General features: G+C 31.5%; 2 protein-coding genes across 3 annotated transcripts in view; both read left to right on the top strand.

The window, feature by feature from the left end:
* Positions 1-15,432: 15,432 nt before the first annotated feature.
* Positions 15,433-61,038, top strand: LOC134694966 (uncharacterized). Of its 2 annotated transcripts, none has more exons than XM_063556091.1 (4): positions 15,433-15,556; positions 40,652-40,854; positions 57,095-57,186; positions 59,844-61,038. In XM_063556091.1, exons 2-4 carry the CDS (start codon positions 40,676-40,678, stop codon positions 59,891-59,893), a joined length of 321 nt encoding a protein of 106 aa, XP_063412161.1. In that variant the 5' UTR covers positions 15,433-15,556; positions 40,652-40,675; the 3' UTR covers positions 59,894-61,038. The 2 variants fall into 2 exon arrangements, with proteins under 2 accessions (XP_063412161.1, XP_063412160.1); XM_063556090.1 differs by lacking the exon at positions 15,433-15,556 and adding an exon at positions 26,731-27,067.
* Positions 61,039-71,099: 10,061 nt separating this feature from the next.
* LOC134695043 (uncharacterized) overlaps positions 71,100-72,089 on the top strand; it is a 4,368-nt gene continuing 3,378 nt past the window's right edge. The window contains exon 1 of the mRNA XM_063556216.1: positions 71,100-71,153. Coding sequence (XP_063412286.1) covers positions 71,132-71,153 — 22 coding nt within the window. The 5' untranslated portion in view covers positions 71,100-71,131. The remainder of the gene's footprint in view (positions 71,154-72,089) is intronic.

The raw sequence follows: 72,089 nt of genomic DNA, 5'->3' as shown, positions 1-72,089 counted from the left end.
TGCAGAAGCACTCCAGACGGCACAAATTCTGTCAAACAAATTTTCAGACCTCAAAATATTTCATCAGTAAAAGGGAAACCATACTTCTGATGTTGAAGATAAATTGCCAGTTGAAAGAAAACAAGAAGTAACTAGACACTGTTAAGTGATACTGAATCAACACAAACAATGACTGCAATGTATTTTTTCTGTGGTGATGTATATGAAGATCTCCATGATACTTCGAAATTTAAAAATCGACAAAAATGGGACATGACTGTGCACCTGTATCACAAGACATATTTCCTTAGCCAAAGTAAGATGTGGAGATGTCAAATCACCAGTATCCTGCTTAATGATTGATAAAATTTGACATAGCAAATAGGCAGAATAAAAGACATAGAAAGAAAGCCAAGAATCTTTTATCCTTGGAGTTGTGCTTTTCAAAATAATAAAATAAATTGACGACACACGGTCTTGCAGCGGTATTGTACCAATCTTACAGGACTGCGCTGTTCTTATAAACACCTGGATGAACAGTAACAAACTAAAAATGAACAATGCGAAAACAGAGTTTATTCTCTTTGGCAGTCGACAACAACTCTCTAAATGTCAGACAAAAGAAATAATCATTTGTGGAGATGTTATAAAATCAAAAACATGTATACGGTACTTAGGAGCTTTTCTGGATGAGACTCTAAACTTCAAAGACCATATTACTAAAAAATGTAAGACAGCAATGATGAACTACTACAAAATAAAGTGCATAAGATCCTATCTATCGAAAGAAGCAACTGAAACTTTGGTCTTATCTTTGGTTATTTCACATTTAGATTATTGCAATGTTATACTTTTTGGAGTTTCACAAACTGATTTATATAAATTGCAACGTATACAGAATATGTGTGCCAAACTTGTGTTAAACCGTTCTAAGTATGACAGTGCCAAGCAGGCATTGTTTGACTTACACTGGCTTCCGATCAAAGCCAGAATTACATTTAAAATCTTAACATATATGTACAACTGTCATGTAGGTAATGCACCGTCATATTTGATCAATTTGTTAAATCCTCAAGTGTCGAAACGTTCATTAAGGTCGTCAGAGTCATCTATTGGTTGTTATGCAGTCCCATATAACAAAAAGAAAACTTTTTCAGATAGAAGCTTTAGTACTATTGGGCCAAAATTGTGGAATGAACTAGGTACAAATGTAAGAAACTCTGAATCTTTGGATATTTTTAAATGTCGGTTGAAAACATTGTATTTCCAAAATTATTTTGAACTTTTCTGACTTTTTTCTTGTGTATCACAGTATAAATTTTCAATTTTTGGTATTGTACATACATATTGTATTTTTGTTTAGTATTTTTGTATTTTATATGTCATTTATGTACAACGCCATTGAATACATATTGTATATGTAGAAATAGGCGTTTAATTAAGTTTTCATGTTTCATGTTTCATGTTTCAATCTCCAAGCTTGCAGATCACGCTGAATTCTACAATAAACGCCTGGAACAACTTGTAGTTATCATGGGAGGAAGGACTGATGCAACGCATCTAACAAAATAGGAATGTAACTAACAAAGGATATCTGCAAGCATACAAGGTTCCTTAGTATGAATGATACAGGATAGCCAACCATCGAGACACAATCAAGTCATATCGATGAGTGGAAGACAACACTCACCATTTCTCAGCTATAATAGGTGAATTGTGCAACTCGTCATCGAAGGGATGCAACTGCAACTGATCAGTCCTCCGATAGAGAGTAAGATGTCTCAAAGATTGTGGAACGGATTCATTTTGAAAGCCTACAACGAATGTCCCTGTAAACCTTTCTATAGTAGCAAGCCTAACCCTTCAAACTATTCTAGTTACTTTGACTATGAAGAGGCATTCCCCATCACGACTGAAACATTTTGTAAAAGACATGGCCTGTTTCAGAACTTCCCCAACATATTCATTGAGAATCAAGAGAAAGACGCAACCTTTCATGTGTGCTTGCATATCATCTATGGTAGCTAGTATTCAATTTTTCATAAATGTTGTATAAATCATTCCTTCCATGACAACTAATATTTACTAAGGACGTTTACTGTACCATTTTTCCATATTATCAATTTCAAATATCAAAACAATATCTACTCCAGACTGTGAGCCGTCACTGTTTTCTATTATTTTGGCAAGCCGCATTGCAATGAATAACAGATTTTTGACTTTCTTTCTGTGTCTCGAATTCTGTCTTATTGACTTGTTGTGCAGTTTTAACACACATTTAGCATGAGATCGGCTCCTGAAATATTAATCTTCAGCACTGTATCTGGCAAAAAGAACAATAGTTAGTAGTGCAAGTGACAGTCACATACTCTATTGTCAATCACAATTGTTGATGCTTCATGATGATAGTCAGATACCTTATCACAAAGAAATAAAGAAATATCTGCAATTATTGTTCTTGTTGATTCATCACAACTGTGGCTGGTTATTCTACTGGGTTTTTCAATCCTTGACTCATTTTGTTTTTCCTGACTATACATATTAAGATTTGCTTTGACATGATTAGTACCTTTTGCCTGTGATTCGCCCATTGTATGGCCTTCATCAACGTTGAACAGTTCTATGCTTACAACAAATGACTGATTACCAGCTCAAATGTCTATGTCTGCTCTTTTTGTATTTGCTTGGCATTGTAAATCATCACGTGTCCTCTCTTCCCGTTGCGGAATTCTTTATTTATTTATTTGATTTGTTCAACTCTAGTGATTTTGATACCTACGTATTTTTCCTGTTCAACATACAGTGCTCATATTTTATATACGGATTTTTTTAATGGTAAAAAAATACCTAAGCCCTACATACTAAACTGAAATTAAAAGAATTTACCTATTTCTTTAAATACATTTATTTGTTAACATAAGCATACCTTATTTGAGCACTTAGTGAATATATGAAAAGCAACAGTCATTAATAAATGATAAGCAAAACTAGTTGTAAATGCATATAAAACTTAGTATTAATTCAAAAAACAATTTAGGATAGCGAATAATAATATATTGCAAATTTACGTTTCCAAAATGGTCACCATTCAAGATGGCCACTAAATACTTCAATAGTCCTCAGTTTATATTCTTTGTCATAAGAAATACGAAAGTTTATCAAAATTAGTTCGGTAGCATATTTTTCATATTTTTTCTAATAATTTTTATTGACTTTTTGGACATGATTTCAAAATGGCCGCCCAGAGCCGCCATTTTGATTTTCTGAATTGGGTCCATAGCTATAAATGTTAGTTATGACCCCAACTAACATTCTGCAAAGTTTAATGCTTTTACCACCTTCTGAGCAATTGTTTCACATTTCGACTGGACTATCGGGTACTAACATCATTAAGTCATGCTAAATTACTGAAATCCTCACAATTTTAGCATTTTAGTCAAATTTTAGACGGTTTCCGTCTTAAATGAAAGTGGCCGCATTCGTGTTCCTTCATAATATTGAAATGTAAGTTGTATTTGGTGGCAATACAAAACATATATAAAGGTTGAGGATGAACACGGATGCAGCCACTTTCATTTTTGACAAAAACCATCTGAAAAGTGACGTTTTTTGGCATATTTGATAGATTTTTCATAATTTTTTCACAAAAACTAATTGAATCGATTGAAATAGACACTTAAGTGTTTAAAAAGTGTCCGAAATCTTTCGTTAGATGAAATTGAAATTTGAGGCCAAAATCAGCCCTTACCGGACCTACTCCTTTCATCGACAGGATTAAGCACTGTGAAATGTTGAAGAATTCTAAACAAGTAGATTTCGTACCTACATAAATTTCAAAATCAGTAAAACGAATAATTACAATTTGATTTTAACAGTTTACCGATATCCTGTAATACATACTGTATATGTCGACTTTTAGGTGTCGTGTAGGTTGTTGTTTTATTGTGTGTGTTTGTGTCCATTGGAAATCGCATCCTTTTCACATTAAATAGTCAAACATCTCATTTTATTCTTAATAAACACATATTGTCGACTAGCATTACGTTTGGGAACTTTAAAAACTTTTGCCCCCTTAAGTAGATAATATTAAACAGGTTATTTCTTGAATTAAAAATGAGACGACGACCCAATAAGCAATCAGTTATGAGTAAATCAACATGTGTAATTTGTCTCTGACTTGTGTATGTGTTGATTTTGCAGCATCAGTGAAATTAAGTTAATATATACGTTGAATTTTAAATGAGGTACATGTTAATTGTAATATATGTCTTTATGTTTGAATATTTTTCTCTTTTAGTTTTGTCCTTCATTTTGTATTTTTTGCCCATTATTCTCTTCTCTTTAAATTCCATCCATCAATTTCAATTTAACAGTTCGAAACTTGATTAAAATCTCCGCGATGCCTTTTAAAACATAGATTAAAATATTTGATATAAAATCTGGAGGGACAGAAATGAGCATTCTAAAATTTCATTGACTTTTCTAATAGCTTTATTTGCATAATATACGGGACGATATACGTTAATAATTTAACTAAATTTTCAAATACAGTCTCATTTTATTACTATAGTATCGCTTTTATATCATAATATTAACCATTGAAATTACGATTGGTTGCAATTTCTTAGTAATGTTATTGTCGGTCATTCTTTTTCTCTCTACTTTGTTAATAAGTGTAGAAGAGCTTTAATTTGAAACATTTGAATTTATTCAACCATTATAACGCGTGTTATTTAGCGACTATAGTATTATTTAATGTTCATGTCACTATAGTGGCCTTCTTAACTGAAGAAACTATCTGAGTATAGGTGGCATTTGAAGAATGATTATAATATACATGTATTATTGTTTTAAACGTTGATTGCAATTGGTTGATTGGTTTTTATCGGTACTTTCTTCAGTTTTTTATGTTCAGTCTTGTTTACTATTATTTGTCTGTTTATCATTTTCTATTTTAGCCATGGCGTTGACAGTTTATTTTCGATTTATGAGTTTTAGTATCTTTCGCCCCTCTTTTCCTTTTCAAACATTAATATGCTATTTCGTGGCTGTCAGATTGGAGTCGAGCTTCCACGTGCGAGATTCCAACTCGCAACATCAGTGTTGACTGGCTAGTGAAATAATAGTTTAACTACTTATGCCACTGAGGTCCCCCTTTTTAAACTCCAAAAGTAATGTATACTGTATATACATATATACACTTTAAGTCTTGAAACGTATGAAAATATTATATTTAATTTAAGACCTAATTATATGAAAAATGACGGTTGGTGTTTTTTTTTTTTAAATCTCATTATTCGATTTTAACTTTTAAACAAAAACAAAACAATTAAGTGCGTAAAGTATTTATAACTTAGGGTCCTGATGTGGTTTACGTCATACAGAACGAAGAGATATGAACAAAAAAATGAAGAAAAACATAATAAATGAAGAAAAAAAGGCCTACATGTAGTTTAAGAGTTCAGAGATTCTTATACGTATTTGATATATTAAGAATAATAATTTCCAACGCTAAATGTGTATTGCTGACTCCTGTATAGAAGTCTGAACACATAAAATGAAAGTTACAATTGAAAATAGATGCGAAAAAAACAACATTGTATCCTGGAAACGATTTAAGGCGATTTAAACACATGTAAATCAGATGTTTGCTATTTCTTTTTCGGTTAAGATACTTTTTAACACCAAAACAGTTTTTTCGAAGACACAACGATTCTTAGAGAAAATATCTTTCTGGACAAAGAAGTGTTTAAATTTCCAAAGAGAAGAGAAAATTCAGTTTATATTTCTGAGACATTCTGTTATCGACTACAATATAAAAAAAGAAGATGTGGTATGATTGCCAATGAGACAACTATCCACAAAAGACCAAAATGACACAAACATTAACAACTATAGGTCACCATACGGTCTTCAACAATGCGCAAAGCCCATACCGCATAGTCAGCTATAAAAGGCCCCGATAAGACAATGTAAAACAATTCAAACGAGAAAACTAACGGCCTTATTTATGTAAAACAATGAACACCCCCTACACATATCCGTTTTAAATGTCTTTTATTGAATAGCAAATACCGTATAGTCTGCGTTAAAGTTCAAAATGAAAAGAACAAATTTCAACTTTGACAACTTAATGATTTAGTAGTACTCAGAAACAATACTTAGGAAACACTCCTTAAAGAAACACCTGACAAATACTTATGTAAATAATTATAAAATTCTCAATCATTTTATATCGGAACATTCTGACACAAGTTTAATTGAATCTGTAATCACTTGTACAATTTTCAATATTTGTTTTCTTAGCAATGACATTCAGCGATGAAAAAAGATTGACAAATTTAAATTGTGAGTACGAAACTACGGTTTAATTTTCACTGCTTGATGTAATATTAACCATAATAATCGTTAATCGTGACAGTACAGATTAGAAAATCTGGGTCTATTCGTTACTTCCAATTTTAGATTTAAGCTTCATTACAAAATTTTAACCTCGTTCTCGTTTATCAAGTACGAGTAAACGTAGTGCTGGTGCATATCTTGTAACGTTTATCAATTAATCAATTTGATTGGTGACGGTGCTCCGGTATCGGCAAGATTCATATGATACATTCTGTCTGCAAATAATCAGTTCATGAAATATTTATAATTACGCTGTAATAGCTAAGGTTGCAGCTCTCAGACAAAGTTAACCTTACAATTCTGTATTCATGTTTAGTTTACCTTAGTTTTGTATTCTCTAGGAGAGCGGCGGATTATATAAACATGAAAAACTAGATAATTTTTCAACATGGCGGACGCATAAGCACCTACTTGTGGGTATTTCTCTAGCACGTATTGTTCTGATAAAAGTAGTAAACGTTGTTTTTTTTTTTTCGTTATCACTTTAGACGATCTTAAAATATATAAGTTATCAAATCTGAAAGATGTACTCAAACGCATAGAGAAGAAAACTAACACAAAACTAACACAAGTAACTCATCTTTTAAACACAAGGAGTTTGATTCCTGGTCACAATTCGGAACGTTTGGAACTTGTTCGACACACATTTTGTTCTTTAAATGAAGTCAGGAGTATGGCAGTAGTTATCACAAGTTTGTCCCTATGTATGTTGCATTGGCGTTTGTTTTTGTTGCACCTCTTTGTTTTTGTTGTTCCTTTGTTGCTTGTTATAACTGTTGTGTTTCTCTCGGTTATTTGTAATCCTGATTTGCTTATCTCAATCGATTTATGGCTTTTGAAAGCGGTATACTACTGCTGGTTTTGTTTACAGTATGCCGAACGTTATTGTTTTGAATATTTTATACAATGTCCCCACTTTAGAAAAAAAACAACTACTAACCATAAAATCTGATATTTTTAATAATCTGCAATGGGTATTTAAATAGAAATTAAAACATTAATATTTTATCGCAACTGCTTTGAAATAAAATTAAATTTTATTAATTTAAGTCATATCGAATTCACATTGGGCGAGTGTTTATTATCCGGAAAAGAGAAACTATTTTTTTAACGTGAAATCAAGGTCTGTACTTTCAGAACATAGGAATAAAATTACTTTCTTTTCATTTGAAGCTTTGTTATTATATAAGGTCATAGGGTTTAAATTAAATGTATCGAGTCAAAACACTGGAAACTTTAACTTGGCAAAACACTCATTTGCAAATCTGCCACCGCTATTTCTTAAAGATACGGTGTCATGTAAATAGCCAAAATGTACAGAAAAAACATGGTTTTCATGAAATAACAAGTTGTAAAGTTCTATATATAGCTAGCCAATAAAGTTTATATACAATACTAAACATAAATTATATGAGATATATGTATATAAATGGCAGTATGGATTACATTTGATTTATAAGAAAGTACATCTCATCTTTTCTCTTGTTCTAATAAGAACAATGAGTTTTAAGAAAAACAGGAAAAGTATCATTTTCTTTAATTTTGGATCTTTCCAACATCAAATTAAAACTTCTCAACTGCTTTCGTATGACAAAAAGAATTATCAATCTCTGTACTATGGTATTACTTCTGGTTTAATTGCCAAAATCTTTTTTGCTGATAAATCATGTGACTTAAACCTGGTTTTATAGCTAGCTATACCTCTCACTTATATGACAGTCGCATAAAATGTCAATATATTGACAACGGTGAGTGAACAAATCAAACAGTCATAAAAGGTAAAAATGTCAAAATAGGGGTACAGCAGTCACCAAGGTGATAATATCTTAATCACTATAAAAAAAACAAATATGTAAATAATCTTTGGCACCTAAACACAAGCACAAACACAACACAATTGATTGTGATTTAAGATAATATTCTTGATTTAAGCTAAGTTTTGATAAAGGCAAGAGTAGTATACCGCTGTTCAAAACTCATAAATCCATGGACAAAAAACATAATCGGGGTAACAAACTAAAACTGAGGGAAACGTATTTAATATAAAAGGAGAACAACGACACAACATTAAAATGTAACATACACAGAAACGGACTAAGCATTAGACAAAATCCTATGAGAATAACAAATATAACATCAATATACTATTTTTTAATTTATTGCATTAGTAATCGGTATACGACAGTTAAAGAGAGTATTTGCCATTTGATAAAATGCTAAGTAACTGTTCATCACACACATTCGATTCTTTCGTGATACGAGATAGATGTCTGAAACTCTTCAGCTTTAAATGGTCATTCCTTATCGAAGGACTTAAATCAACCCTCTATTGTATAAAGCTTTTGTCTTACTAAGTTGTTCCGGTCACATCAACCAGGACATCTTTATATTTTGTTTGTATGCTTTCACTAATGTGCTTTGTCGTCTATATGCCTTTTGTGTTCCCTTGTTACATATTTGTTTGTTTATATTGTTCTGAAACTTATTCTTACATACTTTTGATTTTTTAACCCTTTATACTAACATTGCCTATGTAAATTAAAAAAATAATTTTGTATGCACATTGAACGACAAATGTATGTGACGTATAAAATTTTCTGAAGTCAGACACTCAAATCAATGAATGTGTTCGTAGATAGTAGATGTTTTTGTGTTCTGTTAAATTATTCCTTTTAAAATTATTATACGATGATGACTGATATACCCATATTTTGACTATCTTATTTATTGTGTCTGTTTATTTAACGCATCAATGTAAATATAAAGGAATTTGATGAGACTGTCATTAAAGTGGGAGGGTTAGCGCTATAGAACCAGGTTTAATCCACTATTTTTTACATTTGAAAATGCCTGAACCAAGTCAAGAATTTGACAGTTCTTGTCCATTCGTTTTTTATGCGTTTTGTTATTTGATTTTGCCATGTGATTATGGACTTTCCGAATTGATTTTCTTCTAAGTTCAGTAATTTTGTGATTTTATTTTTTATAAAGTGATTATGAGTTTTTGTTTTGTTCACACTTTGTTGTCAATAGAATGGAGGTTTATGCGACTATCATACATGTCAGAGGTTTAGCTAGCTATATAACCAGGTCCAATTCAGCATTTTCTAGTGTAGAAAATACATGAACCAAGTCAGGATTATGAGAATTGTTGTCCATTTTATCCATGTTTGAGCTTTTTATTTTGCCATTTGACATTTTCCGTTTAGAATTCTTGAAGATCGTTTTTCATTTGTTATTTTAGCTTCTACCTTGCAATTAAACGAAGGTATGTATTGGATTTGGCATTATACTTAAGCTGGTTTTCTTCCTTTCCACATACATGTAAGGGTATCCGAGACACCCGTTTTCTCTTTTGTCTGTTTGAGCCAAATAGATAAAGGCATTGTACCCTGTTAAGTAAACAAGATATTCACTAGAAGGTTGATTGCATGTAAAAAAAGATATTCAATTTTAATAACAAGCATAACAATGTAAAATATCCAAGCATCAATTTCGTTTTGTCCCTATGTACAACAGTATTCAACATGATTTATTTTCTAGACAATATTATAGAGTGTATTAAATAATATTTATTGTTTAATTTTAGTATAATTAAAATGACAACATAACAACTAGTTTATTTTCAAACTGGGACTCGTTATTAATACAATGAAAGTAAACAGTAAAATTCCAGTAAAAACCACAATTCAACCAATCAGGAACTAACATATAACCTAGAGCCGGGCTTTTGATTTATTAGATTTGTCAGAAGCATTTTAATATGCATTACATTTGCGTAAATTAAGAGCACTTTAATTCCATTTTCAAATTTGAATTAAGCTATATCGTTAAATTAAGTGATCAGTAACGCCAGGTGCATTGAGCGATGAGTTTTGAATTAATATTTTATAAATTAAATCGACTAAAAAACATAAAATAAAAGATAACTAATTTCAATCAATGATAATATACATTGCAAGTATCAGAGGGATAGTTAGGGGAGACTATTAAATTTCATTATTAAAGGGTATTGACAGGTGGGTTGTAATGATTAATATACTAGCCTGGCAAGAACTGAACACAATTTTGAAAAGACGGGACTAAAATGAGTATTCTGTTATACAATAAAATTGAGAATGGAAATGGGGAATGTGTGAAAGAGACAACAACCCGACCATAGAACAGACAACAGCAGAAGGTCACCAATAGGTCTTCGATGCTAAAACCAAGAGGCGGCATTCGGCTGGCTCCATCACAAATATGTATGTAGGTCTCTAAAGTGCAATGGGGACGCTAAAGTTCGACGGTCACACTAAAGTGCGATGGTCTACGCTAAAGTGCGATGCTTCCATTCGCTAAAGTGCGATGCTTCCATTCGCTAAAGTGCATTGTCCGCAAAAGAATGGACGTAAGAAACGCAGTTGAATTAAGACGTTTTCAGTCTTTTATACAAACCAAACATGTGCATGCCGTTAAATAAATTCTTAGAATATTTGATCAACATGTTGTAAACCAAATGTTTATGACTTAATTATTTTAAACCAAACTTGATTATTTTAAACCAAATCGCACTTTGTCTGCTGACGCAAATATGTTTTTTGTTGGGTGATGGAAGAAGTACTTGTGCCCTGCACTTAACCATTTTACTATAGATACAAAATACGTATGTATTCTGCTTCTGTTTGAAGTGAACGGATACATAGGAATCATTATAAATGTTGCATGTTGCAGCTTACTTTGCGGTTCACGTCAACCAACACCACAACTCAATAACACGTTTCTGTCTTGAGATGGGCGGATTGGGAATGGGGTTGGGGTTTTCAACATATTTAAGAGCACCCATACTCTAATCTAGGACAGAGTTTTTTGCATTCCTATCCATTTAATCTGTGTTGATATACCTTCTATCACTGAAGTACACGTATGCGTCTTTTGTAGACGGAACGCGTATGGCGTTAATACAAAAGTTAATCCTGGTATCTATAATGAGTTTTTTTAAAACCACTGGGTCGTTGCCACTGAGTTTTAAATCCCCAAGGGTATCACCTATATGCTGACATTAATAATCATTGATGTGGTCATATTTATAAATTGACTGATTACAACACTTTTGAATTATTGAAATACTAAGGCTTTTTTTACCCAAGAATAGATTATTTGGCAATACCTTTGATGTAATTGGCAAAACTCTGTGGACTTTTGGTCCTAATGCTCTCCAACTTCGTACCTTTACTGGCCTTTTAAACGTGTTTGGATTTATTGGCCTTTTAAACGTTTTTGGATTCGAGCGTCACTGATGAGTCTTTTTTTAGACATAACGCGCGTCTGGCGTAAATATAAAATTTTATCCTGCCGGTGGTATCTATGATGATTTTATTTATGCACAATCCATCATAGTGATTGGTGTGTTCTAATGAGGAGGGTAAGGCGCACATATATTTCCTGTCCCTGGACCAAATATAGAAATAAACCGTGGAATGATTGCCAATGAGACAACTCTCCATCTTAGTCACAATGTATAAAAACTTAACAATAATGTTTCAAAGTACGACATTCAACACGGAGCCTTGAATCACACCGAGCAGAAACATATAAAGAGTCTCAAAATGACTAGTGTAAAGCATTAAAACAGGAAAATCAACGGTTTAATCTATAATAAAAACAAGAAATGTGAAACACTTATGAACTACATTAACAAACGACAATCACTGAACAACAGTTCCTGATTAAAGACAAATGCAATCAAATGTAATGGGTTTAAACATTTTCAGTTGCTAACCTTCACCCTAACATAAAACAGTAGTGTAAAAGCATCAAATGAAAATAGATGCACTATTCGGTAATCAGCATGTAACAGTCATAAATCAATGCACTATATTATAGATCATAAATGTTTAAAGAAATTTGTTAATGTGATGTTGAAATTAGATATCTTTGTCATTTGTATTTTAGCAGATGTTGTTGGTTTTACACCATATAAGTCTATCATGAATTCAAAGTTCTAACAATTCTGATGTTCGCATCTTTTTTTAATTTCAAAATTTCGTTTCCAGTCTCAAGAATAACTTGCAAGTTAGAGTACAATTTACACAATTGCGTCTATTTTCGAAGTTTTGTATATTATATTCAGAGCTATATTTTTTTATAAATCTTTTACATGTAGCATAACACGGACAAATATCTTCATATATTGATTAATTCAAGACACAAAAATACAAAAGCTGAGACTGTAGCATAAAATGTGGGAAAGGGGGGGGGGGGCAAAAATAGTACGGAAAGATCAATAGTTCATGTTTAAAAGTTGTCCTATACGGTTTTCTTATATTAATTATGTCATCTAATGGTGAAGTTGAAATCATCCCTTCGTAATTTTTTCTGACGCCATCATGAGTTGGTTGACCGTTATGGCATAACCGTTTCACAAATGATATCGGATATGTTCCTTACGTAGTAACTGCAATCCCCTTCCCTTTCATGAATGTGACCTACCGAATTATACTATTTACCGGATTTGTTATCAAAGCAACACGACGGGTGGTACATGTGGAGCATGATCTGCGTACCTTTCCAGAGCACCGAAGATAACCGCTAGTTTATGGTGGGGTTCGTGTTGTTTATTCTTTAATTTTCTATGTTGTGTCATGTGTACTCTTTTTTGTCTGTTTGTCTTTTTCATTTTTAGCCATGGCGTTGTCAGTGTATTTTAGATTAATAAATTTGACTCTCCCTCTGGTATCTTTCGTCCATCTTCTATGATGATCAGCACTGTGACTTTTTGAGTTCTCTTGTACTTTGTAACGATTCAATTTACTCAATATTTTCCATTATTTGTTTCAATCTTAAAAACGAAGTAAACCCTTTTCCAAAGTTCCCATTTAAAATATATGCATAACTGTTTAAAAATATCACAAGACCTTAAAACTTATAACAATCTACAATCTATAATAACTATTTGTTTGAAGTAGAAACAGCATAAAAAAGATAGTGTTTAACTAAAAAGTAAAATAACTGACAATTGACCATATTTTGATGACGATGAAAACAACGATAGGTCATCGCACGACCTTCAACAATGATTAAAACCTATACTGTTCAGTCAGCTTTGAAAGGCCGCTGCATGATTAATTGTGCAGCAATTAATAAAAAAGCAGTGACCGGATTTATTTTAAAAGCATTTAAGAGAAAACAAATATGGCTATTATCCGGGACACATGTAGTTGCTGTTGATATCGTCTTAAATCCTTTTGATAACATCATCGGAAAATTGATAACGTTACAATTGCAAAATTTAGTTGTTTTGTTAAGCGATTATTTTTTTTCAAATGTTCCAATGTCGATGCCTTTATTCCTCAATGATTCGTTAAAATAATTACCAGCACGTTTGCCCTGAAACATCTCAATGACGTCAGGATATTGTACACAATGAAATAAAAATAGTAGACAAATAAACGTTGCTGATAGATATTGAAAATCATCATTTTAGGAATTTTCGCATATCATTTTTAAAATAAGTTTATAACCTTATCAATTTGTCCTGATTTATTTTAAGATCAGTATTCGTTAGGTTTTTCTAAATAAACACATCTACGAACGCAGTTTATATGAAAAATGAAACGTGCAAAAAGTAACACGTGTAAAAAAACAACTATTTTTCTATATCTATTTAAAAACAACATGACGAGAACTTCATTATTTACCAAGGTTTATCCTTGTCAGTAGGTGTTTCGTTAGATGTTGTACCTTTACAATCTTAACACACTTCCGTATCTGAATGCTTTTATTTACAAAGCATTACACAAGAACAAAAACCTACAATGTAAATTAATCTATATACCCTTTGCATTGTAAACTCTTATTTAAGTATGAAAAGAGCAAAGGGAAATATAAAGCCAATACCCGAGCCAATAAAAAAGACACAGAAGGAGACACAAATAGATTTATTTTTTACGAACACTTTTCAAATTTTAAATCGAATTAAAAAAAACACAACCTTTTGTCAGTGTTATCTAAAGGTGTCAATGGTAACCTTTGACCTTCTCATTCTGTGCCGTACTATCTCAACTCAATACAACACTCCCAAGTATGTTGATTGCAGCTGATGTTTTGTTGATTTACCCTAACTAACCTAACAAAGAGATTGCTCATCAAATTACCGTAGACATCAAAGACATACAGACAATAACGAATGAGTTGATCGATTATAGAAGAAAAGAACAATTTGATCTCCAATAAAAATATGGAAAGCTTTAATTTTTTTTAATTAATTAAAATTAGAACTGTATACATAATCATTATTATTTAATTTTCTATTTTAAGGTGAAAAGAAAAGAAATGTATTATTTGAAAACTGAATTAACTTTATGTTAAACGCGTTTAAATCTATTTTATATTAATCATTTCTAATCAAAATACGTATATTATATAAAGAATAAAGTAAAATTCAAATCTATGTGTTTTAATTCAAAAACAATGAACAAGTTTGTATTTGAAGAATACGCCATATATGTAATATTATACAGTAGAATTGATTTAACAAAAGTAGAATGTATATAGCATTTAATAATATAAAATATAAAACAATAAAATGATCGCCTGATTCTATTGTGTTTATTTTCGTATGTAAAAATAATGTGAATAAAAGATAGAGATATATTCTGCAAACAAATGTCTATTCAGAGATCTGAGAGATGTGAAATATTCATGATTCTTAATGTCAGGTCAAATTACAACTTAGTCAATGGGTTACCTTTTCTAGAATTCTACATGTATAGGATTTTCGAACTGTTTCTTCACACCTCAAATATAAATGGACGTTGATATGTTTTATAACTCGTCAATTATATCAATTTGTGTCTTTAGATAAATGTTCAATCGGTTACTGCACTTTAAAAGCTCAAACAAACCCAGTTGTACGTATTGGAATTTTCATAACATAAACCATTTACAGAATTATATATAATATCTACACGTGATCGACGATACGTAAATAATCGTCTTACAACAAGTTCATAGGTCAATTATCCTTTCAATCTGCTATATATTTTAGCTCATTTTACCATTTGTCTTCAAAACACCCACATAGTAATGATGAACAAAACGCAGGATAGACGGAGATGAAATGAATGATTGTAAAACAAAGAACAAAAGACGGAACATACTTTCACTTGCATCTTTAATTTCATAATAATTGGAGGTAGGTCATTTTAATTTTTTTTAGCAGTGTTTGTTAAATTTAGTACATAATTGAAATCTTGGATTCAACAACATATCAGATTTTCGTGTAATTAAGTGCAGATAACTAAAAATATCTAATAGTTTAAAATAAAATGTGCTATCAAAATATATATTTTCCGGAAATAGATGAATAATAAGTTAAGTCGATGCAAACGTTAGATTTTGTTCGTTTTTATTCTTGGAAATGATTTTTAGTAATATAAATTGTAACGCAGTCTTTTGAAAGGTGCAAGAGTGTGTATCATTTACATGTCAAAACTCGATGGTTTTATATTAGATCTTTGATACTAGAACAAAAAACTATTAAAGATAATTAAAAAACACTACGTCAGGCAAACTACCGACGATGAATTCGTCGGAAAAATTAGGCCGTTAAAAGAGGCAAACAAAAACCAACAACACATGGTAAAAGTAGCCAGACTTCAATGCTCGAAATATAGTGGTCTTGAACCGACAACACTTATGTGGTATCTAGTTTCTCTCAATTTCATTGATACAATATATCATGCATACGGGACATCGACCTCTGTACGCAATTATCGTCTTAATTAACCCCCTCATAATCTGTTTGATGATATGGTTAAAAGAGAACGTGGATTTAAATACGATCCATCTGAACATATTGATTCTTTGATTAAAATTACGTTTAAAGGTTATCAAGGTAGCTCTAGTAAGATATTTGAATAAAGCCATTTTTTGGTACTATTTTTGATTTTGGTTTAATTCAATACACACACAATTGTATATGTAGTGTTAAACACTGCTACACACTTACATGTTCAAGAATTGTTTAGTCTTGTTGATACCTTTTTTGAGCACTGTAAATAGTCATGCTATACCGAAAGTCAATGTGTAGACGCATTTATACTAACTAGTAATATATATAGAAAGATGTGGTGTGAGTGCCAATGAGACAACTCTCCATCCAAATAACAATCTAAAAAAGAAAACCATTACAGGTCAATGTACGGCCTCCAACACGGAGCCTTGGCTTACACGAACAACGAGCTATAAAGGGCCCCAAAATTTTTAATGTAAAACCTTTCAAACGGGAAAACCCACGGTCTAATCTATAGATAAAAACACGAGAAACGAGATACACGTATAAATTACAAAAACAAACGACAACTACTGTACATCAGATTTCAGATTTAGGACAAGTGCAAACATTTGCAGCGGATTAAACGTAATGTATTAGATGAGGACTTATTGATAATTTGATCAGTCAAACTATTTCTCACTGAGCATGCTCTTTCGGTCTGGTGTCACATCATTTCCATGTGTTAGAGCTTACACACATGTTCAGTTCAGCAACGTATTGGATGTGGCATTCCCAAGTCAGGAGTCTTAAATAGAGGATTTATTATTGATGAATTGTTTCCTGTTGTAATGTAGGGACCTTTTACAGTTTTTAATCAGTATGGGTTTTGCTAATATTTAAAGCCGCATGACACCAGATAGTTCTCTAGTAGGATATTTGGTGTGTCTCTCGCAATTGTACTTCATTTACCATTTACACTATAGTTGCATTTTTATAATGTTTCATCAATTTTATCATTATCAAGTAATTTCCATCTCATTTGTAATCTTCGCCTTTTGCTAGAAGTAACAATTCACTGCGCGGTAGACGGTTCAAAAACACTAGCAATTAGCACTTCCGCAATTAGTTATATAAATGTGTGGTACATATAAACTGAATACACGTTTATTAGAAACACGTTACTAATGTTATTTGTGTAACAAACCAAGTTATACTTTTCATTTCTTTTGTTTTCTGCCTTTGCGATGTTCTTTCTTCTTCTTTGAAGATTTGTTTAAGTATGCAGGAAAAAAAACAAAGAAGCAAACAAACAATTCGCAACCAGTCGTAGTGAGACCGACAATCTAATGAGCATGAGGTATAACAAACAATTAGTCACAATATTTATATAAATATTAACATTTAAGGAATCACTGAAGCGGGTTATTTAACAGTGTGCACCACATTTTTTATGTTATTTCGAATAGACAGAAAAAATATTACAGTTATTTCTTATAATTTAATTCTAAATTCCATTTTAAACCGTAGAAAACCATGAAAAAACGTTGATGACGCCACGGTCACATGACTAAATTATGTATATGGGCTCATAACAAAATACAGCCAATCAGAAAATGCGTTACATCCAAAATTAAATTATTGCAGAATACACCAAAACTATAAGGATAAGCAGATCTCGTAAAACAAGTTCTCAAATTTGTAAGCAGTATGTGCAGCTGTCACTGACAGCTGATATATTTATTTTCTTTTATAGAACATTTTTATAATGTATTGCTTAACTCATGTTCAATGGATTAAACTATTTTCTGATCCTGTTTGTATGTGCGTTATTTAAGTGGATCTAACTGAACGCTTAGGTTTTGAAATCTAAAGTCGAACTAAATGAGTCGGTTCTTTTTTTCACGAGTATGTAGCGCTGTTTGCATTTCAATATAGTTACACGTTTGTTTGATAAACTCAACATAGATACAAGGTATAACACTTTATTAGCCAAACGCATGTTTCCTTTTCAAAAGGTTCACCAATGCCACGCGAATGAACAAATTTAAGAAAGCCTAAGAAACTGAAGAGTATTGATGACCAAACAGACTTGAAGGTTTTTTAAAAAAACAGATTATTATTCCTAGGGTAATACACATTTTGTATTTGGAACACATGTCTTTTTTTCAAATGTCGATTCTTAAGTTTAAAATGAAAACAAATAATAAACAATTTAAGTGTTTGATTTGCTTTGTTTGTTTGTTTTTGTTGTTTTGGGTGGTCTCCCTACTACTCCTTCTTTTTTTTGTATTTTTTTGTTATTTGCTTGTGTTTTGCTTTTTATGTTGGTGCGATTCAACTGTTTAGTTCTTTTATTTAGGTTTGATTTGTCTGGTTAAAATGGCTTTGTTAGAGTCGAGCAGGGAGTGGCGTTTACTTTAATTAAAATCATGATTCATCCCTTAAAAATAAAATTTGTTTCTTTAATCAAGGCGACAAGTGTGCAACATACTTTCGTTGTCATTTTTTCTTGGAATTGGTCGAAAGTTAAAATAGTATAAAATGTTTTTTCCAAGTTTTTAATTGAATTGCTTGCTGGTGTATACAAACTTATGACTTCATTACAGAAAATTATAAATAACACTCAACAATAAGTTTCAATAGACAGGACATATACGGAAATTTGACAAATCATACTATATTGAATTCGTACATGAGTAAAGCTGTTCAATTAAATAAATTGAACAACAGGAAACACATTTCGGTTAATGATTAAAACGTTGAAGTTGTTTTTTTATTGACCGATTAAACATTTTTCAATATCTAATTTAATTTTCAGATCGTAAACTTTGTTTTCTACTACTAATAAAAGTAAATAATACAATACAAATTCCAAGCCTAGACGATTTCTATTATTTTGAATCGAATTGAAGATATTTTATTACTTTTAAATAGTAGTAGTCTAGTCATAAAAATGATAGAAATTTGAGATATGATACCAGGTATTGTTGTAATCATAATAATGTTATTAAATAATTCATATCCATAGAAATAACCTTCGTCAATACACAGAAATGAAATTTTAAATCTCTGTTTATCCAATCGATGGTCCCGCTGCGGGGAAATATTGTTTTATTTTCAAAATTATGACGGCGCAATCAACTACGAAAATAAATAATCAGTCCCCTAAAATAATCCGAAACTAAGTATAAATATGCGTCGTAATAACGTTTAATCAAAGGTTACAAAGAAAACAGTGAAAAGCATCTGTCATGTGTTATTAATGGTTTTACAGCACGAGTTCCGTAGAGGCCAATTAGAATTATTATATTATTAATTGCTAGAAGCATCAAAGATTTTAGTGTCGTTTAAATAATTATTGTGTACATTGAATAAAACCATCTTAAATCAATATCGGAATAAGTATTTCCGGAACAATATGACCTGCTTCCGTTTCGGATATCTGATTAAGCCTCGATTTCCTAATGTATAATTTATTGTTTCTCAGTATAGTTAGTAGTCGGAATTTTAGTATTAAGGGTATGGTCATAAATAAAGCAACGATTAGGAATAAATGAAAATAGTAAATTATAGTTTAAAAAGCGTTGTCTGTTTTCTAATGTTAGACATCTTTGTATTGTGAACTCAAACACATGTTTTGTTAATACGGAACCAGACAAAATGTTCTGGTTCCCTAATATATTGAAAGGATTTTGGGTCTTCAATGACACTTCATTGATGAGGCAGTTGTAGACGTATTTTGCATTAGGTGTATATTTAATCCTCGTATATTTTATAAGTTATTCAAAGAACACTTTCAATTTCGTCAACGTATCGGAGTGTCTGAAGAGATGTTTGGACAGTTATTTTACTTTTATTGCCTTGCAATCTGTTTAAATATCCTGTTCGCTATATATGTATGATATTTATGATACAATGAAGACATGTGTTTATTATTTTAGAGTATTAATGATTATTTGTATATAAATGTATAAATAAAAATAGACATTTATTTTCTAGCGACCAATTGTTGCTATGTAAAAATCAAAACCTGATTTAAATTAATGAAAAATGTTCTTGAACTGTCATTATCCAAAATTCAAAAAGGTTTGTCAACTGTTTTAGCGTGATATTAAAAGACAACTGTCATCTTTTTACCTGCCATTTCTTTAAGTAAGTTTAGTATCCCCTTCTTTTTTATCGATGTATTTTGGTGTTTTTCATTTTGATGTTTGGGGTGAATCCTTGTCATACACAAATTTACCATTAGTAAACCACGTCATTCTGCTAATCCCACTACTCTATATCAAATTCAAACATTTCTATAATCATCGTGATGCAGATACTGATGCACGTTTGCCATTGAAGGTCTAGTGTTGACCTCTCAATGATTTCGCGCATCTGGCGTACACAAAACTAGTACCTAGTAAATCGTTGATGAGTTTATTCTGAACTTGTCTTTGTTCCTAGTTTCCAATTCTCAGAAACTTCAAGGACTTTTCATTTTTTTTTTTTAAAGGGGTTCAGTTTTTTTTCAATCTTAACTATTTGTTCATACTGTTTGAGTACTTTCACCCCTGAACAGTCTTCTAAGCCTAGTATCCTTGATCAGTGTATGCTTGATATTGACGTTGCGTTGGTGTATATTGATATCTACCCCACATATCCATTTCGACATATATTTCATTAAAGTTATACAGATAGATATATTGATAACCAAAAATAACAAAGAATGTAAGATTCTTATCATATAAATCGTTATGTAATTTTAAAATTGCAAACTATTTAAATCAAAATGACCATGAAATCAGTTATTGGATGACGTCACACAAATAATTAGTTTAAACGCTGTTGCGTAAATTCAAATACCAATCATTTGTCAAGTTTAATCAATTATGAAACTAACGATTGTTGCTAGTTTTCTTTTTCATACTGATACTACTCGAAAGCATGCTTTCAAGAAATATTTTAAAGTGACGTCAGATATGATAATTTGGCCGATTATGTACTCTTAATTTACATTTTGAAACGGATTGTCTTGCCCTTCGTGATATACAAATAAAATATTAATACAATAATATACCCCCACTGGTGGAAGATCAATATGATTTCTGAAAATTCCAAACGCAATTAAAATGCCATGTATAAATTAAAATTCAACAAATTTAAAACAAGGTGAATATAAAATGAAAAACAGTATTTTACCAATGTATTCGATCTCTCAACATTTTCCCATCAACTTTTTGAAAAAATAGAAAGGTTGAAATCAGAAATTAATGGCAGTGGTATACACCAGTGTGCATTTGGAAGGAAAGTCTTAATGACGAAGTTGTCTTTTTTGTTGTATAGACATCAAAGAACACGACCCGCTGTATTTTAATTCAGCTCTATTTCAGTGAATTACACTCGTCTGCAGTCCGCTAAAAGCACTTAAACCAACGTATCATCTAAATGTGAAAGAATTCAATCTTATTCTGCAAAAAGCTGAAAAAAACAATTTTTTTACAAAGGTCTATTTTATTCACAATTGTTTAAAACTTGCCGAATTTGCAAGTTAGAATGATACTGTTTAATATGCTTGAAAGAGAAAACTGTAGCAGCTGATGAAAGTTTGATATTTTAAAATTTATCACTTGGTGTTTAATCTTTCATTTGATGGCTGAATACTTTAAAAGTTTGATTTTTCAATTTTTCCAAAATTGTCAAATCGAATATGTTTTATCAAATATAGATATGTACACAGTTGGTTTTTTTGTCTTGTTTTTTTTTTTTTTACATCTATTGTGTTTTAATATGTAAATGTTAACTGTATATAGCATGTGTTTTGTTTAAGGGTTTGAATGAAATGAAGTTACCCTCTTTAAATAAAGAATGCATTATCATTATTATCATTATTATTCACATTCGAATGACTTGCATATATCTCAAACCATGTATTGATAATGAGTATCTAAATAAACTCATCATAAATACCAGGACTTAAATTTTACACTTTCGCTAAACGCGTTTTTCGTCTACAAAAGACACATCATTGACGCTCGATACAAAACATGTTTAAAAGGCCAAATAAACTACGAAGTTGGAGAGCATTGAGGACCAGAAATTCTTCAGAGTTTTGCCAAACACAGCTTAGGTAATCTATTCCTGAGGTAGAAAAGTCTTGAAAACAGTTAATTTATTATTATGTAACTCAAGTCAACACAGAAGTGCTGACTACTGGGCTGGTGATACCTTCGGGGAAATAAATCCCCACCAGCAGTGTCATCGACCCAGCGGTTGTAAATAAACAGGTATTTATAATGAGTGTCTAAGAAATTCTACTTATCACTTCATTTCAATAATGTCTCAAACTTATGCAGGGGCAACGCGTAACGATAATAGCGTGTATAACATAAGAAGCCCATTCCCGTCTGGACATGATATTGAATTCTGTATCTTAACAACTCTTTAATACAGAATTGTGTAAATCGTTGCTAAAGAATGACAATTGTCGACAATGTTAATACTTAACCTTAACTACGGTTCAGATTTCGATAGATATGTCATCAGTTTAGACAAACAAAACTGTCGATATAGTAATACGTTTCAAATGTAAATATTAACTTATATTAATCTTGCAAACTATTGCGCTGACAATTTATTAGATAATGCATAAACCCAACCATAAAATTATGAAGCTGTAAAAAATCAATGTCCTTTTAATTTTTCTCATTACTCACATTTTTTGTTACAATATTAATATTTGCACAATCATAAGTTTCGTTTTTTATAACTTTTTAATTCAATTGTATTCATATCTTAATATTCACACATTGTTATTGTAATCGTTAAAACACCAGGATGAAGTTTTACTGTAAAAACACAATAAAAAAACAATATCTTTGAAAGATTTATTTGCTATAAAACTTACATTTTTAAGTGACTAAAGTTTACTCTTTATGACCTCATTTTAACAGCGGTATACTACTGTTGCCTTTATTCAAGAGTAAGCAGGTACACTTACTGATAACATATATACAAGGGTCACTTGGAAAATATTTTAGCGGTACTGTTTAGCTTAAAATATGAGACAGTACGTTAGTAAAAACGTAATATCGATGAAATACAAACAATTGCCCACAAAATTCTATGCATAAAACTGAAGAGAGAGCAATGCAAAACTCACCAAAACGAGGATTGAGTTCATGTGCGTGAGAAGGTTAAGCAGATTCTGATTTACTAGTTGCACCCGTCGTGTTGCCTCAATTCAAGTAAACATTCGATTTATGTCGCAATTGCTGGTGTCACAAACAATGAAAATTTAAGGAGCTTTATTAAGATGGTAAGCATAAACATCCCATTTTGAAAGTGGGTATATGGTATTAGTTGTTCAGTAATATTCTGGTATTTATACGTTAAACAGGAACTGTTTTTTCAGAACTGTTTTCCTAATCAATTTAGCTAATAGTTTCAAATATCATGGATATGTCTCTCACAAGATTTTATGTTTTTAAAGATTTACTAAACACTTTTAACTTTTGTTTGAAAAGCAGTTTAGTATTACCTTTAAGACATGCTATCAAAAAGTAAGATCACAAAAATACTGAACTCAGTGAAAAATTCAAAACGGAAAGTCCATAATCAAATGGCAAAATCAAAAGTTCAAACATATTAAACGAAAATTCAAAACGGAAAGTCCCTAACTTAAAGGTAAAATCAAAAGTTCAAACATATTAAACGAAAATTCAAAACGGAAAGTCTCTTATCAAATGACAAAATCAAAAGTTCAAACATATCAAACGAAAATTCAAAACGGAAAGTCCCTAATTTTAAGGCAAAATCAGAAGTTCAAACATAGTAAACGAAAATTCAAAACGGAAAGTCCCTTATCAAATGGCAAAATCAAAAGCTCAAACATATCTAGTGCATGGATAACAAAAAACAATACAATTTTTTTTAAATTTTATAATTTAATATAATACGAGCAATTGCATTTGAATTTAAAAACTTTTGCACTTTTTACACAATGCAACCAACATAAAGTACTTTCCTTGATTTACAGGTGATTGACAGTTGATATAACTGAAATAATTTATTTCGATCTGCTTCATTTGATCCCGTTTGAAAGCAATTATGTAAACAAACTGCAAGTTTTTGTTCATCGCTTACTATAAATAATTAAACCAAATAAAAAAACTAGAAATTTTGACACTTGAAATTACTAAGGTGGAACTTGTCAATTTCTGCCAATGGATTTTTGTTAAAATGCCACACTATTCATTTATTGCAATGCAAATATTTACTGAGGCTTATTAAATCCGATAAATACATGTCCTTCAGTGTATAAAACCTATTCCAAAATGTAGTATTGAATCAGAAAGTGGTTGATTAAAGTAAATTCCACTCATTCAAAAAAAAATCAAACAATGTTCGCCTGTATCGCCATATTTATCGGTACCGGAAGTTGTTGAAATTACAGAATGTCGAAACTGACATGACAATCCGTCGGCTGCTCAATATGTTAATGCATTTCTGTAATTACAATATTAATCAATTTTAATTTTCTATGACACAAATCAATTACTGTCACAACCGTTTGGTTGAGCACCAAACTGTGCTAAAATCAAAATTTCAGTGAAACGTTGATTGATAATATTTCCTCGGTTTATGTACAAACTCAAACATTCCCTGACAGTTAGTATTTTGATGTTTAACATTTAATATTTACAATCAGATCAACAATAAATAAACCAAATAGAGAAAGGTTAGAAAAACCTGTTGTTCACCTATGTATTGTTTGCATAGGCACATGCAATGATCACTTTTAAGTATTTGGTTATCCCCTTAAATTGTGTAGCACTTTTTTTGCCCAAACCAAAACGACACATTAAAGTATTAGAACAACACAACATAGAAAACCAATCAAAAATCCCACCAAAAACCGGGGGTAATCTTAGTTCAATCCAGAAAAGAGCTTCGGAAGCACAAATTTAATAATAAAAGTGTTATCTTAAAACCTTTATAACTATTGCTTTGGTCCGAATGGTATAAAAAGTATTAATTTAAAATGTAACTTTAATCCTTTTTTTACGTCAATTTTCAGAAATAGGATTCGAACTACTGCTATTGGGATATCGGGACAACGCCGCATGCATTTTGTCCATTGCTCCAAACCACTCAGTCCAAATACTGTGGATTCATTAATATTCTTTGGATACCAATTTTCGTGGATTTCGTGGGTACAGGAGAACCACGAATTCAAATGTTCAACGAAATACAAATTTTGTAAAGGAATGAGTGTAGACTTTGCCAAAACCACGCAATTAAATATCCACGAATATGCTAGTATTCCTCAAACCACGATAATTGGTCTCCACGAAAATAAATGAATCCACAGTAGATACGTACATGAAGTCGAGTGGTCTAGAGCGATAGACACAGTTAAGGCGGTGTTGTTTCGATATCTCAATAATATTAGTTGGAATTCCGGCGAAGGAAGAACAAATTTTACATAATTGTAGAGTTAATATAAAGAGTAATCATAATATGCTTTTTTTTTGGTCGTGTGTCACCTTCACTGGTGATCCAATGAATGGATCTGTCTTTGAGTTATCACTTGCTAAGACTTATAACTTTGAATGTCCCTTTGGTATCTTTCGCCTCTCTTTTTCATGTGTATAACCTTGACGAAATCTATCACGACATTGAAGATTCGAAATCGTTTTCTTTTTTCTTTTCTTTGGTTGTTATCTTGGTGATTCTTTCATTTTCTAAGTGGTTTTTCTTATGTGAAATTTATACTCTGGCAATTTTTTTTAAACCAGTGTATTTTTCGGAAAAAAAAGTATTAATGCTTATCGCTTATTTAAAGACGTCATTGACATATGAATAAGTCATTATTAAATCATTGACAATTTTGAAGTTAGTGTAGTTTTCGAGAAAAAAATGTGTTATTGATCAACATTTCCCCATTTTTATCACTTTTAACCTACGCTAAATATTATTGGGATTGAATCTTGATAAAAACGTATCTAATTCTTGCGTACTCGATGGGTTGTATTAGCGCAATTACCCCCACTTTAAGACTGAATTCTTTGGTTGGTTCTTTTTCAATGAGCGGGCGTAATTTTATACTTTTCGCTAACTCATTATGAGTAGAACCGAACTTTAACCTTTAAAATTAAAAATTTTATTAATGCATATAGTTTCATCTCAAAATGAAAGAGAAGAAAATTGAAAAAGAACTATGGAAGTAAATAAATTATGCAAACATCATAAAATTATGTTGTTTGAAAATAATTAATAAAAATTAAAATAAAAACATTAATTGAAAACCTTTAATAGATACAAATTTAAATTTTCGATCAGTCTATAACACCTTAGATAAAACATGCTATCTAAACTTTCTGTTTCCAAAATATCTTTGTCAATGAATAAAAACTCGTATTATATTATATCAATATACATAAATAATCTATCAGCTATAATTGTCCTCAAATATCTAGAAGGCAGGCTATATTACACTGTATTAAATTGTTATAATTTTACTACAGCCACTCCTACACGAATCAATAAAAAAAAACGCGAAACATTCAACCAATAGTATCTTAAACAGTTTCTGCGAACGCACTACACATAGAAAAAGCTTAGAAACTTTTGTTTAGAAATATCGATTTGGAAAAAGGGTTAAAAGTATTTTTGCAAACATTTATTTAACATTCATACATAAAAGTTTTACCGGGATACCACGTGGACAGTTAGCAATTAAGTTATTTAAAATAATTAATTTTTAAAATGTGTATGAAAATGAAATTTTACGACAATGAAATTTAACACTGAATCATTTACATTGTGTTTAAAGTGATAGTTTACATTACAATTTAATTTATTGTATAATTGAGACAACGTTGCCTAGAACTACAAACTACAGATTGAGATTTACACATATATTCATACGCACATTTACTCGTGGTAAGTCTATTTTGATATTTCTTATCTATTCATACTCACACTTTCTCGCGGTAAATTAGTTTTGATATATTTTTACGTTACTGTTTTTCTATTTTGAACCTAGAAGATTATCTGTTGATAATTCATTGGATGTTAAGTCGTTTTATTTGGCTATTACTAGTGCCATCAAACTTTTAATGTTTTTATATATTTATAAACCTGTTGTTTCCGATTATTTGAGATTAAGCATTCCAAATAAAGGTAAATCCAGAGAACCGCTTTGGATTCTCGAAATTACCTGCTGTAAATGTTATCAATTTTGATTTATATTTTTAAGCTATTCTTTTTATGTCCCTTATTGGTCATGATCATCCTAACGTTTCCGTTCATTATAACATCCTTATTATATGAATGTTCGGGTTTGAGCGTTTCTGATGAAAGCAAATCTAGAAGAAGTAACAACAACCCTTAAACACAATTTATGTATAAAGCGTTAAATGCGTTTCAATAAAAAAAAGTGTTCAAAAGTTTCTGTTGTTAAACTAAACAAGTTCCTAGACTTAGAATTCGATCACTGTTTAAGCTGATAATAGTTTTAAACTGATATCTAACTTCATAAAAAAAATGTTTTGTAAGTAATCCTTTTTCACCTGATGTATTTGTAATTCTTTTTGAATTGGATATTAAAAAGAATTAAACAACTTCGAATTATCCTATCAAATGCGACACACAATATGTATGACAAGTTTCGTCCATAAATGGTACTTATAAAACGTACCCAAATCATTTGTGTTGCTTTAATCCCTTAATTATGATGAAGCGTTTTTCGTCATGCTACTTTTATTGAATTGAATTCTAGATAACGTCTAAAAGTCAAACCTGTTATTTAACATTTCGGAAATACGTTACATTTAAGTTTGTATCCGATTTTTAGCTACATCCGTATTTGGTCAATTCTTTAGTTTTCTATGTTGTTTTGTTTTTTTAGATTTAGTGAATACGGCTTGAGTGTTGAATATGACCCATCTGGCATATCATTTAGATCGATAGTCCCCTGAATAACACAACCTGATGTATTCACCTTAATAAATTTTTAAATAATAAAATCCTTAAGTACTTTACAAGTTGGTACCAGACCATACCATTCACATTTTAATTTTCATTTTGTTAACAAATTATTATAGGCTTTTAATTTACATTTGGCAAATATGATGACACATGCTGTTAAAAGATGACATTATTATAGTAATAACAAGGATGCAAACACTTTCAATGAGCGATTTATGAATCGAATATTGTCGACAATATAATGATTGTCATTCTGTTGTTAATATTTTTTAGTCACAGTGTTTCAAATTGCTTATTTGCGATTTGGCAATTTTTGACAGATTCTTTTTACTTTTTAATGCATAATCAAGTAAATGTAGATTTCCGTTGTAAATTCAGACCAAATTAGTTTATTGATGTACAAATCTCCTCAATACCAAGAAGACAAGCCAAGGAAAAGTCGAAGACAATCTGAGGAAATCGCAAAATTACAAAAAGAAGCGATATAGCGGCTTATGGTTCTTACATTTGACAGATTATTCGGAGTACAAAATTTGATATCAAAATAACAATAACATTGATTGCTTGACGTCTGAGTCTGCTTTGTGAACAAAGTCGTACTCCAAATATGTATGACTGTTTTAAAGGCAACGTTTGTCGATAGGTTAAGCGTATTTATGAAAATTGTACACGCTATTACAAAAGGTGACAATGGGAGATGGGACAAAATCGGTAAAATTACAGATTAGAAGAATAAAGGCAAAATTCAGAAACGCAGTTTTTTTTACTGCTAATACATGTTGTATTCAAACTATGGGTAAATTCTACCTTTTCACATTGTCTTGTAAAATCTATGGGTATTATTTCTGGGGACAGGTGTAGAAACAAAACTATGTATCTGACGAATAATAAATTTGTCTCAAAAAGAGATCGTATCTATGAATGCTCTTTACATATATATATAACTTGCAATCAGAACTATTTTCTAGTAATTCAATGATTACGGAAATGCGCTTCCGCAAAAGTGTATCCTAAATACATTTGACTCTTCGTTTATCGACCATTAACGATATAAACAACATCCAATTCTCAATTAGATATAGATTTAAGCTAATTTTCCGTATGTTAAGTATAGTTTTACCATTTGTACTTTTATTACAAATCTAGTTAATTTTTTAAGCATTTATAGACTTGCATAGAGACTTTTGTCAACTCGAAATAGGTTAACAGATGTATTGATGTTTATTGCATAAGGCAGCATTCTATACGACGCAGCTGATTTGCGTGAGGCATACCATAGTTTTAGATTTTAAGTCATGAAATTTTGTAGGCCTAAGACATAATGACGACTTTAAATTCGTTTTAATAGCCTAATGGTATGTGTAAATGTGTATTTATATCAAATAGTTTAATCACAAAAATACTTTACTCCGAGGAAATTTCAAAACGGAAAATCCCTTATCAATTGGCTAAATCTAAAGCTCTTACACACCAAAGGAACTAATAACAACTTTCATATTCCTGACTTGGTTCAGGTACCAATTGTTAGCAGTGCAGACGCACGTTTCGTCTACATTAAACTCATCAGTGACGCTCAGATCAAAATTGTCTATGAAATTGTCTAATGTTTATAACAGTTAGAAATAGAACAGAAAAATATCTGTTAACATCCAATTCTCCAAATAACGAACAACTTTAATATATGACAAACAAGGTAGAACATTTTTTGTTCAATATCTTTATCATCATCGTTTTTGCGGGAGAAGGGGGTCGGAGGTCAATATTTCAATCAGGATTTGAAATGGTTATGAAAGGGATTTTATATGAGGAGCGTGGTATTTAAACAAATGTTTGCCTAAGAGCCTAGTATTGAGTTTTTAGATATCGTCATTGACACATTCTTTTGAAATTTTGTCTTTCATAGAGTACACGCAAGGTCAATGTATATTAAAGAATAGAATTATATCTATTTCCTACTGACAGTAATAACCATGGCAATCATTTAACGTCCGTTTTAGCTTTGGGGGATGTACAAATTCGCAGCCACTTCCAGTCAGAATTTGCACCTTCACTTATATGCCTCGTGTAAAGAAAGTAATGCTTTTTTGCGCGTTAAGAAACCGTGCAACAACTATTGTTGGGTTCCGTTGGAGGCCTTTTCGTGAACACAGTAATTGTGTTCTAATCAAAAATACCCTCATTTTACAATATCTGTCCAACTTGAATCGACGTTCATCCGTGACGGTCTATACTACAGAACCAACCTCTTGATTTTTTGAAAAAATATTTTCGTATATAACATATATGAAATATTGTCCACTGGACGTTATTCAAACAACAATCAATTAACCCCAGTAACATTGAAAGACATCGAGACTAGAGGTGTACCAGTGTGACTCTATTACGATTTAAAAGAAATGTCGGAAATCTTAAGACATTACACCACAAGAACCTCAAAACAATAAACCAAGATAGTAATATATCATTAAAAAGCATACGACTTGCAAATAAATAACTCTTGAATTTAAACGTTGTACGCGTAGTGCTGATAGTCATGCCAAGTACGCCGACAGGGCAGGTCGACACGTTCTTCTTTGATATAATTTTTAATCGACCGGAAGTGAAGTAAGACAACCGACATGCAGATCGACACGTTCTTATTTGATATAATGTCCTCTCGGCCGGTAGTAAAGCTAAGTCTTCGACAGAGCAGGTCGACACGTTTGTCTTTGATATAATGTTTATTCCGCCGGAAGTGAACCAAGTCAACCGACATGCAGATCGACACGTTCTTATTTGATATAATGTCCTTTCGGCCGGTAGTAAAGCCAAGTCAACGACAGAGCAGGTCACCACGTTCTTCTTTGATATAATGTTTATTCGTCCGGAAGTGAAGACAGGTCAACCGACATGCAGATCGACACGTTCTTATTTAATATAAAGCCCTCTCGGCCGGTAGTAAAGCCAAGTCAACGACAGAGCAGGTCGACACGTTCTTCTTTGATATAATTTTTATTCCGCCGGAAGTGAACCAAGTCAACCGACATGCAGATCGACACGTTCTTATTTGATATAATGTCCTCTCGGCCGGTAGTAAAGCCAAGTCAACGACAGAGCAGGTCACCACGTTCTTCTTTGATATAATGTTTATTCCGCCGGAAGTGAAGACAGGTCAACCGACATGCAGATCGACACGTTCTTATTTAATATAAAGCCCTCTCGGCCGGTAGTAAAGCCAAGTCAACGACAGAGCAGGTCGACACGTTCTTATTTGATATAATGTTTATTCGGTCTTTAATTAGGCCAAGTCAACCGATATGCAGATCGACACGTTCTTGTTTTATATAATGTTCATTCGGAAGCTAATCGATCTCGTGATTTATCCCCTAACTTGTTAATGATATCACCTATGATGACTATACATCATATATCATTTAATCAAACAAAAGTGTATGCATAATCTGTTAAAGTGTCCCTTAGTGCTATAGATGCACATTATCTTATTAACCTGAAGGAACATAACGTTAATAATTAACTCTCATTGGTGTCCTTACAAACATGCTATCAATATGAACTTTAACTTAGTAACTGACTTTGAAAAAATTACAATGAATAAGCAATTGTTCTTTTGTTTTCAATGACGTAGGACAATCCTCTATGCACCAGAGTACCAATAACCTGGATTTAGATAACTATTGTTCGAAGTCAGGAGCCTGTAATTCAGGGGTTGTCGTTTGTTGCTGTGTAACATATTTATTGTTCGTTTCTTTTTTGTACATTAATTAGGCCGGCCGTTCCAACGTAAAACAAATATTACAGACGTCAACCGACGACAACCACTGCACTGTAGGCTCCTAATTAGGATACATTATACATGCACAAATAACTCTATTGAACTTTATAAGCAGATAAAATTAATACTTCGTATTGCCAATTTTAATAAAAGCTCAAATAAGCATAACAACAGTTATATTACAGATTTCCCGCGCAAAAAAAAAATGCAGATGATAGATACCAAGTAGGGACTAACAAATACCAGTCTTAGTAAAATTCAAGATGACTACAACACTTCCAAATGAGAAATGGCGAATATAGTATCATACAAAAATAACCCCTCAAAATAAAGGAATGATCAACGTATCCAGGAAGGGTGAACAGATTACAGAAGAGTCTTTAATCTATTTGGAGAGTTCTGTTTTAGAACTTTTATTTGGAAAAATTAATTTTGTCAACAATTTTGCAAAATTCACTCCTTAACGGAATCTAATTTGTTTTCATACAGTCACTAAAGGTTCTAGCATTGTAATTGAGACTACATACAACATACTTTATGGCGAATTAATTTGTTTTTCTTAAACCTAATTAGTTGGCGTGTTCAATTTTGCAACAATTTGATAAATTTGCTAGTAATTTTCAAATTGAATTAATTCCACCCAAAAGCCTGCTGATTTGTACTTATAATATTCGATAAAAAAGGAATTAAAGTATAATCAAGCAATTTATTGAATTTCAAACGCTCATTTTTAAATATTTCTATGAAATTGGCATCTTTAGAATGCTAGATATTTTTGTTGACAACATATTTGTTACGTTTGGGGGACGTTTTTGCAAAAAATTATCAACAATCTATATGGGTACAAACTGTGCATTTTTTTATGCTATGCCAAACTCTAACTTGTCTCTAGGTTGCATAATTTATCAGAAATAATCGAAGATTAGCCATTCAAACCAAACTATTGAAAACACTAATAGCTTTTTAAAGTTAACTAAACAGACTTGGTCTTTTTATTAGTTTGTGATAGGCACATAATAATGTGGCTTGCCAAAAAGGGAATGCTCGGATCTGAATTTTGTCGAATGTTGTTAGTAGGCATTTGTACTTGTAAACTAAAAATTCTATCAATTCCCATAAGTACGAATTGTTCTAGGAAATTTAGAAATAGTTTCTAAAGCTATGCTGATAATTTAAAATAAAAACATAGCAGATAATAAGTTAAACAAGTAATACAAAATTGTAATTTACAATGTAATAAAGAAGTCTTTTGATAGACCCCCTATCACTTTTTAATCATGCCATGTGTATAAACTGCATTGAAATAGAAATAAACAACACAATGCACGAACGGCAGTTCAGGTATCGAAACACGCGCATGAGCAAACAAGATCAGACGCATAGACAAACAAAAAAGATTAAATATACAGCAGTGAGTAATATAATCTGTCATCTAAAAAGAGAGTTATAGCAAAAACCGTTTGAAGATTGCAGTGCAAATATGTGCAAAATAGGCTGGATAAATGGACTTGCAACAGTAAAATTGCATTATTCATATGGAATGCATTGAATGAATTTTATTTAATTATGTTGTAAATAGTTAGACGCTTTATCAATAAATATAGAACAATTCTCTTGTGAATTTTGTAACTTTAGACATTTGCCTTCCGTCAAACTTATGCTCTGATATTTGTATGCACTTTAAAAGCATATTGGCACGTGGTGTAATGTTACTCGTGTTAACAGTCACAAGCTTTCACCACGAATAGAAATTCTCTTGTATTAAATTTATTCATTTTAAATTATTGAGCTCTCTTGATACTTTTTTGTTTGATTATGTTTGACAAAGTTGTTGAAAATTGCAGAATATTTGAATTGATTCATAGAAATATTTGATGCTGTGGACAAACCTATTGAAAATTGATATAAATACAATGCATAATTCTTTGTGATCAAGAGGAATACATATTAGTATAGTATAAAAGATCGAGCAATTTTTTTATTGAAAAACTACGTGAGCAAACGAGCATTTGTTTGCACCTGTCCTAAGTCATGAACAGTTGTCATTTGTTGTTGTGATGCAGAAGTGCTTCTCTCATTTTATATACCAGTCATTTTTTGGAACCTTTATAGCTTGGTGTTCTGTGTGAGCCAATTGAAGGATCCGTGTTAAAGACCATGCTGGGACCTATAATGGTGCACTTTGACAAATAGTGACTTAAATGAAGAGTTGTCTCTTTGGCACTCATGCCACGTCTTCGTACATCTAAAGGGTAGTTCAAACAAGAGTCCCCTATTTCTTTTTCTGATTGGTGTGCCTATTTTCGTTTTTTTTTAAGTTTGTGAATGAAATCTTCGCTCAAGTGACAAGACTACAAATTGGTGTAAAAGTTCTTTTTTTATTTTGTTTCTTTAATAGGTAAACCTTGATAATTCAATCTCAATAAGACGTTATCTGTATAATTCCTAGCTATAAAAACACGGCCACACTCGCCTGCCTGGCAAATGAGAAGAGACATAAAGGGTCAAAATCGGCCCCACTTCAAAAGTACAGCTGTAGATGATTTTGTTTTCAAAATATCTGACAGCTACTTCAAAGCCGCTCACAACTTATAAATAAAATCCATGCATCTAAGACTAAATTTTCTGTAATAACCTGTATGCAGAATTTATTTAATAGATGAAGTTTATGTATCATGAAGTTCATGTGTTTCCTCAAATTGTCGTAAATAATTATATCACCATGAAATGAATACTTGGTATAACAAAGTATTTAGTTCTTGCTTTATAGATTTAATGTGAGTGTTATCAGAAGAAATGTAATACATATTGTCATTAAACCACTAATTTAACGTTTCCTTAATTTTTTGATATTTTGTTAAATCTGCATTTTATTCATCTGAACATGACGGCACTATTAGCGTGATTCAATTTTTTCTTTTCATGTTTCTCTGATTGAGGCCGTTGATCATTGTGTTGATGACATGCAGTATAAATAAATAACTTTATGTTGAATTAATTAGAATATAGGAGAAACCCATTCAATAAAGTGTAGGTATTTAAAAATTGTACGTAATTTTGTGTTGAACTTTTTAAACCTAACTGACTTTAAAATCCTAAAATATATAAAAATTCCAGTTAGTAGGAGGAATTTATCTTCTATGTTTAACCCACAGTTGAAATGACGTTTTAAGATAATTTATGTTTGACAATGATGTAGAAATTATGTAGTGTATACAAGAGGTCGTCTTGGTCGTACAGGAAATATTTGCCACTGGACATTAAGCAACAATACAATCAATCTGTTTAACACAGGCAAATACAAACCCATAACTTTTTTTATTTTAGATTATCAATGCTTTACACTGGAACCATTACTTCAACTTTACTCAATTGTCGTTACATTTGTGGTAGAACGACGCCATGATTATAATAAACACAAAAGATTTCACTAGAAAATAAATCCTTTCTTTCTTCCTTTACCTTTATTCCATTGCCGTACCATTTGTGGTAGAATTAACACCGCCATGATTGTAGTAAAAGTAAATCTCGGAACACTCCTTGGAATCTTTAAGAGCGTTAAAATGTTATGAAAAGAACTCATTTAGTTCGTACATTGGGTTAACCAAAAGGTTATTTTGTATTGTTCCGTGTTTTATCAAATTTTTGTTATCCCTTCAATTTATCATTTGTTGGTTTGCTTTTCGTGCTCTCTTAAAGAGTGCATGGCTAGGAGATCTTTCATGTTCATTGTTTACTCTGTTGTATACTTTTGTGTTGTTTATTCTTTGGTTTTCTATGTTGTGTCATGTGGACTATTGTTTGTCTGTTTGTCTTTTTCATTTTTAGCCATGGCGTTGTCAGTTTGTTTTAGATTTATGAGTTTGACTATCCCTTTGGTATCTTTCATCCCTCTTTTAGTACTTCTTTATTCTCTATTCTGTATTTTGTTTGCCCTGAATTTCTTTATATTTTTTTACGGGAAAAGTTGTGATATTTTTCGACTTTTTACCATTATTTTGAATTCTGTAAGCTCCATTCAGACCCACTGTTTTGCTCTTTGGACTCTGGGCCATTAAAGAAAGTGCTTTGAGGAATCAGAGTAATGTGTTTTAGTTTCTTTGTATCCCTAAATTTTAGTAGTTAAAGTATTTCATTAATGACACTCATGTTATTATCTGGGACATAATGACAAAATTCAAAACGAGGCTGTCAGTATCCAAGTTCGTCAAACAATGCGAATGTTTCTTAATGTTATTGCCTCTGTACATTGATAGTGTATAGATGACATTCTCTTGGGCACGTCTTATACGAAGACTGAAAATGAAAGATGATGATGATGATGGACTTCTATTCAACGTCCAGTGACAAGTTAAATGCGTACTATTTTTAAAATGAGAACAGGCTATTGTATTAGAAATAATTATGAACCCGGATTTGTATGAGGCTAACATAATGAGCCGTATTTTGCACGTGCAACAGATAGTTATTTAACGCAGGAAGTCATGTCATCCTACATGGACACATACGTTTGACTCGTGGCATTGCATTTAGCTTTAAATGAAAGAATTGTGATCAAACTTCACGTTTACATTGTATAATTTATTTAATTGATATCGAATATCTATAAAATAAAAAAGAGCGCATCAAATAACTGTAATTAAGAATTTAAATTTTAATCACAAAATTGCATTTCACATAAAGGTGAAAATGTTGATTTTTCGATAGATAAATATAATCGAAATTTTAAAGCTAGTCCATATCAGTAAACGTTGAAGATAATTGTTAAAGTGCATTTTTTCAGTAGTACACCACTATGCAGCCACCATCTTTTAGCTTGACAAGTTTATTTCAAACAATAAGTAATAGTTCGATAACACTTACTTGTTTTACACCATTGAAAGCAATTTTTCCAATTAAATCATTCATTGAAGGCATATTTTGCTAAGTGATGGGACTTTCATCGAATTAGCCATTTACCCCTCAATTTGTAAAATTTTCTGCTATTCACATGACGCTCGCATGTCCTCAGAAATATATATTTATATTGATTTCCCCATTGGCAGCATATTGTTAAAATTAACACGTTATTTGAACATGTTGAAATATAGGAAAAAATAACACACAGTCTCTTTATCTTTCTCATTTTATTTTTGTGAGTTGTTTAACTATAGTCTGCAGTTAACAAACTTCCCTTTATCTAAACCAGGTGCATAAACACTAATATATGCTTACCCTTCCTCTTCCGGAGCACATGAGATTAACCCTAACTTTTTCTGGGTTTGTAGTTGCTCCGTCTTTAATTTGTTTGTAGGATCTGTATGGGGGTGTCTTGTATTTCTATGCCCTCTCTGTGTTCTATGTTTCAGCTGTTTTGTAATCACTCTCCCCCGTTATTGTATTGGATTTTTTAAAATTTTGTACGGCAATTTTTAATTGTTTTAAATGTCAATGTGAACTACTTCATATAACCTTTCGTTCAAGATAAATATGACTTATTAATGTTTGCGTTTTTATTTCTTATCAAACACATTTTTTATGTATTTTTTTATGTTTATGTTTTATTCTATCTCTTTTTTATATGAATTATGAAAATAAATTCGCTGAATTTCTCTTAAAGATATTTATCATTATAGCTCCTTATTCTATAGTAAAGTGTTAAGATAAGCATCAGAAATAAATAACAGATATTTAATTCTGATTTTAATTAAATTATTGGGATAAGGGTAAAAGTCAAACTTATATGAAGGTTTAAACAAAGTTTAAAGAGTTACGAATAAAGTCAATAGTACAGGAATAGACAATACTTGAAAGAAAAATAAAGAATAGAGAAAGTGGCATAAACGTGAAGAAAATTCAAAAGTGGAGACTCTCTAAAATACATATTTGTTAATAACCTTAATATCGGGGCCTTTTATAGCTGACTATGCGGTATGGGCTTTGCTCATTGTTAAAGGCCGTACGGTGACCTATAAAAGTTGTTAATGTCTGTGTTATTTTGGTCTCTTGTGGACAGTTGTCTCATTGGCAATCATACCACATTTTCTTTTTTTTTTTTTATCTTTGTTAATAAACTTTACAACAAGTCTTTACTGTTTGACATGCATGGTTATATTTATAATGTCAATGTTTAATAATGTTCAACAGTTTTAACTGCTGCAATGTTTGATAAAGTCAATTGGCTTAACAAGGCTTGGATATTGTCCGCTACGAAAAGACGCTTTAAAATATAACAAGAAGGTGTGGTATTGCCAATGAGTCAACTATCAAATATAATCCGAAAGTTGCGGAATTAACCAACTATATGAACCAGTATGACATTAAACCAATGACAAATAATAGACCATTTGCCAATTACCTATTTGATTTCTGTTATTACACACTTTTTAAAAGAATTACTTCCCTTTGTGAATCGTAGACTGGTTCCTTATTGGACAAAATTGACTTTTGCCAATGCAAAGCATAGCAAATGAAAGTGGTGTATCGGCGGTTCAACTAATTTTTCACGAAAAACAATTTCTGGTGTCAAAAGTATTTAGCATAACAACAAATTAATGTAATTAAAAGATTTGAAAACCTTAAAGATTACTTACATTACGCACAGGCAAATTTGCCCTTTTTGCTAGCTTTCTATTGTAAATACATTTTAATGTCCCTCATAAGGGAGACAACTTAAATGGGAACTCTAATAACAGGGTCAATTGACGGGAATTGACAAATAACCTATCAAGCTAAATTTAAAAGCAACACAAAGTAACCCGTGACAATCGATCATTTACATGATACTGACTTGGACAAGCACATACAGAGTGTTGTGTGTTTAAATATGTTTGTGAGCTTTCAATATGTATAACCCTTAAGTTACAGTGACAGAGGTGTTACAGTTTTAAACAAGTATAAACTGTTTTCACGTGATGGAGAGGAAAAGTTTTTTTCTGGAAATAAAATAGGACAAAAAAACATATTACTCACTAATAAGATAGGAAGCTTATATTTTTTTTATATATAAAATAGGATTACAAGTATCTGTTATAACTACAAAATATGTATAGATAATGTGACAATATTGCAAATACGTTGAATATGATTCTAAAAGAATAATAGTAAATACACAATTTACTCGTAACTTGACAAGATTTTTTGTGGTTCCCGTTAAAAAATTAACCTTATTTGAAATATTTATGAATCAAATATCTTAGTCCTAGTCACTTAACCTTTTTACTTAAAATTGGAAATGTTAAATAATATAAAATAAACAAAATGGAAAAAACTCTGCAGAAATAAGAGAAGTCAACATAATCAAAAGTACACGACACCCGAATAATTCAATCCTTACATTCAATTGAACTACGATGACTACATTAACATTGCAAGAGGGAGAATCCATGACGGGGAATGATTGAATAATCTGGGTTAGAGTACATGTAATAATGCCATACTATTGACTAATAGGGCACCTCTACTCTTAACACCTACCTTAGAGAAAACAAGTGTTTTAACACCCACACTTCACCTTGAAAGATACGGTATGAGATAATAATATAATTAAAGATAATATGGATAATCGTTATGTTTTCCCACCAATTAAAATTAATGTTAAATAACTTGGGAGTGAAAACTATGAATGAGTCACACGGTGAGAATTGTTTGCTTTTAATTTGCAAATCTTTATTGTTTTGTTCTGTGCGACCAGTTTTTAATACTTATTGACATAATGTAATGAAAATTTTGCCACAATATTAATAATTTACCCTGATGGTATAAAAGTAAATGTTCGGTAAATATCCAGTTACAATTTGTGTGCAATCGGCAAACATCGGGTGAATCCGCAGCTCCTGTGTTTGTTACGGAATTGACCGATGTGAACTTATGTGATTCAAGCTTCGTAAACTTAAACATATTTAATTGTGATTTTACAAGCTTCAAGGTATTTGTTACACTTTTATTTTATTGCTGTTACAAATAACTCGATATGTACAAGGCCGATACTGGAATTACAAAGTGAATATACACATAAACATTTGTGACCTAAACACGTGTATGTTTTAAATAAATGTCTAGAAATAAAATAAAAACTATTCAATAGTAGAGTTTTCTGTATTTAAGTGTCGACATACATTGACAGTTAACTTTGAAAAAAAGGATATGTATTTATGTATATCAAATATGTTATGTATCCATATACAAACGCTAATATTTCATTTTAATCTTAAATATTAGCTTTGATCTTTTGATACGTACTGGCTTCAGGGGGAATTGATATCGTATATTTTCCAGAATGAGTTGAAATATAATAGTTGGGTATGATTAATATTGAGTTCATTAAGAAACTTGTTTTCATGACACTTACGGAGAAAAATACGGATGTTGTTTACTTTGATAGGATTAACTGATGATTGTCAATAAGATATATCCCATGCAGAGTACTAAGGTGAAACGTTTGGTGTTGCTGTATTATTTTTTTTTCATTTGCAGATAAAAAAAAGTGGTTTTTTTTATTCATTTTTGTTTGAAAATGGAATGGGGAATGTCGTTGCTTTTATTATTTAACATTAAATTGCGATTTTACTACTTGCATTTCGAGGTATCAGACTTACTTTACGACTTTCAATACTAGTAGTGTAAATGATAAAATTGAGAATGGACATAGGGCATTCGTAAAAGAGACTACAACCTTACCAAAGAGCAGAGAACAACAGAATGCCTGCCACCAAATGTGTCGTCAACACAGGGAGAAAATTCCGCACATGGAGACGAATATACTTAATTTAACCTTCTTTTTTCAGATATACATAAAAAGAAACTTCGACATGAGATTGTGTGGACTGCTTGCCTTAATTAGTGTATCTATTGTGATTGTTGACAGTTCGCCTGCACTTAGTCGGCATAAACGAGGATTTCTAGCCGGAGTACATGATCGAATGGGACATGGTTTTGGTAAACGAACAGACCCAATACTTTCAAGCTATGTAGATGACGTTGATAAAGAGTAAGTAATGTAGAATTATTTTAGAAACGATTAGGCTAATTTTACATATTATTAAACATTGCATTGACATGTTAACAGTTGTTTTGTCTGCTCTATGGTCGGGTTTCTTTGACACAATCCCAATAGTCATTCTCAAATTTTGATTTAAACCGCATTTACAACTGCATTTCAGTCGACCTTAACCTATATGTTACAAAATTTAGCTCGTTAAAGTCATAAGAAACCTCAAATAAAAAAAGAATAGATGCAGATATTTTTTTTATAACTCAATGGATAGTTTTCATTATAAAACTTGTGCACATATACTTTTGTCTGAAGAAAATTCTTTAGTTTATTCATATTTAGAAGAAGTTTACTTCATTTTATTCCCCCAAAATAATTTCCGTATGCAAAGTGACCCCAGTGTGACCCATCTCGTAAAAATCCGGTGATCACAATACGCATGTATGTCCTTAAAATAAACTAGTATCTGAAATTACATGTTAAACACGTGTTCAATTTCCATATTTTTTGTGTTTTTTGTCGATTGTTGACAATCAAATCGTTAAACCTCGGCTTCAAAACACGAACTTTAATTACCTGCCATATTTTCACAACAACACTGACCGATTGAAAAATAATTTGACAATTATACGAAATTTACACGAAAAAAATGATAAATTCGTGCACAGAAGACTAAGTTTATGATGTTTGTATGCATTGGTTCAAGAATTGGAAGAACATTATTTTTCACCGGTCACTCGTTTCTTATGACTTTAAAGTTTAGAAACGAGTTGTTGGAAGAACATGGTACATTGTTTACATTTATAAAAATAACCTGCTTTGGCCGGGAAAATCCCAAAATTCTGTGCATAATGAAAAAATTAATAATCATTGTCATCTGGTGCAACAAAATTGGTACCGTTGATTTTATTACTACCACTGGGTCGATGCCTCTGCTGGTGGACTATTAGTCCCCGAGGGTATCACCAGCCCAGTAGCCAGTACTTCGGTACTGGCATGATAATACGGATTTTTTGTGTTATTAAAATTTGCTGTTACAAAATATTAAAAATTATTATAAATTAAGGAATGTATCTCCCTCATGCAAAGCTCTGATTCCTTTCACGAATTTGGCTATACTTTTTGGACCTTTTGGATTATAGCTCTTCATCTTTTATATAAGCTTTGGATTTCAAATATTTTGACCACGAGCATCACTGAAGAGACATGTATTGTCGAAATGCGCATGTGGTGCAACAAAATTGGTACCGTTGATTTTATTATAAGTATTTGGTATCTTCTTCTTATATAAACATTAATAAAAAAAAAATGCATTTATTTCAATTCCCTAACAAAAACATATTTTTTTTCTTTTCTTTTTTTTCTTTAATTACCTAAAATCTTTATATTTCATATATTCCGCAGAAAATAATATAGATCCAGAGAAACTCTTGTAACATTCTCAAACCCTTATCATATAATGGACCGGCTTAGTGCTGTCCCATAATAACGTTCGATTTACCTTACCCTAGCCGATACACTACACCGCGTTAAAAAATATTATTGGATTTACCTTGACCTAGTTGATACACAGCACCGCATTTTAAACTACTATTGCGTTTCTCACGACCTATATAATAAAAGTAATCGCATTGAAAACAACCATTTAAAGTTTGAAACAAAAAGATCATTGGGACAAAATTATTCTCCTGGTTATTCTGATGATAATTAGATTAAAAAAGGTTATATTATTTATAATCGATCCCTAATGGCAATTGAACTCAATAAAATATCGTTCAAACATTTAAGGGCATGTAAACTCGCAACCATTGGGACACATAACGAAAACTACAACTACCACGTGATATTATGTTAGTAATTATAAAAATAAATTTTGAATTTATATGATTATACACTGTTAATTATATCATTCCAAACAAGTTATCACCAAATAAAAAGAAATTACATGTATCAAGATGCACGATATGATACTTTAAATAGTTAAAAATGTTTATTTAGTAATATGGCTGTTGCAATCAAATAGTTCGTTTCTATGTATGTTGCCATTTGGTTTTGTTGCACTTCAGTGAACTTATGTTCCTTTGTTTTCATATCAATTATAGTGTATGTGTTTCACTCGGGTTTAGTTTGTTACCCCGTATTTTTTTCTCAATCGATTTATTACTTTTTAACAACGATACACTTCTGTTGCTTCATTCGGTATATTAAAACAAAGCTGTTTTCGCTGCTACTGGCTATTCTGAAAAAGTGAAGAGATGTTATGATTGCCAATGAGACATCTGTACACTAATGACTTATAGTCCTTTTAACTTTTTTGGATTCGAGCTTCACTGATGAGTCTTTTGTAGACGAAGCGCGCGTCTGGCGTATATACTAAATTTATTCCTGGTATCTATGATGAGTTTATATACATGTAAGGTTCTTTTGATTTTTTGGTTAAGTTTGTTCTAGCTTTTCACATGTGTTTCTGTTGAGATTTGTGTTTATTAATGTATATGCACCAGGCTACTAGAAATGAAAGTACAGGTACGGATTTAGATGAACATTATATAATAATTTTTAAATCGTGGTGAAAACTGAGTTGTCACGTTGATTTAATGTGAACTGGTTCTGTATTATGCCAAGCAGATTGTATTACAAGTTTTTATAATGAACAACTGTTTTCTATCATTCTACCATGTACCACAACGAGAAACAAAAATATCCTAAAGTGCAAACTATTTTTCATTAAAAATGTTAAAATCGATATAAACAAGCTTCTTTTTAATTACCTTTAAAATGGATCTTAATAAAAATGAATAGATATCTTAAGGAAATTCAGATATGTTTTTATTAAAGAAATCAGATACTTGAAGGTTGATAGGTCTTCTGTTACAACGCTATCGGAATACTATGAATACTATTACTCTTATATCTAACCTTAAACTACTATGATACTTATATGATAGCTTTTTATGATATTTTTGCCTTAATTTTTGTATGTCCTTTTTTTATTATATAACTTTTCAATAGTTACGGTTCTTATACATCCTTGGCTTCTAAATATTCGGTTTCGAGCAATCAAAATAAAAGTAAAAAAATAAAAAAAACACGCTTCAAACGTATGAAACGTTTTGGTGTTTTTCAGCGTTCGTTTTTGTGTTGCTTATTTATAGACATGTATGTTCTGCTATTTGTTTGATTGGCTTAACCTTTTTTTATGTTTGCACCAATTATTTAAGAAACATGTGCTAAATTCTTGTGAAGATATGCAAAATGAAGATGTGTAGAGGTAGAGCTGCGTCTGATAAAAGTCCATACATCTGATTTCATATTTCGGATTGAAAACATCCCATTTGGAAAACCTGTTATGGTTTGAAAATTGAACTGTTATAAGACCCTTAAAACTTTTACTCTTGTTTTGTATCTGATTGTTCCAAAATCAACCACAAAATGTTTCGAAATCAATCAAAGTCATATAGAAATACCAGTGTTCAAGCACTTGCATAAGGTCGATTCTATCCGTAAATATCAACAATACACTAAATTGTCTGAATGGCCATTGAACGCTTCTAAATTGACTGAAAAATAAACGGGACGTCGAGTGATCCAGTATGAATCAGGAAACCCCATTCTACCAGTTATTCATGCTTTAAATAGTTATCAACGGTACCAGGATTATAATTAAGTACGCCTGACGCGCGTTTCGTCTACACAAGACTCATCAGTGACGCTCATATCAAAATAGTTATACAGCCAAACAAGTACAAAGTTGAAGAGCATTTATAATCCAACATTCCAAAACGTTGTGCCAAATACGACTAAGGTAATCTACTACTGAAATAAGACAATCCTTAGTTTTTCAATCAATTCAATGTTTTGCAAACAGGAAAATTATAAAAATGACCATATGATTCGGTGCTAACTACGGGATGGTGACACCATCGAGGACGAACAGTCCACCATCAGTAAAATCGACCCAGTGGTGTAAATAGTTATCAAAAGTACCAGGGTTATAATCTAATACGCCAGACGCATATAAAAGTGTTTGCTTATTGTAGATAGGAATGCTATTATGAAGTACAATTGTGTGCTACTGTTAATCTTCCAAATTTCTTAATGCTAATTTTCCCTTTCAAGGGGATGTTAAATTATTATAACAACTAAGGATTTTTTTATCTCAGGATATACATTGTCATAGCCTTATTTGAATTGTTTTAAAATCATTTTTAGTTTTGAATGCTGTTCGTCATCGAATTTCATATGTCTTTATACTATTTTGGTTGGATCGTCACTGATGAGCCTTATGTAGTCGAAACATGCGTCTAACATTGAAGGCCTGGTCACTTTGACGAGTTGTTCTGTTATCTCTGTCGTTTAGTTTGATGCGACTGTCATACACGTGAGCGGTTCAGCTAGCTTTAAAACCAGGTTCAATTCACCATTTTCCACATAAAAAAATGGCTGTACCAAGTCAGGAATAAAACAGTTGTTTTCCATTCATTTGATGTGTTTTAACTTTTGAATTTGCCATTTGATTTGGGACTTTCCTTTCTGAATTTTCCTCGGAGTTCAGTATTTTTGTGTTTTTACTTTTTAGTAATATTGTATTCCTAAGCATCAAAGTGTATACCTGTATTATGATATAATATAATTTTCATGTCATATTCTGTTTTACTGCTTATAATATGGCTACCGACCCAATCAACGAAATCGTACAATTAAGTTTTTTGATTATTCCTGATTTTGATTTTATTAATATTGTTCCTCATAACCTTCTAATTTTGTATGAACAAACTTTGTTATATTGACGTAACACTACATATTGATATTTTTTTCCGAATTCATGACTTTTTTCCGTGTGCATAGAGAATCACATTTGTATGTGAAATTCGAGAATCAACTTTAATGGTGCATTCCTGTATTTGTTAAATTCAAATTCATTTCAATATAAAAATCCATTGGAATGAGATATCATTTTCGAGAAATTTACATGTTAGATAATGCAAAGCGTGTCTAGACGTACAGAAGTGTAGTAGAAATCATATCTTAACCGCTTTTTTTTTTTACAAAAAGTGGAATATTTTTTCTAGAATACGCCACGTCCAAAAATCCCTTTGTAGTATCACAGGTCATTAATCAATATTTTATAAAAATTTGAGGAAAAACAAACGAGCCAAATCTATTTTAATCAAAGTGATATGGTACCCCCTTAAGAGGGCTCTCGGTTCTATTTTTTTTTAATTTAATATATGCTTTCGCTATTTTTCTATAAATGAACTTTATCTTATACTTAATAAAAAAATAAAATAAAAGAATGGGGTCACCGTTCATTTACGCTCACAATCTGCCGTCGAAAGAACCATACATTTTTGTAAATGTCCTTTTTTTCTGTTGAACTAATAGGATAAAAAGCGGTATGAAATAAGACAAGAACTAAATAACAGAAATCGCTTAAATTGTACAATTATTTAGTTTATGTACATCTTATTAAAAATCAACAATAAAAATATAGATCACCGATGAGTTAAACAAGGTGCTTCAATGCTAATGCCAAAAATGGCATTTTTGCACCAAAGGAAGATAACTTTTTTAATGATATCTACATTTTAAAAATCACCTGGAACCAACTTAAACACTGGCTGTTTGGATTGTTAACGTAACAAGGAGCACATTGAATATTTTCCGAAAATATTAAAAACAACGATGGATAGATATGTTTAATGCATTAACAATTAAATACTCATAGTGATTGTGAAAAATTTATTGGAAATTGACAACCAGAAAAAATACAGATGATACAAGCAACAAATGGACTGAATGATTGTAATTTTACCCAAGGGATTTGCTTGTTTATGATTATAATCGAAACAAGTACTTTTCACATTACTACCAATATAAATATTAATTAATGTATTAAAACTTAAATACACATTCACCTGTTTCTATAGAAAATATTGTCAAATTGTCAAATACATGCGCACATGTCAACTTTGGAACTTAATGATGATTTATATCTAGGTGCTAATTTAAAAGTACAGCTTTTACTTATTTAATGAATATTGAATCAATTTGAGCATTCAAATCCACGTCCTGAATTATCTATCGGTCAGAATTCAATTAAAGTGTCATCTATTTTACCTTTTATGACATAACGAAAAAGGCAACCATGTTTGATGACGTTTCATGGAATGTTCACAATTTTCTTTCAAAATATAGCTCTTTATCAAGGCATAACAGTATCTGATTTCATCATCGTTCGTATGCAGGTTGATGAGTCTTAAAAAGAAGATGTTGTATGATTTCCAATGAGACAAATATTCACAAAAGACCAAAATGACACAGACATTAACAACTATAGGTCACCGTACGGCCTTCAACAAGAGTAAACTCTCCAAATAATTGAAACGTTCAATATGCTCGAGTTTAATTTTGACGACTCAACTGTCTTCGGTTGAGAATCATGATGCTCTACCTTTCTCATTGGTAGAGTTAATTTGTAACCTAATTTATAGGATAATTAGTTAAATACTTTAGTTATTGTGAGCTCTTTTTGAAAAAAGCCATACGCGAGGCAATTAAGTCCGGAATTTTAGCGTATGATAATACATCTTGACCCTTGAATCTCCTTATCTCGTCAAGTACTGTCTACAATTTGTCTACGATATGACTTTGACATTTTTGATACTGAATTCCTAAACGAACAGTAGTATACTGTTATCCTTTTAAATCTATGCATACATATGGTCAAAAGAGATTGTTAATGTGTTGTTAATAAGCATGCAGACAAATTGATGTTTGCGTTAATGGGCAATTATCAAAGACTGTAAAACTCTGATACTGAATATACAATTAGAACAGTCATAAACAAATTAAACCAAATATTCAAATCAGATCAGGAAATGTCCACCATATGATAATAAACAAGACTTTTTATAAACGTATATGCGAAATGAAAGTTTTTTGAAAGATTAATAAACATATAAGATTCATAAAATCTTCAGCTTTGTTTTTGTTTCTTAATTAGACTATGGAGCAATGTCACAAGTAAGGAAACCAAATACATTAAACACATATATATATAATTTGTATTTCGTTAACATCAATTGCTCTATTTACTTACTTCATATCGTAACATATCTTCAACTTTATTATATGAGCATCACTGCTGAATATATATAACGCGCACCTGTTGTACAAAGTCATACTAAGTCTGGTTATTTCATGACGTTTCTTTCGAACAATATCAACAACATGCAAATGATTCGATGTAAGTCCTTTTCAAGCGAAGCATTACACTTAGCTTTTGACACCAAACCAGCGGGCTTGATAGTTTTACAAATGTATAAATTCAACGTCCAAATTAATCTTGTCTAAACTTATTTTGAATTTTTCGCTTAAACTCCATTCAAAATATTTGCTTTACAGTGCTAAGGAATAATTTTGCGACACCTTGGTTGATATTGTTACTAGTGTATTACTCGCCAAGTGTACATTGATCATATATTACAATGATTAAGATATGTATGTTTGGGAAATTATGTTTTTCAGGAAAACTATGTTAACACAATCTACTTATGTTACTGACTCAGACAAGGTTGACCCTGGTTTTGTGTATCATAATTGCGTCTTCCGTAGTGTGTAACCACTATGTTTTTAAATTGGATATATTTGGCTATCATAACTTTAACCACGAGCTCAATATATGAATGTTATTACAGAAAAACATACTGTTACCATAAAAATCATATCAGCTGCTTTTATTGTATGTATAAGAAACATATAACAGCGATTCTTAAACAATTGAATAACTCAATTTGGATTTCATTTATTTCTCTGTTTTACTATTCTCCTAGATTCTACGTTAGTGCCTTCCGCGTAAATTTCAAATACATTCGTGTTTTTTTTCTAATGTTCATCTATTCTTTAAAAACAATCACGATTATATATACTGTGGATTCAGTAATATTCGTTGGATACCAATTTTCGTGGATTTCGTGGGTACTGGTGAACCACGAATTCAAATGTCCAACGAAAAGCATATTTTGAATAGGCTTTGTATACAGTGATTGACAAAACCACGAAATCAAACATCCACGACTATGCAAGTTTTCAGCGATCCACGAAAACTGATATCCACGAAAATAAATGAAACCACAGTACTCTGAAATTCTAACTATTATGGAGTAAACAGACAAATAGAAAAAGTATAAAAAAATTCCGAGGTAAATTCAAAAACAACTGTCATATTCCTGGCTCTGTACAGGCGTTTATAAAAAAAAACAGTAGTTGGTTAAACCTGGTATCTAAGCTAACAATATGTAGGTTCTAGTTTACCAATCATTCACCATGTATAACTTCATTTATTACTGAACTGTTATCATATCAAATGATGATATACATGTACAAACAATTAACAATATGTAGCTAATGTTACAGATATGTATTTACTGGTATGTATTTCCTTGTTCTTTGTATTTCAGTAACTTCATCCTGCAATATCATCTATCATCTAATTGATTACAAAATCGTGTACATAAATTTAAACATGTTTTCCTAGAAAATCACACATGGCAAACCCTCCTGTAATCAATTTACAATATTATTTTTCAACGTCTTCCCTTTCTCTAATTTGAGAATGAAATCTATCTTATTCAATTACCACATGTTCTGCTGATTTCTGAAAACCGTAACAATTCTTCACGGTCAATTTATATCAAATTTACCTATTACTGTATGGACTGATATAATAGGTTTCTTTATAACTGCATTGCATAACTGTGAATTCGTTTGTGTCACGGGTTTATCGTGAAATATAACTCGACATTTGAATGATGATTTTTCACTGTTGAAGACCTTTTTTTAAATTGTTAACTATCATATTGTTTACTATAGACCTAAAAGCTGGATCTTGGCAATGTATTATACTAGAGTGTAACATACATACTGATTTCATTAAGATATCTCCGTCTTAAAAAAAATGTACGGTTATGGTTACATGATTATTGGTATCAGCCATCAAGAATCAATCTTTTAAACACGTTAAACAGTAATGAATATAAAACACAAAGTTATTCATGAGTTTTCCCTCTCGTCTGTTCATGCGAACCCTCCTTTGCGATATCAGTCGTACTATTGTCAGATTATGTTGAGTTTGGTTCTTTAACAGTTGTGAACTTTAATCAGAATGTTCTTATTAGTTCCATATTTTGACTTATTTTATAAATGTAATAAAAAATTGCTATCTCATTGACGTAAATCTGTAGAAATAAATTACTTTAACTGTATTTGGCATAACATTTGGAATTTGCATGTCTTTAATGCACTTCAATTTCGTACTTGATTTTTACTTTTAACTTTTTTCTTACGAACGTCTTCACTGATGAGTCTTTTAATGAAAAACCACACATCTGGCATACGAAACTAAAACCCTTGTATCGATGGCGAGTTTTCATATCCTCATAAAAAGTAGACAGTTATTTGATTACAGATTTTTGCTCAATTTTTCTCTGGTACGTTTTGATTTCCTAGTCATCGAATTTTTAAAGGTTATTTTAGAGTGGTTACAGATAATCTTTTATAATTTGTATATTCAGAAACTTTTCAAATTGATTTTGTTCTCTAGTTAGCATACTCATTGTTAACTTGGTGCCGTGACATTTTATTTATTTATTTAACGGTTTAAAAAATACCATTTAATAGTATTCCATTTTGTTTTACTTCAAAAGAAAAAAAGATAAATCGTTTAACAGAACATTTTATGTACTCCCCCATATTTGTATTTCTGTATTTAATTGAAAAGAAAATAACTGTTTCTGACATTTAATTAAATATTTTACATCAATATGATAATTGTTGATATGAGATTTAATTTAATTCACTTGTTATGTTTTGGGTCAATATTTATTAATCTTTTTCTATTTCCCCCCTTTGAACTTTGAGCATGTTCATAGAAATGTAACACAATGATGTGATATCTAGTAAGCACTTACTAGGATATTGTAAACGATTACCAATATTTTCATTTTTGTCAGTAGATCTCATTTTCGGAGTTTTGTTTTTAAACATAAACTAATGGCAATATGTCATAGCAAATACGAGTATACTGAATTACATTAGAAGATTAGAATTTCAACATACCATAGTACATGCTCTGCTTCCGTCTCTTATTGAATCCTTTATCTTATTGCTTACAAAGATACAATAAAAATTGAGAGTGTAAATGGAGAATGTGCCAAAGAGACAACAACCCGACCATAGAAAAGCAGAAGGTCGCCGACAGGTCTTTAATGCAGAGAAAAATTCCTGCACCCGGAGGCGTCCTTCAGCTGGAACCTACACCAATATATATACTTGTTCAGTGATAATGAACGCCATACTAAACTTCAAACAACTACCTTAATAACTTGCAATTTGCAAAATCTTAAAACAGTGAGGCCTAACCGCGCATCATTTTGTTTTAATTCCTGTAACTTGTAACAAGTTTCATGGGTGGGAAAAACGTTGGTGGGAAAATCGAAACTAACATTGCCCCCCCCCCCCCCCCCAATATTATGAAACTAAACCAAATGAAGAAGATAATTTACCATTTTAGATTCAAATGTATTATGTGTATGGTTTTTTTTACATTTTATGGAAACGTTGTGATTTGTTGAAAAGCGAAACTTACGGCGAGAGGATATTTTTATTTTTCATTAGGTTCCAAGTATTAGATTACCAATATTTCGTTAGATTCTAAAAGTGCAATACCAGGATCACATTTTAATGTCCCTTGCAAAAACAGATTTTGTCACGTGCACAACTTGTCAACGTACAAAAATGTAAATGAATTTACAATTATTTGTTAAAATTGGGAAATTTTTGACATTGTTTATAAAAGTACAAAGAGTTGACGAGAAATATTTTATTATGCATTTGCTGATTGCACCGTACAATACATGACAAACAAATCATAAAAAAATTTGTATTAACAAAGAATAACATTGATATAAGGCATTATGTGCCAATAGAGAAGTTTTCCATTATTAATTACAAGTGCATTTTATTCATGGAATAATACATGGAAAATCTCTATTGAGACATAATTTACCGTTTTATTGCCGATTGAAATGTAAAGACACAACTAAGTCCCACAAACTGTTTAAGTTTTATCAATGCAACAATCTTTTCTCCACTGAAAATACCATAAAAAACAATGATAATACATAGAAAATAGAAATACAGCAAATAATACATTAAACATAGCAGGATTCTCTTTGGGGTTTTAAAAGCCTTGCATTTATATTTTATTTCGTATTCATTAAAAAAAAAATACCCATCGCTTGTAACACCGGCAGTTTTTTTAGTTTTACAGTTTCACATCATCAGCTTTAATTTCCATTTCCATTTCATCAATAACTGTCCATTAGCGCATCTTCTTGAAATATTTTTGTACATTAAATAAACCAAACTGGGTTCACTGAAGTGTGGTTGGGAATAAATTGACTCATTGAATACGTAGGGATTAATAGTTAATTCTGTGACGAAAAACATGTCATCATCAAATTTCGAACATATTTATTAAATAATGTGGAAATTAAGCTCAATATCTATTATTGGGGGATGAAACTTGTACATTTTGTTTTATTTATCACCGGATGTGATCTCTAGGGTACACTGACAGTAACAAGTCTCCTCCGTCATTGTCTTCATTTCGTTTTCATCACGGTCATTGTAACGTTTATTGATTGGGTATAGTTATCCATGTATGGTCACAAGGGCGTCAAAATCAAGCTTCTTCGTGAATGTGAGCATGATGTATGATGTGATTTGATGAATTGTAAACCTCGAATTGAGTTTTCAATCAAAAATGTTTATTTAGCTCACTAAGACGTGATGGAATTAGTTACTTGTCGGTTGTAATATTTGACATTAACAATTACTTTGGCATTTACATAAAATTCCGTCATATTTTAGATTGGAATTTAAAAGCATGTTAACTAAGCGAGTATTAATGATTTTTACAAAATATATTTGCGGTTGGTATGGTTGATTTAAAAGTCTTAAAAAAGAAGAAAATGGGAAGGAATGAATATCGTTGGAGTTGATCGGCTGGCCTTATTCGTGGTTGTATAACCAGTCCGTTGATAGTGTTCGTTTTCTGGCTGAAGCAGTAACCAATAATAGAGAAATGTGACTAGATAAATAAAAAAAACCTTACCCCTTACGCGTTCAGATTTTGTAATATTTAACTCATTACTTGTTAAACTAAATGTGCAATTAACAAAGGTCGGTAAAGAAACTAAAAACAACTTGCTTAAATGAAATAAAATAACTGTTAACAGATTATTATACAAGTAACTAAACATAAGGCAATATGAACACAACAAAAGCAAGGATTGAACTCATGTGCTCCACCTGACAATCAGTCTAAGTAAGCAATATATCATCAGGAAATTACCATGCTTTCTAACATTATGCACTGATAAATATTTTAAAAACCCAGCTGAATATCTTTATTGGAAGCAATTATGGTATACTATTATCATTACGTCTATTGCAAGTAAACTCATCAAATATATCAGGACTTAATTTAGTATATACGCCAGACGCGCGTTTCGTCGACAAAAGCCTCATCAGTGACGCTCGAATCCAAATTGTTAAAAAGGCCGAAGTACGAAGTTGAAGAGCAATGAGGACCAAAATTCCTAAAAGTTTTGCCAAATACAGCATATATTCAAACAGAGGAATTCCACATTCACACTGGAATACCAATTGTATTTATTTCTTTTTCTCTGTCTGTGGTGTTGAGAACATATATTTGAAAACAACATGTAAAACATCAAAAATACCAAACTTTTGAGAAAATTCAAAACGGAAAGTCCGTTATTAGATGGCAAAATCAAAAGCTCAAACACATCAAAAGAAAGGATAACAATGAAAGTGTCTATTTATTTTTTCTATCAGACTTCATAAAATTTCAAGCTTGATACACCTAATTAACTTTAACCCTATAATTTGTATCCGATTCATTATGTGACAAAAAAAAACCATTTGAACTACATGAATCAATTACTACGTACAGAAGCACTTAACTATATTGCTTAAGAGTTGGTAAGATAACATTTTTTTTGGGAAACACATTGTGTGGTGCGCTTAGAATAAGAAAAAAAACCTAATCAAGTTTTTTTTTTTGTATATCATATCGTCCCATATCTCCCACATAACAAACACCTATTTTGTTTGTTGTGAGATACTGAAAGCATATATGTTTTTCTTATATGGTTTCTTGCCTCATCTCCCACATATCGAATAACTATTTTGTTTACTGTTACACTTTCTTACTATCATAAACGACATTAACTAAATAATCGTTTCATTACATTGTGTCAACCTCTATCGGAAAGTCATAAAATTGATCAGTTGGACGCTTTAATCTGATCATTTGTACGTTTTAAGTCATAAACTGATCACTGGGATGTTTTGTTATAATATTATCTTTATTGGCTTTATCCTTAGCAGCGCGCGATGATTGAGATTCTGAAAACAATCGCCTGTTAAATCATGTCAGAATCTCTTAATGAAATCTCCAGGGTAATATTAAGTTGTTGGAATGTTATACTTAGTTTTAATATGATTACAATAGGTTAAGAGCTTTATAATATGTTGACACCTGAAAAATTATTCAACAGCTTAAGTTCTTTAATTCATTTCTGTATTGGAAATAAGTGTGTGTTTCTGTTAAAGCGGTGGCGTTAACGTTTTGTATCACTTAATCGTTATACAGATGTGTGTTTTAACGCAAATATTTAAAAGTCAAAACAAAGCCCTCTTTACTGAAAAAAGGACTGAATTCAAAATATCGCTAGACTGTAAAAAAGCGTTTTTATCTTAAAATTAACATAATTTTTAAATAAAAGGGTGGCTAGAGCTAATGTCATCGATTCTAAGATTGGTTTAAATTAGAAACTTATTTATATTTTATCTATGAAGTCGCGGTTTAAGCATCTTCTTCTGAATAACTTAGTCTTAATAACTTTTAAAATCTATATTTTTATGTTAAAATTTACTAATAAAAAATAAACCACGTTTTCCATGTACTCAAGTAAATGGTATAATTTTATAGTTCAGAAATATTTAGAAATAAGGCCCTTGAAAAAAGGCGCATTCATCATTCTACAACAGGGGTCTGATAAAATACTTTGTGACCCGGATTTGTGTTCTCTCAATCGATTTATGACTTTCGAACAGCGGTATACTACTGATGCTTTTGTTGTAAAGGACAGCCAAATACACTTGACGGCTTCATATATGATTTTTCAAACATTTGTGTAACTTTGGCACTATTATTTCTAGAACGTTATATCTAAATTAATGCTACCGTTAAATATTATGATTGTTATCACCAAAATTATTCATTTTTAGTAATGAATAGTTAGTATGATACTTGAATTAAACTCTTACTAGTTCACCTTCCTCTAATATGTAACATCCACTGTTTGGTTGTCGTTGATTGCTTTGGTATGTCATTTTTGAAAGGCTTGAACAAAGTAGTAGATTAAGCAATGTGTTTTTATAATAATGTCCATAGTGGCTCTATATTGTTTTATTCTGTACATTGGAATTAAACCTATGTATTGATGTTCGTTTCTAGACATCTCAACACGTAGTTAATTATATTTGGATGCAAGAAAATGGGTTGCGTTCTTTCTGATATCTGTTCTCTTGGTTATAGGAGTGTAATAATTATCTCTATGAAAGTCGAAAACAATAGGTGAATTCCCAGATAGAGGTTCAATATGAGAGATAATCAGACCACGAATTTCTGCAAGACTGAAATAAGTACACTATGCACCAATATTAAATTCAAACTAATGTACACGTTAATTCTGTCACAAAATGGTCATGTTATTGTTTTTCTTTCGCAGTAAGTTTCATTTTTGCAAACTGGTTGGTTACTTTAAATGAACAATGACATCAAAATCATTCATATTGTAAGAGAAAGAATAGTTGTACATAAGTTCTAAATTGAGGTAGTTTATAAAGTTAGGAATATGACAGTTGTTGCCCATTCGTTTGAAATGTTTTATTATTTGATTTTGCCATTTGGTTATGGACTCTCCGTTTTCAATTTTCCTCGGAATTCAGCATTTTTGTGATACTACTTTTTGTTATTTATAATTTATTTTTTTGATGTGTTATGTTTTGATTAACATCGTTTGATAATCTACTTAGCATATTTTGTACATAACTGCTACATGTTATGAAAATCACATAAAAAACATAAGATAAAAACGGGTTGAGTAATTCAGCTTCTATTTGAAAATTTTCATGCATTTATATTACACAGAGAAAAAAAGAAATATATTTGAGGTTTTCGGAATGATTATTTATCAAAAGGTACATCTTTACAAATCTGCATATTATTTTCATATTCTATTTTTGATTGGAATTAATATGTAATAAAATTTGCTCATGCTGAGAATCTAATAGCAATATTGGTTATTAATATTTAATTGTTATAAATATTTCATGACGAAATGGCTGAATTATTCCAAAGGCTTGTCTCAATTTTCTAAATGAACTGTAGCTCTTCGCCTTGCAATCGACTACTACTACAATAAATCTACAAGTTTTATTTCATGTATGACTCATATATGATTCATTTTAAGAATGTAAAAAAAAAAAAGGGAGGTATAATTGCCAACGAGACAACACACCACAAGAGTTTAAATGACACATTTATAAAAAGCTATAGGTCACCGTACGGCCTTCAACAATGATCAATTTTGTTAGAAACATTTTATACTGAGTATAATTTCTTTCGAACGACGACGTTTTCTCAATTTCTAAATTATAGACGGAATAAAGATAAAAGATTGTATCATAGAAATGCAACATGTATTTCTCACCAATGAAACATTTACAGGAACATGATCGGAAAGAGAAAACCAAAAAAATGTATGTGGTCAATTGTTTCTCGAAATACTTTAAATGTTATTCCGCTTTTGTAGGCAATAAAAAGGTAAAAATAAAGTAAAATCACTAAAATACTGAATCCGAGGAAAATTAAAAACGGAAAGTCCCTACTCAAATGGCAAAATTTAATTATAAAACACATCAAACGAATGGGCAACAACGGTCATATTCCGGACTTGGTACAGGTATTTTCAAATGTAGAAAAATGTGGATTGAACCTGGTTTGTGTCGCCTAGTACTTAGATAGATAAAAGAAGATGTGGTATGACTATTTATTTAATTTTTATTACTTTGTTTTCAGTGATTTAATGACAGTAGAAGATTTGGTACGACATATTATGCAAAGTGAAGTGTTAGCTGATGCCATAGTACGAAAATTTATTGATATCAATGGTATGTATGATAGAAAATAAAGTCATCATATATACTAGGATTTAAAATTTGTATTTACGCTAGACGCGCGATTCGTCTACATAAGACTCATCAGTGACGTTCAGATGAATAAAGTTATAAAGCCAAACAAGTACAAAGTTGCAGAGCATTGAGGACCCAAAATTTAAAAAAAATATCATACTTAATACGGCAAAGGTAGTCTATACTAGCTAGGATAAGAAAATCCGTAGTTTTTCGAACAATTCAAAGTTTTGTAAACAGGATTTTTTTTATATGACTATATCATTGATATTCATGTCAAGACCGAAGTGCTGACTACTGGGCTGGTGATACCCTCGTCAACGAAACGTGCACCAGCAGTGACATCGCTCCAGTGGTGTAAATAGTTATCAAATAGTCAGACGAACTTTTGTTTCTGTATATTTGCAGCGAATTGCACATATAATGTGTTTAAGCTGCACGTGACAATTAATTGTTTTCCTTAACAAATAGTGAAATCAAAAAAATACTGAACTCCGATCAAAATTCAAAAAGGAAAGTCCCTTAGCAAACGAAAAAATCAAAAGCTCAAACACATCAAACAAATGGACAACAACTGTCATATTCCTGACTGGATACAGGCATCATTTTATATAGAAAATGGTAGATAAAACCTGCATAATTGTTAAGCTAGCTAAACCTAACTTGTATGACGGTTGCATCAAATTTGAATTACACGTGCATGTCATGTTGATCGTGTAATTGGGGATTGCCAAAGTAGTGTATACGAAATAATAATAATTTACAGATCACTGCCATCAACATCTATGCACCTTCCATGCGATAAGATACTATTCTATGTGTTGGGTAGCAAAGAAGAATACAATGCACACATCTTTTAATGCCTTAAGTGAAATATTTGAAGTAGGCAAATATACTCATCCCCCATTGATGCTAATATAGAAAGATCTGGTATGGTACTGAAGATTATAAATGGTTAATATGTTATAATCCGTCGTATTAAACTACTAGAATGAAATAAAAGTTATGAGCGTGAATATTTTACGGTAGGATTTAACTTAAGAACGATCAGATATGTTCTAAAGATTATAAATGTTTCAAAGGTAATACAACCGTGCTATTATACTTCTAAAATGTAATAAAAGTAATGAGCGTGAACATGTTACGATAGTATATAACTTTAGGAGGATCAGATATGTTACAACGATTATAAATGGTTCATAGGTTCTAAACCGTCATATTGAACTACTAAAATGAAATGAATTAACGAGCGTTAGTACTTTGTGGTAGGATTTAACTTTATCAACATGCTTGCCCTATTAATTGAAACCGAATTAAACCATGATGACCTCTCAGAAAATGTAAAATTTTAATTACACGGAAGAAATGTTATGTTTTGTAAATTTTATTCATATTTCACTTTAAACAGAAACGATTCAGTTGTCAGTTTTTATCATCGATCAAACAGGTAACTAATTAACCTTACAATTGTGATTAAAATGTCGATACGAAAATAATATGGAAAGGAAATTACTGCTAACTCTGTATGTGATTGGAGATTAATAGCTCACGGACATGATTTATGGCGAATCAATGTCGCATGCAGTAGATTGCGGTGCGTTCTCCAATAAACAAATCACAGCGTTTTCAATTTGTTGGTTGACAAATGATTAAAACAGATAATTTAAAACAAATATTACTCAAAATTAACTTTAAGTATCAATATCGCTGGGGGGAAAGGGTGAAAGAAAGGTTGTAGGTTTCAATTTTGTTTAACATCTAGCGATTCTTTTTGGTTTAAAATGATGAAATTTAAGCCTTGAAAATCTACTTTCTGTAAAAAATACATAAGGATGCTATCCAACTATTAGAGGGGAATACAAATGGAATTCCTTTATAAAACATCGCAAACGCAACAATAAGTTTTGACATCAAGTAGTAGTATTTATCTTATTTCCCGTCGTTTTTTATTTATAAGTTCAATTTTTACGAAACAATTTTTAATTAAAAGAATCTAAATAGGTATTAAATTTAATTGATTTTTCAAAAAGTTACTGTTAGATATATCCGTTCCGCTACCTTTCTTAAACGAAAGATTAGAACAGCCCCCATCTTACATGTCTAATGATCACGGTTCGTCTGAGTGTTGTGGTTCCCTCAAGGTGTTACTGGAATATTTAGAAGAAAAAAACAATGAACGTGTCTCGAAAAAACAGCTGGCCGTAAATGCTTTTTTTCTGTTGTTTATTTCAATATATATCTACTTTAATTGGCACCAACTTTGACATGCTAGTATACCATTCCTATGTAGTATATAGTATCTTGACCAGGGAAATACAGGATTTACTCCAAAATTGGTCTCATGTTAAAATAACACTCCACTCTACATATCTAGTAGTATCAAAGGTAAACTCACAAAAATACTGAACTCCGAAGAAAATACAAAAAAGAAAAGTCTCTAATCAAATGGCTTAAATCAGAAGCTCTAGCGCATTAAACATTCAAATGGATAACAACTGTCACAATCTTGACTTGGTACAAGACCTTTTCCATTGTAAAAAAATGTGGATTAGATATGTTAATCCTGATTAATAGCTACATGTATCTAAACCTCACACTTTAATTAGTTAACTCACCATTATAATTTATATTTTTAGATGACGGGTCAGTCAGTTATCAAGAACTCTTACGGAAGCTTATGCGGTAGTGTAAAAATGAAACGAATCTGGAAAAGAAATTCCGGATTTAACATATCTTCATTTGAATCACCATTAACAGTTTTATAGCCCTGGTTGGCAGCATATATCTCCTGAAATTATATTTATTTGCTTCAAATTTTCTGCATAGACTGACATAATTTGACTATCATGCATTTATGTTTTGTTACTAATTAAAATTGTGTTTGAAATCATTACTATAATGTTGGAATTCATATTATATATTTTCATTTGAGGAAGCCATAAGAAATTGTATTTGTTATGCCCAGGTGCAATGAGTATTCAACTGTTAGTATGGTTTTTTTTTCTGTATATTATAATTGAATATACTTATTATTTGCATGTTTTAAAAAAAATCATTTCGTTAGATGTTCAGACACAGAGGTAAAATCTTTTATGAATATGTTAATCTCACGACATATGCAATAACAATTTGGAAAAAAAGTTAACACACTTTCCATTCTCAATTTTACATAAACTGACATAACACATATTAAGTAATTAAAAAATATTATCAAATTTCCAAAATATACATTTATATCTGTTAATACATTAGAAACAGTCCTTAAAATAAAATCACTGTCCAAAATTAGATTTTGCTAATTCAGTAACTTGTTAAAGCGTTGGTGTTTACAAACATAATATTCCCACGTGTACGAGTTTATGGGAGTATGTTAAAACTTCTCAGTAAAAATTGATGTTATTGAAATTTTATAATTGTCATATTAAAAATCTTCATTTAGAATGATATGAACAATAAAAATGTAATTCAGTTTTACAATTTAATAACTGAGAAGCAACATAACAAATATGTAAAAAATCAATATTTAAGTTTCGTATCAATAATTTATTAACTGATTTTGTTGATTATAGTCATTTATTTTCGACCTAAGTAATATTTCTCAAAGTTTAGTAATGAATTTAACGCAAAAGAACTTTGTTGTTTTCGTTTGCAAAATATGAAGATTTGGCAATTAAACACATCACAGAGATGGATCTTTGTTTCGGACAACAATTGTCATTTTCAAGTTTTGCTTTACTCATTTTGTACAATTTTCAGTATTTATGTTTTCATTAACCTTTCGCTCATCTCTGTACAATGTTTTTCATTAAAGTTAGTATAAAACTCCGGAAACAGTGACTTTCTTTTATTATATTATGTTGATGTCGATTAATAGTTGGTGTTAAAAACGCCATCATACATGCAATACTCTTAGTTATATCATGCTTGGTGACTAGTTTTATTCGTAGAGGGATCCAAAGTACCAGAGAGAGCCATCGATATTAGGAAGAAAAACTGTCAATCGTAGAATTTAAGATCGTTGAGGGGTTTGAACTTGCAAACTCAGTGTTGACACGCTAGTGGTACTATTGCAAAACGTAGATCACTCGACCACCAAAGCCCCATTTTGAATGAATGTTGGAGAATAAATTGTTATGGATAATATGATCAATCAATGGTACTAATTTTTTACACTTAATATGAAATGTGGTGAAACCTCAAAGATGACTTAACGTGAACTTTGGGAACACATGGAAGGTTGCTGACCATGATCTGACTAAACATGAAACTGTGCTAACACGAAAGTGGTCGATGCCTCTGCTGGTGGACTATTAGTCCCCGAGGGTATCACCAGCCCAGTAGCCAGTACTTCGGTCCTGGCATGAAAATACGGATTTTTGTGTTATTAAATTTGCTGTTACAAAATATTAGAAATTATTATAAATTTAGGAATGTATCTCCCTCATGCAAAGCTCTGATTCCTTTCTAGAATTTGACTATACTTTTTGGACCTTTTGGATTATAGCTCTTCATCCTTTATATAACCAATGGATTTCAAATATTTTTGCCACGAGCATCACTGAAGAGACATGTTTTGTCGAAATGCGCATCTGGTGCAACATAATTGGTACCGTTGATTTTATTACTTCCTCTGGGTCGATGCCTCTGCTGGTGGACTATTAGTCTCCGAGGGTATCACCAGCCCAGTAGCCAGTACTTCGGTCCTGGCATGAAAATACGGATTTTTTGTGTTATTAAATTTGCTGTTACAAAATATTAGAAATTATTACAAATTAAGGAATGTATCTCCCTCATGCAAAGCTCCGGTTCCTTTCTAAAATTTGACTATACTTTTTGGACCATTTGGATTATAGCTCTTCATCCTTTGTATAAGCTTTGGATTTCAAATATTTTGGCCACGAGCATCACTGAAGAGACATGTTTTGTCGAAATGCGCATCTGGTGCAACAAAATTGGTACCGTTGATTTTATTGACTAAAATGAAAAGAGGTTAGGAATGAAAGATTGCTAGACATCAAACACAGCTAAGCATGAAAAGTAATTTAACATGGAAAGTATATACATGCTATACATATGAAAAGTGGCTAAACATGAAAGTTGGCTTACCACGAAAGGTTTTTTATATGAATTGTGCATAACAAGAAAGTTTGCATGTGATAAATGGCTTCATAAAAAGTAATTTAAATGTTTCGCTATGCGCAATTTTACCACACTTGTACATAGTTACGATATCAAACCTAATGTATCCAATATTTGTTTTATATTGTGGAGTCTGATCCCTTTTTCGGGATAAATACAATACCGAGAATGGTATATAGATAGTTAAAATGTTGAAGCTAGTTTTTGACTGGTTGCTAAAGCGTAGCGTTAAAAAAAAATGCAAATTGATTCAAGCATACAACTCGAAGATATTGGTGGAAGAAATCACAGTGAGCCTTTCATGATTATTAAATGAACATGTATATTCACAGGTGACTGTAAAAAACAAAGGATATTGGAAATTCACACATAACAAAGAACACAGAATAAAATACATGCAGAGCGAAAATTACACAAACTGCAAAGGAACAAATTATGTATTTGTCCTTCATCTCAAAAGCCATCAATACTGAGCAAAAAAAAATACAATCTCGCCTCACAACAGGTTTGAGACTGTCCCTAGCATCAGCTTGTATTTTGAGTGGAGTTCCTCGCAAAAATAATGCAGACTAACTTTATAAGATTTAAACCCAAATCAAGCTCGGTTAAAAGTATTAATCAAAATACTCCTGCTTATAGGTAAAAATGTCAAACTATGAAAAGTATATTTTGGTTTATCAAAAGAAAGTGAAGGACTAGGGATTCTTGTAGAATACATTCAACATGTACACCACTTTATACACTCGACAAAAATTGTTTATGTAAATACATGTACATGTTTAAAATTCAAGCGTTTAGCTGAACTTTGCAAGACCACGACTTTCAAAATGGTTTTTTTCTGTGAACGCGATACTCCTGATGTATTTAAATGTTAGAGAGCGGAATCTACTAGTAGTTGTGACGTACTGAAAACTGATTACTATAGGCAGTCAAATCGGCGAAGCCTATATCATGTGCGAATAAAAAAGTGTCAACAGGCACATTTTCATTTTAATATTATGAGCGATTTTTCGATGTCTTTGCATCTTCACTGAAATTCATAGTATTACTGTTTCATATTTGCTATTTCTATTCCGGACAAAATAGTTAAATTTGAAAATGAAAATTGGGAATGGGATAAATAAACACCAATCCGACCATGAAGCAGAAAACAGCCGAAGGCCATCAATGATACTTCAACACAGCGACAAACTATACGGAGTCGTGTTTCAGCTGGTCCCTTAACAAAATCAATGACATGATAAAATGCTACTCTAATAGAGTTGGCAATCATAGAGCATTTATCAATTTTATAACTAAAAGTCTTCCCTTTCCAATTCCACATTTTAATCTAAAGTGCATACTTATACATGTATGTAAGTTAAAACGTTTAAAGACGCCGCATTTGTTTGCACCAGGTTATGAATCTGATATTCAGTAGTTGTGGTTTGTTGATGTGGTTCATAAGTGTTTCTCGTTTCTCGTTTTTTTTATACAGATTAGACCTTTGGTTTTACAGTTTGAATAATTTTTGGGCCTCTAATAGCTTTCTGATCGGCGTAAGCCAACGCTCCGTGTTGAAGACCGTTTTTTTACCTATAATGCATGGTTTATCCCATATGGAATTTACTGACCATATATATATCACACCATGTAACTTATTGTACACACTTTCCCTTTAAAGTTCAAATAAAGTAAAATATATTAACTACAAATGTATACAAATGAAAATGATAATATAAAACAATGCATACGTTCTCGTCGCATCTCTGAACCCTCCGGATCAGCGTAGTTACAAGCAAATAAAAACAACAAGAAACACGGATGCATAAATACCTAGCCATGGTAAGAGTCATACGACCAAAAAGAAAGTAACAGTACAAAGACAAATAAGTGATAAACTGCATAGCAAATAAACAAAAAACAACGTGAACCCTTAGAATGTAAGGAACATCCTGTGGTATGTGTGAAGTCGACACTGAATATTTTCTGTAAAGTCTTGATCCTTCCGATGAACCTTTTGAAAACAGGACGAATCTTTCTTTGGTAAAAACCTAGGATTATCATATTTTTACTCCGAAGTCTGCAATCTATTGGATATTGTATGAGTTTTAATTCATGTCGTTTGTCACAGACTCTGGTACTGAGATGGAAGCAGTAAATAGAACAGAACCACGTGACGAGCTATATGAACCACGTGACGAGCTATATGACAAAAACATGCCATAAATCCGTTTAAGTCAACTTTGGAACTCTATAATGTATGTAGACCAAAGCATGTGTAAGCAGAGTGCACATGTGTATGCACTATATTTTTTTTTAATTATTGGTTATTATTCATGTGTTTCCTTCCAATATCAAACTAACATCAAGCCTAAAAAGTATTAAACAAAAGTCAAATCAACAAAGCCGTGTTTGTTTTAATGAAATTGTATAGTTTATATTTTAATATAAAAAGATGAACGGAGAAGGATTAAATCAGATTGTTACATATTCGGCACTTATCTATTAGCCTTTCTCTAGTCCTATGTGTGCTAGCCAAGGGTTGCGATCCAATCGGCTAAAGAATGGGACTGGATCGTGAATCATGGCTAGTGATAATGCAATAGTTCGGAACCTTGTTAAATTAATTATCATTGCTTGTTTGACATATGTACGTAATATACCTTAATGTTTTTGTTATTTGGAATAACTTGGTGCTGATGGTGGATATTTGAAGCATCTAGTAACAGTTCAACCTTTTATGCCCTTTTTAGACTCAGGACGACTTTGAGATTGACATTAAGTATAATACAGCATTGCTATTGTATAGCCGATGTCATCTATAGACCTCTTTTTGGCCATTTTTGTTCGATTGTTTTATAGTTGTTGTATAGCAGTCTACATCTCCAGTTAAGCGGCTATATTTTGATCTTCTGAAGGGGAAACTTTTATTCCTGAACCCTCTAAACCCAATATCAAATGGTCGACACCAATTTAACTCTCCTCCCACGCAACCGAATATTATATTTAAAGAAGGTGTAGTTTTAACAAACTTATAACATTTTATCGTTGTCGTCCTTTGACCTTCTAGTTGATTTCTATTAATTATTGACAATGAGGTTCCTCGAAATTATAAACAAATCTGAGAATCCTGTAACCGAGATATTGGCAGGTAAATTACTGCGAGTGACGTCAATAAATAAACATTGTCATACCTAAACATTGTCATAGCTGTGTTCAGAGACTATGCAAAGTCATGCAATGCCATTGGCGTGTCGGGGGGGGGGGGGGGGGGGAGAGGGGGGGAGAGGGGTTGGAACTCCCCCTTTTTAGGCTGATCAATGCATTTGGAAGGGGACATATAGTTGGACCACCCCCTTTTTAAAAGGAAAATGGCTGGATCCGCCCATGAATGCCTCATTTTAAACCGATACTTTCGTACGTTTCACTTCTCACTCGTCTAAAAAATGGGAGTGCAAAACCTGATGCCAATTTCAAAGTTACGAAAAAGTTCATTAATTTACAGAATATTTGAGTTAAGTTAAATCGACCATTTTTCTATCCCCCACCTACACCGTGATTTTTTCTTTTGTTTGTTCGTTGTTAGTTCATGGGTCGATAGGTGCTATGCACTAGATGACACTAAATTGTATCTGAACATGAGGAGTGACGTTGTAAATATCAATTGAACATATTTTTACAATAAAAAAGGTTTGACCACATTTCCTTTACTTGTAATCAACATAGGAAAGCTACAGGTATTGGTATATTAAAGAATTCTAACTCTATAAAATAACGACATTATAACAAGCATTGAATTTCACAAAATTTTATGTAGCTATTGAAAACATCAAATGGGTACACTTCATTAATCCTTTCAAATTATTGAAAAAGGCATATGATATTATAAGAAGGAGTAGACAGGGATAAAAGAAGATAAAAGTACGTGACGGAATGAAGTTGGGTAGGGGGAGAGGAGGAAGGGAAGTTGGAATAAGGGACCCTTTTCCATTCCTCCATATAATCTAGTTACTTAGGTAAAGAAATGTAGTATGATTTCATGATCCTGGCTGAATCTACACATATGATCTACACGTATGATGGACCATACATATTTGACTTTCATTTATTTGGCTCTGAACCTTTCTGACGAAAATAAGTCTAGAAAAGTCCTTCGGGCGCATCAAATTTAAAAAGTGTTATTCTTAATTTGAACCCTAAACCTGAAACTATAATTAGAATCTTCGCAGAACAAGTTGGTTAATTATTTTATTATACCCCCGCGTTAAAAAAAAAGTGGGGGCATACTGTTTAACCCAATCCGTCAGTCTGTCGGTCCCATGAATATTTTTCAGTGCATTCGTGTCTGGAACTTCAATGCAAGGATTTCTGAAATTTGATTTCCGGGTTTATATATGTCAGCTATACTGTGTGATGCGTTTTCAGATTTATTACTCAACAACTTCCTGTTTACCGAACACTTACATACATGTATGTTTACACTATGAAAGTTATCCACTTGCAATTTTTTTTTTTTTGGGGGGGGGGGGGGGGGGGTGTACCATCAGTGAGCAGAATCTCGCAGTTTCACTTGTTTATAAACGGTATACCAGTGTTAACTCATTCCAAAGTACTGCCCTTTACAGTTTCATGACACCAAAGCATGAAACCTATCGAAACATGCATTTAATGACATGCGTTTTGTCGCGCAAGCATGGTTTTATTTTCGCACAAAAGCAACGCGCCAAACACATTGATAAAGATAATAACAAAAGAATAAGTATTCTTACAGCAGATTTCATTGAGTATGTAGCGTAAGGTAGTATCTTTGGTTAGCTTGCTTGTTAGCTGAACCGTGAAATCATTATCAGGTCAGGTATATTACCCTTCTTTCGAGGTAGCCTAGTCCAAAAGACAGATAGATTGGTTATCTGCCGGACTAGTGTATTCTTAAAGGAGGGTAGTTTACCTGACCTAACACTGACTTCACGGTTCAGCTAACAAGCAAGCTAATCAACCATATTACCTTTGGATACACACTCAATGAAATCTGCTTTAACAAACAAAACACATGCACAGACGACTGTCAAGGAACAAAAATGATGTTTATGCAGTGTATTGTTGACAGTTGAAAGTCCCTCTGATTTTTCTTTGTACCAATATTCATTGTAATGTGTGTCATTTTCGATTTTTTTTTTTTATTTTCACTTCGTATCTTGTCCTTTGCTTCACTTTTATTCATTTTTGGTCCAAGTGTATTGTGTCTCCATTGTGTGATCAAAAATTAGTATTTTGTTGGCGTGCCGATTTGCTCTTTAAACTTAATAATATAATTCTTGTTCATTCTTTTGATTAATTTTGTGTATTTATTTTTTGTGATGTTTTTTTCTTCTTATTTTTCTTCTTATTAATTTATCATTTTATCTACGTGATATCCTGTATTTTTTATACTATGCTAGAAAATCTGTTTTATGTCATTTGAAATATTTATAGGAAAAGAAAGATAACCACTGAATATTTAATGTAAAATCATGGATAACAACTTCGTTTGTATTGACGTGTTATACATGTATGTCATGAAAATTCATTTAAGTTGCTCTTTTATTTAAGAAACAACTATCAAACAAAGCCTCAAAATCTTCATGTAGGTAAATTCGATTACTACATAATATGTTATGCCTCAGTCAAATGTTAATGATCTTGTGTTTTTGAACTTCAGTTAAAGTTATCACCACTTTAACCAAATAGGAAGTGCATCATAATTATAATATCCCTACTTCTACTTCTACCGGATAATGGCCACAATCAACTAACTGCAAAATATTTTGCCATGACTTCGGTGCGCATATGGACCCCTCCCCCTCCCCCCATATTGTTTGAATTTAGTTCAGCTTTGTCACCGAGGTTTTAAAAACCTAGACTGACGGCGCTGACACTACCCCAGGTGGGAGACTGTTCCAATCTTTGATGGTTCGTGGAAAGAAAGAAAGAAATTTTGCGGTAATCATTTAATGCTGCTGGAATTTGGAAGCTTCTGTCATGCATATTTCTTAACAATTACTACTAACTCATAGCTCGTAATTCAGTGTTCCCCAATTGTAATCGTTTCATATTTGACCTAAACGTGACGTAGATAAAATTTAAGAGTTTATACAACTTCACCCAAAAGCAAAAATCAAAACATTTAAACACATGTCGTTTATGTAACTTGGATATTTTAACCCCGTGTGAATACTATCCGTGACATGAACCGGATGTACATTAATAATATTTTATACTTTCCATCTTACTTTTATCTGCTATGTAGTGAATGCAAGTTGAAGTCCTATATCGAAGAGTATACACAGTCTAGATTGGCCGAGAATCAGGCTTATTAGATAGTATATGATATATTGCATCATATCAGTGTTGAGCACGTGCCGTACGGTGACTTACAGTTGTAACATGTACAATTTACGTTGTAGGGTCTCTTGTGATTAGTTACCCCATTAATAATCATGTCACGTCTCCTTATCTTGTATTTTTAAAAGAGCTTAAATAGTTACCCCAGGTGTTGGGGTTTTTTGGGGGTTTTTTTTCTCGCTTTTTTCGAAAATTGGGTTTATAATTTGGGTGGTTTGATTGTTTTTGTCAATGCATTCACTATGTTTATCGACTTTGCGGTTTACATTTTTGTGCCGGTTTACATTTTTGTGCCGGTTTACAATTTTTTGCCGAACAGTGGGCTCAATAACATGCATTTCAATATATATGAAATAGAATACCCGACTCCTATTGATTCCGTGCCAGTCACCATTGATGGCTGTTTACTTAAAGTCCAGCGGCAAATATTTCAGGCGCATAAAACAAGTTAACACACATTGGACACTTAAGCCTTCTTTCTTTCTTTTTTATTAACATGTAATGTTTCATATAGGCACCTAACAGATGTAGTGTCTATAACCAATTAAAATTGAGAACGACAATGGAGAATGTATTAAAGAGACAACAACCCGACCATGATGAGCAGACAACAGCCGAAAGCCACAAATTATATGTTTTCAATGAAGCGAAAAAATCCTGCACCCGGAGGCATCCTTCAGATGGCCCCTTAAAAGCTACATATTGCATAATCAACATTTGAAATCGTTTTATAATTAACGTGCACGCAACGTAAATACTATCGTTTTCTTTTTGAAAATATATAACTTCACCCAATAGTAAAAAAATCATCAAAAAATATTTTATTTATGCAACTTTTGGTGGCCTTCAGCTGTTGTCTGCTCTATGGTCGGGTTGTTGTCGCTTTGAACAATTCACCATTTCCTTTCTCAATTTTCCATGTATTATATCTGAATATCTTGTGTATATTATCCGTGACTTGAACCGGGTGCACTCTAATATAATATTTTATCCTTTTCGTTATACTTCTCACACTTTCTATGTAGAGATTACAAGTTTAAGAACTAAAGGTATTTCAAAAAGTAGACAAATGACCTATAAGAGATAGGCCAAGGGTAATACAATGTATGGTATTCATGCTAATTCTTTTATCAAATTAAAAAAAAAAAGTTTAGTCCCATTGTTTTTCTATTAGGACAACTGTGTGTGGATGAAAGAGTTGATTGTTTCAGTCAACATTTTTGAACTTTTAAAAAAACTGATCGTCTTCGTTTAAAATACAGGATCACTTATCAACTACTGATTAGTGTTTTCTTATTGTTCAGTGGCAAATATTTCATACATATTCAGGATGAAACACAATATTAGCAATATGAAATTGAGAATGGAAATGGGGAATTCGAGTGTGTCAAAAGACAACAACCCGACCAAATAAAAAAACAACAGCAGAAGGTCACCAACAGGTCTTCAATGTAGCGAGAAATTCCCGCACCCGGAGGCTTTCTTCAGCTGGCCCCTAAACAAATATATACTAGTTCAGTGATAATGAACGCCATGCTAATTTCCAAATTGTACACAAGAAACATACGCAAATATAATATGTAAGTTACCAGTATTTCTTTATAAAGACATGCGTATGCTTTTACAGTTAGTTAATTGTCATGCCTTTGTCCCTTTTATAGGTGTAATTTTGCTTTAATAAAAAATATAGTTTTCATTGTTTTATAAATAAATCAGGCTGTTATTCTCGTTCTTATTTTTTTTTTTATATTTGTCTATTTGGTATGCATTTTGTTCATTTGTTGAAGGCCGTACGGTGACCAATATTTGTTGGCTTCTTATTTATTTGGTCTCTAATGATGAGTTTTTGGCAATCATTCAGCGTCTTTTTATATTTTTATATTATGTTTCATGTAAGCAATAACCGGACGCATTTTATTTTTTATCAGCTCCAATTTTGATGATTGAACTTTGCAATCGAATCATATTTGATATATACTTCTGTGATGTTGAGTCCTATATATGATCATGAACCGACGACACATACTGGACACTGTAATTCTTCTTAGTTTTTCCGTCTTAGATTAAACACAAACCAACAAAATTAAGAAACTTTTGTTGAAGTTTCCCAATAAGATCTTGAAAGTGACATTTTAAATTTATTCATATGCAATCTGATTAAAATTAAGATATATCCTTACGCGTGTTCTCATCTAAGTCAGATATCGTTGTTTTGATAATATTTGTCCTATATATCGTTTCTTGGTTCGAAATATCCAATTGTAAGTATAGCTTTATAGGCTAGTAAGTTTAACATTTATGTAGACGTAAAACAAATACATAAATAGGTATGGCCTACATCTGTAGTAGATAACATCTCAGACTATATATACCAACACTATGAAGGAAAAGTCAATAAGAAGGAACACACATATAAACAAAGATGGAAGGACGACAAATTTGTTGTAAGTTGACATTAAAAGTATAATATAAATTGTAATCAAATGTATTTTACAATTACAATTCAGTTTTAAAGATTTTCGATGGCACCTATAGTTTGGAAGAGAAAATTAAAATTATTGGTCAAGTCTGTACAAAATTACAAAGAATCTATTCCGAAAATGTGTATAAGATATGTAATAAAATGTGAAACTAATATTGACAATCGTCAAATAAATCGCTTTGATTTTACGATTGTGTAGTTTAAAATTAAGTACAGATTATTTGAAAAAAAAAAAAAAAAAAAATATAGGTCACCGATGAGTTAAAAGCCAACACGAATTAATACAATTTTACGGAAGCCGGTTAGTGTCAGGGTAGAGTTTTATTTTTAAGTCGTTATAACGACTTAGCTTCCTTGTTTAAACGACTAAACTAACTTGTTATTAAGACTTAGCATATTTATCTTGTTATAACAACTTAGCTAACTTATTTAAACGACTTAGCTAAGTTGTTTTAACAACTTAGCATATTTATCTTGTAATAAAAACTCATCTAACTTGTTTTAACGACTTAGCTTACTTGTTTAAACAACTTAGCTAAGTTGTTATAACGACTAATCATATTTATCTTGTTATAACAAATTAGCTAAATTATTTGAACGACTTAGCTTACTTGTAACAAGTAACCTAAGTCGTTAAAACAAGTTAGCTAAGTTGTAACTTGTAACAAGTAACCTAAGTCGTTAAAACAAGTTAGCTTAGTTGTTATACCAAGATTAATATGCTAGGTCGCTATAACAACTTAGCTAAGTCGATTCAAGAAGTTAGCTAAGTTGTTATAACACGATAAATACGCTACGTCAATATAACAACTTAGCTAAGTCGTTTAAACAAGTAAGCCAAGTCGTTATAACGACTTAAAAAAAACTCTAGCCTGACACTAACCGGCTTCCGTACATT

This window comes from Mytilus trossulus, chromosome 13, assembly GCF_036588685.1.
Source record: "Mytilus trossulus isolate FHL-02 chromosome 13, PNRI_Mtr1.1.1.hap1, whole genome shotgun sequence".
In the NCBI taxonomy this organism is placed as follows: domain Eukaryota; kingdom Metazoa; phylum Mollusca; class Bivalvia; order Mytilida; family Mytilidae; genus Mytilus; species Mytilus trossulus.
This window is presented reverse-complemented; position numbering and strand designations above follow the sequence as displayed.

Coding starts and splice junctions, on each gene's coding strand:
- LOC134694966 (XM_063556091.1), top strand. CDS start 40,676: ATGAGATTGTGTGGACTGCTTGCCTTAATTAGTGTATCTATTGTGATT. Junction 40,855..57,094: donor GTAGATGACGTTGATAAAGA/GTAAGTAATGTA, acceptor CTTTGTTTTCAG/TGATTTAATGACAGTAGAAG. Junction 57,187..59,843: donor AAAATTTATTGATATCAATG/GTATGTATGATA, acceptor TTATATTTTTAG/ATGACGGGTCAGTCAGTTAT.